This window comes from Glycine soja, chromosome 10 (genome assembly GCF_004193775.1).
Source record: "Glycine soja cultivar W05 chromosome 10, ASM419377v2, whole genome shotgun sequence".
In the NCBI taxonomy this organism is placed as follows: domain Eukaryota; kingdom Viridiplantae; phylum Streptophyta; class Magnoliopsida; order Fabales; family Fabaceae; genus Glycine; species Glycine soja.
The window spans coordinates 49,084,875-49,156,963 of NC_041011.1; the positions used below are offsets into that span (position 1 = coordinate 49,084,875).

The 72,089-nt window shown below is 31.1% G+C and overlaps 6 protein-coding genes across 8 annotated transcripts; all 6 read left to right on the forward strand.

Moving 5' to 3' along the window:
- The first annotated feature begins 7,544 nt into the window (after positions 1 to 7,544).
- LOC114371955 (FCS-Like Zinc finger 8-like) lies at positions 7,545 to 11,149 on the forward strand. 2 transcript variants are annotated; one of them, XM_028329295.1, is made up of 3 exons: positions 7,545 to 8,839; positions 8,954 to 9,738; positions 10,649 to 11,149. In XM_028329295.1, exons 2-3 carry the CDS (start codon positions 9,023 to 9,025, stop codon positions 10,731 to 10,733), a joined length of 801 nt encoding a protein of 266 aa, XP_028185096.1. In that variant the 5' UTR covers positions 7,545 to 8,839; positions 8,954 to 9,022; the 3' UTR covers positions 10,734 to 11,149. The 2 variants fall into 2 exon arrangements, with proteins under 2 accessions (XP_028185096.1, XP_028185097.1); XM_028329296.1 differs by having other exon boundaries at positions 7,545 to 9,738.
- Positions 11,150 to 18,141: 6,992 nt separating this feature from the next.
- On the forward strand, positions 18,142 to 25,256 carry LOC114372129 (folate-biopterin transporter 1, chloroplastic-like). 2 transcript variants are annotated; one of them, XM_028329549.1, is made up of 10 exons: positions 18,142 to 18,585; positions 18,810 to 19,051; positions 19,311 to 19,375; positions 19,496 to 19,658; positions 20,231 to 20,379; positions 20,488 to 20,742; positions 20,870 to 21,038; positions 21,130 to 21,222; positions 24,298 to 24,589; positions 24,708 to 25,256. In XM_028329549.1, coding segments are annotated over exons 1-10 (1,659 nt in total). In that variant the 5' UTR covers positions 18,142 to 18,356; the 3' UTR covers positions 24,710 to 25,256. The 2 variants fall into 2 exon arrangements, with proteins under 2 accessions (XP_028185350.1, XP_028185348.1); XM_028329547.1 differs by having other exon boundaries at positions 24,298 to 25,256.
- A 10,081-nt stretch (positions 25,257 to 35,337) lies between these two features.
- Positions 35,338 to 36,406, forward strand: LOC114369804. Its single transcript, XM_028327062.1, has one exon. The coding sequence runs from the start codon at positions 35,745 to 35,747 to the stop codon at positions 36,120 to 36,122; it is 378 nt and encodes a 125-aa protein (XP_028182863.1). The 5' UTR covers positions 35,338 to 35,744; the 3' UTR covers positions 36,123 to 36,406.
- Positions 36,407 to 45,627: 9,221 nt separating this feature from the next.
- Positions 45,628 to 47,476, forward strand: LOC114370785. The gene is made up of 3 exons (XM_028328175.1): positions 45,628 to 46,392; positions 46,736 to 46,885; positions 46,976 to 47,476. The coding sequence occupies exons 1-3, from the start codon at positions 45,778 to 45,780 to the stop codon at positions 47,264 to 47,266; spliced, it is 1,056 nt and encodes a 351-aa protein (XP_028183976.1). The 5' UTR covers positions 45,628 to 45,777; the 3' UTR covers positions 47,267 to 47,476.
- Positions 47,477 to 55,836: 8,360 nt separating this feature from the next.
- On the forward strand, positions 55,837 to 57,023 carry LOC114369400. Its single transcript, XM_028326632.1, has one exon. The coding sequence runs from the start codon at positions 56,171 to 56,173 to the stop codon at positions 56,753 to 56,755; it is 585 nt and encodes a 194-aa protein (XP_028182433.1). The 5' UTR covers positions 55,837 to 56,170; the 3' UTR covers positions 56,756 to 57,023.
- A 10,869-nt stretch (positions 57,024 to 67,892) lies between these two features.
- LOC114370792 (late embryogenesis abundant protein D-34-like) lies at positions 67,893 to 69,217 on the forward strand. The gene is made up of 2 exons (XM_028328178.1): positions 67,893 to 68,328; positions 68,537 to 69,217. Exons 1-2 carry the CDS (start codon positions 68,008 to 68,010, stop codon positions 68,984 to 68,986), a joined length of 771 nt encoding a protein of 256 aa, XP_028183979.1. The 5' UTR covers positions 67,893 to 68,007; the 3' UTR covers positions 68,987 to 69,217.
- Positions 69,218 to 72,089: the final 2,872 nt, after the last annotated feature.

The following is a 72,089-nucleotide window of genomic DNA, read 5'->3' on the forward strand; positions in this document are numbered from 1 at the left end:
TGGCACTTTCTTAGTTTCTTTCATTCCAAAAATGTTGCAATTCAAATAGGCCATAGAAACTCACATGAGTTGCTTAATATTGTGCTTGTTAGTATAGAACCCCCATTGGAGATGTGTCTTAACTTAATGCTACTCATGCCAACCGACGCTATGGCGCTTAGCGCCAGTGAACCAAAAACTAAATAAAAAGTGCTAAAATAAATAAAGAAAATTATAAAAATATAATAAAATTAAAACATGTAGTTTTGAATTGCAATTTAAAGTACATTATTGTTATATCACTCCAGTAAAGTTTAAAGTAAGACTGTAATTAGATAGTTAGATTCAATTGAATTGGTTAATTGTCTTTAAGTATAAAAAAAAACAAATTTAACTAACCCATCTACACTTAGTTGAATTAGATAGTTGGATCAATTGATTAAAATATCATTATGAAAATTTGTAAAAAAAATCAGAAGAAATCAAGAAAAATCTATAAAAAAAAACAAAATCTAAACAAATATAATTTTTTTTATCTTAGTCCTCCATTTTATCAAGGAAAACGAGTCATAATTAATTCAGAATTTAATCACAAAATAAGTAAAGTTTAATTAAAAATTATTTTCACTAAGGATCAAACTTTAATAGTACATGAATTATTTAACTTCAACTTGAGTGCATCAACCACCTATACTAATCACTTGATTAAACAAATAATTCAAAAGATTAATTAAAAAAATATTGATCATAGTATAAGCTCAACCTGTATTTAGAGCCTGACATGTACACCATACTAACACTATAATATATGTTGGTCATAATTATAAATTTATCATTAATATTATATGTATTTTGGGTTGCATTGAGCTAATTGAATTTGAAATTCATCAATCTATTTTTATTTTATCCACAAATATTAATTATTAATTTATTAATTTTTTATATTTATTAATTGAGTTTTTTTATCGGCAAATTCATCAACCTATTAATAATTGAATTAGACAAGATGAACTCAAATCAAACTAATATTATTATATTCTGAAAATTTGAAGAAGAAAAATCTAAAACAATCTAAACAAATACAATTCAAAAGATTAAATAAAAAAAAATGATATTGATCACAGTAACCTCAACCTGTAATTTGGAACTAGCAGTACCCCAAACAAATTCATAAGCCCATTAATGATTGGGTTAGTCAAAATAAATTAAAATTAAACCAACAGTCCAAACTAACTCGATGAGATATATAATTAGGTTAGATTGAATTGATTACAATAAATAATATATATATATATATATATATATATATATATATATATATATATATATATATATATATATATATATATATATTACATTTTAGGTTAATCATCCTGATTAAATTGTACTAACCAAAGAATAAGTAAAATCCATTATTACTACCTAAAGCCATGATGGGCTAATATTTCAACCTGTATTAAATGAAAATAAGATATTTCGATTTATGCATGATTTAAATCAATAATTGCACCCAAATAAATTATTTAAATCAGTAAACTTTGATTAATCATTATAGCTAACTATTTTAAAAAAAAAAAATCAATGGCCGACAGAAAATATAAAAAAAATGTATGTCAAAAGATAGAATTTTTTTTTTACTGAAAAAGAAAGACAGAATCTTAACATAGAAATAATCAAGTATGTTAATTATACTCTTAAAAAAACAGTGTTTAAAAATCATTATACTCAATTGATATGTGTTAATCATTCAATAATGAATGCATTATCTATAAGTTACAAAAAATTGTCACACTATATATCTGACACGGATGAGCTGGAACGGATTGGTGGAAATTATATTTATCCGGCCTTAACCTTATCCTAAATTTTAATCGAGACAATTCTTTAAATTCTATTTGGTTCTTTAACTCGAATAAATTCGACAATTAATGATCATATTAGTTAAGTTTGAGCTTATTTAAGACAGGACTAGATTGACTCAAAAGTCAATATATAAAAAAAGAAAACTTCAAGATGTTCGTTCAGTTATGGTTAAAAGTTAAAACAAAAAGTAAATCATTTTTCACATTTTATCATGTATCCTACTTTAAATATTTTTTTTATCAGTATCATACTTTAAAACTATAAGATTTTGTTTAATAATGTATAATTAAATTATAGGTTAATAAATATAAAAGTGTTCAAATTGAGTTTGATCATATTATCTAACATATTATGTGTATGTGTATTTCTGATTATCAACATGTTTGGTATGATGTTATTAAGGAGTAGAAACACACGAGACTGATGTTAATGTGAAAAAAAGGAGCGCGCGTCATTTGAAGCAACTCGATCTAATTTGCTTTTGTGTCCTTTTTTTAAAACTAATTTGACACGGAAATATTTATATACACGTATTTTTAAAGTTGAAGCAAACACAATATATTGCCAAAAAAGAAAACCAAACACAATATACACATCTTAAAGAACTTGGTCAACGTCAAATTGAAAATTACTCTTTATAATTTTTACATTTTTTTCTCTGATTAGACATGGAAATTTTACGATACGTGCATTTTTATTGCTAATCTTAGCACATGCTACATTCATTAACAAATGCTCAAACTTAAGGTGCATTGTCTTATTTACGATCACTCGCATGGAGATGCCATGCAAGAAGGGAGCCAAAACTAGTAAAACATTATAATATCTATTTTTTTATATAAAAAAAAATAGGATAGCTAGCTAGGTTGCCTAATATATAGGTAGCCATGCGTAGGGTTCCATTATTTAGCAGAATCAATCAAGCAACCCACCAGTGAGGCAGTGACCTACCTTTTGAATTTGACATATATATATATATATAGAAGGCATCATTTTGCCTTTTATTCCTTCATAATTGATTATTAATAATATTTTTTAACCCGGTTTAAATCTATGAGCTATTATTATTGTAACTATTAAAGTCTCTCAATTTCAAAGGTCACAACATTGGTTCAATCCTAATAACTTGTGATGAGTGACTAAACAAGGGGTGCATTTTATATAAAATAAAACACGAAAAACGTCCAATTTAACTTGCTTTATAAGTTGTAAAAGTATTTGAGCTTGGTTAATTTAAGACTAAATTAGACTCACATTTTTTATTTTTCTTAAATTATATTTGATATTTATTCTTTTTTTACGTTTGTTTTTTCAAATTGTACTCAATACTCATCCCTTTTTTTATATTACTTTTATCCTCCATTTGTTAACGACGTCAATTGAAATATGTGAGTTGACGAAATTATCCTAAGATCTTTGTTAAATACTCAATAACAAATTAACAATTGATTCTCTGAATGGACCTTTTTTAAGACAATAGCGTTTTTCCTTTAAAATTTGACTCTTCATTGTTGTTAACACTTAAAGAAGATGTAACTTTTGATTGAGACATTATATCAAATACTTAACCATAAAAAAATATTTCAAAGAAAGAAATTAAAAACACAAATACAAGAGCAAAATAATAAAATTTGAAGTAAAAAACCATATTCAATTGATAGGCATTGCAGGGAACACGTCAAACAAAAATGCAGCAACCAAATGACCCAACATGCACCAAAAAAATTGAACTAAAAGAAGAAGAAAAAGAATGAATGATGTTAACATATGCGTATCAACAAAGTTAGTTAATGTCTAACAAAAAGTTGGATTCATGTCCAATTAGAAAAGAAAAAGAAAAAGAATGAAAAGTGTTAAAATATTTTCAGGTTGAAAATGATCTCATGTATTTTATGGAGTTAAGAGGAAGAAGATAAAGATATTTTAGACATAAATTTTCATTAAAAATCATGTGACCAATATGTACTTATTTTTTATTAAATTATTTAACGATGTTTAGGAAGGAGGGAGGGAATCTAAATATAATGTGAACTAAAAAATTAAGAGATTTCTATAGGGTGCAAAAAAAAGAGGTGTTGAGTACAATTTTAAAAAATTACAGGGTACGAGTGTGAGGAAAAAGATAAGAATATTTTAAATATAATTTTTCATTAAAAGTTATCTGATCAAGATGTATATGTTAAATTATTAAATGATGTTTATGAGAGAGAGTCCGAATACAATGCGAATTAAACAATAAAAAAATTGATAGGATGAAAAAAAGAAAAATATTAAATGCAATTTAAAAAAAAAAGTGTGAGTATAATTTACTGATAATTTAATTGTTTGAAGAAGGCACACGCCTCCTAGCCTCCACTTATTCCCTCTTTCATTGGACGTTGCATGCTCCAAAGTCCACGAAAAGAGTGAAGAAAAAATACCTTCGCGCGTGAGAAGCTGACGCAAATTTGAACCAACCAATGGGCTAGCTGGGGTCAGAGTGATGGGTTGGGTATGGTTCGCTGCCTTGGTGCTATCATGAACCATGATTCAGTCTCTGCTCAGTGGCTAATCACAAAAGGGGTCCCCCCTTTTTGCATGGCATTTTAGTAATTATGTTGGGTAGATGCATATATTGCTAATTTTTCAAAAACAAATTTAAGCAACTCGTTAAATTTAAATGATATTAAACTTAATTTTCTTAATCAAAATTTTAGGTTTAAGCAGTCAATGAAAAAAAAAATTCATGGTCAATCATACTTTTTAACGGGTATTAATCACCAATAAAATAAATATTATTTTATATTAATAACATAAAAAAAATAAAAATTCGCAGCCTAATTTACAGGGCCAAGGGAAGAAAAGGTATACAATAATAAAGATGACGTATCTTCTCTAGATTAACTATAATTCTATGAGTATTATGATTAATTAAGTTACTTGTATTTAATTGTTATTAACTATTCATTATAAACATTTAATACTAAAAATGCTTATTAAAAAAATATTTCATTAAATTTAATTAGTATTTAAAAAAATATAAGGTGCTGTAATTTTTTAGTTAAAGAATTAAAAGTAGACGTCTCGTTCTCATTAAAAACGTTAGTAATTGTAAATGACTTATGGGTCGGAGTTAATTAAGTGACGTACATAGACTCAGAGAATTAAATATGAAAACTGTTGAAAAAAAGAAGAAATGAAGAGAAGTGGGACCCGTTCTTATTAGGTTGACGTAGGACCATGGTAAAGTATTTTAGTGATATTATAGATTAATATGATATGATTTGATGGTCATGTACACTACTGACGGGTCCGTGAACTCTCCACTACCGTTTCTCTAGTACAGTAATTTTTTATATCTAAAAAGACGGGGCCCGCACATATGACTCATTCGTTAGTTTAGTTTTTTTCTAATTAAGTAGTATTTTTAAAAAAACTTTTTAAAATAAAATATTATCATACAGTTTTAAATTTTTTATAATAATAGTATAAATAGTATTTGCTTACACGCTTTTCTATTATTAACTAAAATTTACTAAAAAATTTAAAATTTAATATATGAATTCTATGTCTTGCTAATATCTACTAAATTTTACTTATGATTTTGTAATTTTTTAAAAATTAATTAATAATAATAAAATAAAAATATATTAAAGAATGTGATATTATAATTCTGCTTAATTATTTGTTATTTCCTCTTATTCTAAACTCAACTACCCCCAGTTGTCCTTCAAATTTTGACAGAAGTCTTTCGAGAATTATTATAATTTTCTCTTGCTCCTTTTTTTTTATGTGTCAAACTTATTTAATTATTGACTAAAAACTTATACCGAAACTCTTAGGTTACTTTAAGCATCATAACAACTCTTTTATTATAATAGTATTGTGAATGGTATGAGCGTGAATTTTAAATATTATTGACTTTTAGTCGCAAATGAATATTAAAAAATATATACAATCTTAAAAATTAATTAATATTTCACCTTAAATATCGGTTAAAATTCGGTATTAAAATAAGCCAAGTTACAAAAAAATATATATGCTAAATTTATAATATAAAAAAGTCACATGTGAATAAAAATGACACATATTATGGGCTCCAGGCGTGAAAATACAACTTCATAAATACTTAAAGGAATAATTTATTATTCATAATAATTATATCTCAATTGAACATAATTGTTTAGTGAATGACTTATGATCTAAAAAAATGGAATTGCAATATCTCATCATCATTTAAGATATTGTTTATTATTATTGAATAAATTATCACGATTATTGCAAAATACTGAGTAGATTTCTAAATTAATTATTAAAGATGCAAGAGTTAAACATTTTAGCTATATATTTTTAAAAATTATTTGTTAGTTCTTAACTAACATTACAAGTTATTATTATTATTTGCAAAGTAATGGTGATGAAAAGTAAAGTAAAAAAAATACTAAATTAAATGAATTTTTTAAAAATCATATACTTATTCGGTTCTAAAATGAGTATTATTTTATATTATTTTTATACAAATTAAGAAAAATTAATAAATAAAAAATAATAATAATTTTATAAAATTAATTTTACATTGAGAAGTTGAAGTGACAGTTATTAGAAGGATTATTGAAAAATAACAACTAATATTACATTAAAAATTAATATGACATTTATTTTAGGATAATTTTTTAAAATGCGATATTTATTTTAGAAAAGAGGAATATGGATTAAGGGTTTTAGAAAAATTAATGAGTAAAATGTCCCATCTATAGGTAACAAAAAAAGATGTCCCATTTTTATAAACCCAAGGCCTAATTTATGCGTTTCTTCTTATACTTTTAGTTTTTTATTTATTTAATGATATACTTGTAATAAAGTTATTTGATGATAAAATAAATATAAATTTTCTCTCCAAATAAATAAATTGTCATAAAAATTAAAAAATCTAACTAACTATTTTCTTAAATAAGTTGTCATAAATTATTTTGAAAGATTTCATCATACAAATAAACTAAAACCTAATTGATAAAATAAATATAATTTTTCTCTCCTAATATAAGTAGTTGATATATAATAAAATTCAATATTTGTGCTCGAATCTCCCATTATCCCTTTCCAGTTTTTTTTTCCTTGCAAGGTTCCTGTTAATTTTCTTCATAATTCACCTCATTGGTAATTCTTTCTTTAACCTTCAAAAGAAACTCATTTTCTAATCATGGTAATTAGGCATTAGTCCTTACAGAACTTAAAGTATTCTCTAAACTTTAGTCTTTTTCGGCCGGTTATATTAGACATTCTTAATTCAAGACTATTTAAAACATTTTTTTCATTCTTCAATGATGTATTCTCTAGAAAAATCAAACTCAATTTATCTTTCCTAAATTCAATATGTATTGCAAACTAAGTCATATTTATTAATAAAAAATAAGTGCATTTTTAATTAACAAAATAAAATAGGCACCAATTTTTTTTATAAAGTCATAGATACATATACTCAATAAATGTAACTATGATAATACGCGCCGGAGAATGATTGATAAACTTAAAGAGTAATCAAATTTGATATTAAAATTAATTTCATAAACGACTTAATAAATTAAAATATGAGGAAATATTTTAAAATCCTACATGAGTGAAAGATCTTGATTAGAATAGTTAAAAGAAACATGTTGTACTTAAAGTCTCGTGAGTGCTTCTATGGAGTATGTATGATGTGAGCCTGCTATTATAACTAAATATTCCCATAATAGTCCGTGCCTCTCTGATCCATTGATGCTGAGGGAGTTGAGAGTGAAAGATAAAGATAGCCAATCGCAAATTCCACCCACATAACCCCATATTTTTATATTTTTTTTTCACAAACACAAACCCAATCCAATCATGTTACTTAATCACTGCCTAGGCCATCACCCCTTCGTAAATAAAAACTGCCATTGCTGAGAGAACAGAGAGTCCATAGAGTACTGGTTTTATTAAAACCACTTATCCTTTTTTTTTTCTCCTGAAACCAACACACACAAAAATTAAAAATAAAGTAAAATAAAAACCACCGATTCTCAAACACACGCGTCTTTATAAGAACCCACCAACCGGTTATTCCTCCTATTACCACAAACCGCTTTCTGATTAATTTCTTCCCTTGTCTTGTGTGTGTCCTATCTATGCTTCTCTCTTTCTCAGTACTACTACTGCTCTCTCTGCAACTCCATGCCAATTTTTCAGGGCTCATGATGGTGGCCTGAACTAGTGGGCAAATAAAGACCACAGTGAAAAGAGATAACCCCACTAGTCATAAAAGGGAGAGAAGAGAAAAGAAAGAAAAAAAAAGAGAGGGGCTTTATGAGTTATGAATTATCATCATCACCCGACTTGCTTTTAACTTTTTTTTCTTTGTTTGAATTTTCCTTCTTTTTTTTTTTTAACGTTTTGTTGGTGAAATTGGATATTAGGGACCAGTTGTTTGGGTTTTAGCATAGAGGGTGTTTGGGCTTTTACTCGTAAGGCACTAATTATTTGATAGGAGGCCTAGACATAAATGCAAAGATGCAAAAAAAAGAAAAAAATTTGAAAGGGAGAAATAAATAAAGGTAGCGAAAAGAAGGAAAAAAATATAAACTCATCTTTGTTCTGCTGTCTGATGCATGCACGTCTGGTCCTTTGATCATGACCACTGAGGGTCTCTTCGCATGTCGTTTTTGAGCCCCATCGTGATTCTATTCTCAGAAACAGGAGAATCGAGGGCGAGAAAGCCGGGGAAAAAGTCACCTTTCTTTCTTTCTTTCTTTCTTTCATTTAATAAAAAAAATCTCTTTTTTCTACATCTGTTTCTCCATTTCTTTTCTCAGTGGTTTTGGATTGGAGGTCACAGAGGGTGTGAGAGGTTTCTACTTTCTATACATGGAAACTTGTTTCCAATTAGCAGTTTTTCCCTTTTTCTTCTTCTAAGCCTTCACAGAATTTTTAGGTTGGTGATTTTGGTGTTTGCCGCTTCAAAACTGATGGCAGTGTTTGGTTGGCAACCTTGTCCTTTCAGGTGATTCCTATGATCTTTCAGTCACACACAAACACAAACATCAACACTGTTATGAGCACTAGTTCAACAACTTAAGGTTCTCAATTTGTGGCATATTCTGTGTCTTGGTTTCAGGAAACATAAAAGTAAGCTATGGTGAGTGAGTCAGTGAGTGAGTGAGTCAGTGAGAGAAACCAAAAAACAATGGCAGATTCAGAAAAGTACAACAAGAAACCCTCTTCATCGTCTTTCTTCAGTTCTCCAAGGTTGTTCACCAATTTCACTCCGAAAGGTTCCCATGAAACCGAAACCATGATGAGCCCTACCTCCACACTCGACAGCAAGCCTTTCTCTGGCTTCAAGAACCCCTTTTGGTCAGAAACTAACAGCCCCAGAACCCCAGGGAGTGAACACAAGCGTTACTGGGACAAATTGGATTCCAAAGGCGTTGGTCTTGGCCTCGTTGATGCTCTTGTTGACGAAGACAAACACGGTGGTGAAGTGAGTTCGAAATCGGAGTCTCGAATGGTTTTGTTTGGATCTCAGCTCAAGATTCAGATTCCTCCTCTGTCTCCATCTGAATCTTCCAAATTCGTAGCTGAGAAGGGAAAGTGTGCATCTGGGGTTGCTGATGCTAATAATTCTCAGCGTGTTTTTGTGGGGTGTCTCTCTGCGAGTGAAATGGAACTCTCTGAGGACTACACGCGCGTGATTTCACGCGGGCCTAACCCGAGAACCACTCACATATTTGATAATTGCATCATTGAGAGTAGCTGCTTTGAACTTGGGTGCTCTGCTTCTTCTGCTAAAGAAAATGGGTGTTTTCTTGATCACACCAGCTATCACTCTCGGAGCTTTCTCAGTGTCTGCTTTCACTGCAAGAAAAATCTTGGCCAGGGTAAAGATATCTACATGTACAGGTAAATTTGCTTATTCTTTATCTCTATCCCCTTTAATTTATCTATGATAACAATAACTTGTTGAGTTCTTGGTTCTTGGTTCTTGAGATAGGAATTTGATTGGCATGTTCAATTTGAGATGCGAATTAATAGCAAATTGTGCTCATTTCTTGTTTAAGACAACATGTATCTTCAAAAAACCATTTTATCCGAGTTGGGTAGAATTATTATAAGTAATAATTTTTTGCAATATTTGTCTCATCTTATTCTGCTCTGAGTAGGATTAGTTGATAGAGGATACCTATGGTAAAAAAGAAAAGGAAGCAACTTTTACTCATTTGTTTACTGCAAAGCTGCTTTAATATCTGATCATCCAAGGGTACAGCTTTCGTATATTTTTTCAGGAAATTAAATATGACGTCATAATGAATAAGGCTTGCCATATCTGGCTAATTTCATTTTTGTCTTTTTTGTATCTTTGAGTTCTTGGTCTTAATTCTCAATGGTTAATAACTATTCCCACCCCTCTTCCTAAAACAGCAAAGATTGGGAAATTGTGAATTGAAATATTGTTTTGTTTTTTTTATTGACAAATATTAATTATTAATTGTTATTTTTTTTAAAAGGAAATTCAACTCATGACTTTTCCACTTTCGTTCTTCCTTAACTGCCAAACTCATCTTATATCTACTTGAAATATTGTATTGTAAGCTAATAAAACTCTGTTCGTTTTCTGATTTTAGTCAAACATAAATGGTTGTTTTGTTCTACTATAAAATATGATATAGTATAAAAAGAAACTGTTTATGAATCAGAGTGAAAGTATGCTATGCAGATTTGCATGTGTTAGATTATATGACTATATATCCCTGAAAGAGTGGCAATAAGCCCAAAAAGATCTTAAATCTAGTTGCATGGTGTTGTGATGCAGGGGTGAGAGAGCATTTTGCAGCAATGAATGCCGGTACCAAGGGATGCTGTTGGAGGAAGAGATGAGCCAATTGGAAGCCCAGTGATATCTATGGGCCTTAGTTCATTCCTTTAACCCCCACACCCATCCAAAGCCATTCAATCTTGCTTCAAACTTCAAAGGGCTTAGAATTTCTAATAATACCACCTTCATTTTTATTTTTCTAGGACACAAAAATAGTCCTTGGAAATTCTGGATCACTGTACCACCTGGTTTTTCTATTTCTGCTTATCACAACCCTCTCTGAGGTAGCAGTGTAGAAAGATAGAGAGGAATTGAAAGGGCAGAGATACTGTAGGTGATTTTATTGAAATGATGATATTTGGGGATTGACGTTGGGCTGGCCACAGTTTTGTAATGATATCATTGTATGACTTGAGCTTACATTATCTTTTGTTTATTGTTTATATAAAGTAATCTACAGCAATAATAATACTATAATCACTCACATAGGATCACCAATGACGTCATCTCTAGTAGATTCTTTTTCACTTTTCATATCGTTTGATTGTTTGTGCTTTTAGCATATTTGCAGTACATGATGATCGGAGCCGTTGTACACTGCATTCTTTTTAGATAATCCATAGATTTGTTTATCATTTGAGGGACGGGAGCACATGCTCTAAGTTTTACGAGGGAACAGCTTTCTGATCAAGCTGATCTGGTGAGGAATGATTCTGTAGCATTACAACAAATTTAGTACTAAATTTTAAATTGGGATTTTAAATTATTTTTTTTGATAGATTGTAGAGTATTATAAAGGATATTAAAGATCCCTCAAGATCTTATATTAAAGTTATTCTTAGATTTAAGAAATTCTTAGATTTAAGAAGAACATTTGTGGCAAAACAAAGATAGATGACAGTAAACTAATATAAGTAATTACCCTTACCAGTTAGCACATCTTTGTCAATATTTGATTTTTTAATTTTTAGAAATTTGTAATTTCCTTTTCTAGTGCAAACCTAGAATCTATTTAAAGCAAGATTTGGTAAGGCACACAAAATATTTTTGCTCTAAGTAAACTTTTATTATTAAGTTATTCTTCAAATAAGAAATGGTCATCCTCAAGATGATAAGGAGAAATCATTCTACATCTTAGTATAGATAGATGCTTAGTTTAGCTTGATCATGGTTAGTTCATCTATGTAACTAGTGGTTAGAATTCTAGTTAGTTAGTTACTCGAGAGTTAGTTGCTTCAAGTAACTTGTGCATAAAGCTAAAATAACATGGAGTCGTTGAAGAACAAATTGGAGTAACTACTGCATTAAGCGCGAAGAACAAATCTGAGTTTGTTGATGGTTCTATTCAAATACTTGCATTAGATCATCCACTTTATGTAGCAAAGAAGAGGTGCAAAATAATATGGTGATTTTGTGGTTGGTTCATTCAATCTCTCTTTCAATTAGACAAAGCATATTATGGATGGATGATGCACAAGATATTTGGAAATACTTAAAATGTGGTATTCACAAGGAGACCTTTTGAGATTCTCAGAATTGCAACAAGACATGGCGTCAATTAAACAAGGTGATAAGTCTATAACTGATTATTTTACAAGATTTTGTGTGATTTGGGACGAGTTTGAGAGTTATGGACTTGATCCTATATGTGTCTGTGATCCAAAATGTTCATGTGATGCACTTAGTAGTGTTTTAGAAAGGAAGAAACAAGACCATGTGATGCAATTCCTTAGAGGATTGAATGATCAGTTTAGTATTGTCAAATCTAATGTCTTGATGATGGATCCACTACCTGTCATATCTAAGGTTTTCTTATATGCAATGCAACAACAAAGGCAAATTAGCAACAATGATGTGTTAGGAAGCACTAGCATGATTAATGCAGCAAACACTAACTCATCAAGTTCACCTTTTTCATGTACATATTGTGGTAAGGATTGGCATACTGTCGATAAGTGTTACAAAAAAATGGCTTTTCTCATAATTCATCTTCTAGAGGAAGAATAAGTAGTTCAAGTGGTTTTGGTTGAGGTAATTTAGGTGGACTAGGTAATAAGATTTGTACTCACTGTGGTTTTACTAACTACATTGTTGATGAATGTTATAGAAAACATGAATACCCTTCTGGTCATAAATATCATAAGCTTTATGGTCCATCAATCAATAATGCAAATGTTGTAAAATAGGAAAATGCAAATTTAGACGTAGAGCAAAATTAAGAGGCATAAGGTTCAGATGTCAAATTAACTGCTCAACAATACAATGCCTTGATGACATTGCTACAACAACAAGGATCTTCAACTCACAACAATTCACAAGTGAATCAGATTGGCACAATGGCTAGTTTTGGTCATGCACCTATAGGTAATATGCCATCAATAACTTGTAGTGTAAGCAAGGTAGGTGAGAGTGAATGAATATTGAATTCAGGTGCCATAGACCATGTTACATCCTCTTTTCACTTACATTCTTCATGTAGACAAATAAGTCCCATTATTGTTAAGCTTCCCACTAGTCATACAATTACTACAACACATACAGGCACTATTAGATTCTCTCACTCTTTATACCTTGTGGATGTACTAGACATATCAGTTTTATAACTTAATCTAATTTCTATATCAAATTTATTGTCTTCCTTGCCATGTAAGGTAACTTTTGTGGCTAACACTTGTTTCATTCAGGATAAGCAGAACCTGCAGAGGATTGGTACAATTGACTTGCTGGAAGGTCTTTATAAGCTTAACATGAAGAAATCTCTATCATAACTTTTGTTTCTACTAATAGTTCTACTTTCTCATGTAATAAAGTACCTACTAATCTTTGGCACTTTTGATTAGGACACCCTTCATTTGAGAGATTGCAATTGTTAAAGCAATCATATCTTTTACTTTCAGTTGATAAACAATTTGTATGTCCAACTAGTCATCATGCAAAACAAAGAAAGATTCCATTTCTTAGTAGTGATTCACACTTTTCTCCCTTTTTTTCTCTTATACATGTTGATATTTGGGGTCCATGCCATATTACTTTTTTAAATGGTCATAAATATTTTCTTACAATAGTGGATGATCACTCAAGATTTTTCTGGATATTTCTTATGAAATCTAAAACAGAAACTCAATCTTACTTAAAATCTTATGTTGCATTTGTTGAAAGGAAAATTGATACAAAAGTAAAAATGATTCGCTCAAATAATGGTTCAGAGTTCATCATGAAATAATTTTATGATGAATTTGGTATCCTACATCAAACCTCTTATGTTGAAACTCCCCAATAGAATGAGATTGTCGAACGAAAACATCAACATTTACTTAGTGTCACTAGATCTTTACTCTTTCAATCTAACTTGCCTCTTGTCTTGTTGTCCTATGCCCTTATTCATTCTGCTACTCTTATAAATTGTATGCCTACTTCCTTCCTTGACGATAAATCTCCTTACGAGAAACTCTATGGACATTCCTATGACATTGCCACTCTAAGAGTCTTTGGTTGTCTTTGTTTCCCCAACACACTATCTGCAAATAGGAATAAACTTGACCTTAGAGCTGCTACTTATATTTTTCTAGACTTCAAGTCACATATAAAAGGTTATGTCACTCTTGATCTCAAAACAAGGGCCATTAGTGTATCCAGGAATTCCTTTCATTGCTCAAGATTCTTCTGGTCTCATTACTGTTTTGCCTATACCAACTTCTTCTTTTCATGATGACATTGAATTCCCTGTCTATGCTTCTTCTGTATCACCATCTGTTCCACCTGATTCTTCTCTTATAGCCTCTACGCCCACAGAAGCACCACAAAGCTCTTAGAAGATAAGAAAGGTAGATTCATAGACCAGACAAATATAAAGACTTTCATGTTAGCTATCCACCATCAACTACTGCTAGCCACTCTATAGGTAGTCTTTATCCCTTAAGCTCTATACTTTCTTATAGCAGGTTGTCTTTATCTTATCATAGTGCCATTTTATATGTCGCTTAACAAATTGATCCTAACTAATACACTGAGGCATCTAAAGATCCTAATTGGATTCAAGCCATGAAAATTGAGATTCAGGCATTGGAAGTTAATCATATACACGGACACTTACTGATCTTCCCCCTCACAAGATCGATCGCCATTGGTTGTAAGCGGGTCTATAAAATCAAACATAAATCATATGGTTCAATAGAAAGACACAAGGCAAGATTAGTTGGCAAGGGATACACTCAAGTGGAGGGTCAGGACTATCTAGATACTTTTTCTCCAGTGGCTAAACTAACTATAGTCAGATTGTTACTTGCTCTAGCTGCTATTAATAAATGGCACCTAAAGCAGCTAGATGTAAACAATGCTTTCTTATACAAGGACTTAAATGAAGAAGTTTACATGGTGATTCCTCAAGGTATGAATCCAGAAAAGCCAAGTCTAGTGTGCAAACTTCAAAGGTCTTTGTATAGGTTGAAACAGACTAGTATGCAGTGGTATGTCAGATTATCCTCTTTTCTAATATCTCATGGTTACAAACAATGTTCTTTTGACTATTCTTTATTTCTCAAACATCAACATAATTCTATAACTGCTTTGTTGGTTTACATGGATGATATAGTCTTATTTGGAAATAATTTGATTGAGATTTGGAACATCACACAACTATTGGATAATGCTTTTGAAATTAAAGATTTGGGTGATCTAAGATTCTTTCTGGGCTTTGAAGTGGCTCGCACATCTACTAGCATCAATCTTTGCCAGAGAAAGTATGCATTGGATATTCTTATTGATATTGGCATGCTAGGATCTAAACCAGTATCCACTCCCTTTGATTACATTACCAGGTTGCATCAACATTCTGATTCTCCCCTCTCAGCTGAAGATGTCTTTTCTTACAAAAGATTGATAGGTAAATTAATCTACTTAACAAACACAAGGTCTGGTATCACATTTGTTGTTCAGCATCTAAGTCAATTTATGGCTTAGCCAACCTCAACTCATCAACAAGCTGCTTCCCGAATTCTAAGATACATCAAAAGGTCTCCAGGTGCAGGCATTTTCTTTTCGACAGATAGTTTTATCCAATTGAAAGGCTTCAGTGATTCAAACTGGGCTAACTGCATTGACACTAGAAGATCTATTACAACATCTGCTATTTATCTTGGTTCTTCATTAATTTCATGAAAATCTAAGAAGCAAGCTACCATTTCTAGAAGTTCTTCAGAAGCTAAGTACAAAGCTTTAGCCAATGTCACTTGTGAGCTGCAGTGGCTCGCCTTTCTGTTAGAAGAATTCAAAGTTGTTTTCCATCAACTTGTTGTTCTGTACTGTGACTACAAGTCAACTTTACACATTGTTGCAAATCCTATTTCATGTGAGGACCAAGTATATAGAAATTGATTGCCATATCGTTTAAGAAAAGATCCTTGCAGGGCTTGTCAAATTGCTTCCAATTTCTTCCGCCAATCAGCTTGTAGATATATACACCAAAGCACTCATGCTTGGTGCTTTTTAGTTCCTATACTCTAAGCTATGAATGTCCAACATCCATTCCTAGCTTGAGGGGGGATCTTAGCGCATATATATATATATATATATATATATATATATGCTTAGTTTAGCTTGATCATGGTTAGTTCATCTATGTATCTAGTGGTTAGAACTCTAGTTAGTTAGTTAGTTAGTTAGTTAAGAGTTAGTTGCTTCAATTAACTTATGTAAAAAGTTACAATAACAGAATGTAACTAACTGATTACTTTTCAATTATAGATCAAGCTTATTCTTCTTCCTTTATCTTTTGCTTTCTCTACAAGCGACTCAAGCTTGCATCTATCTCCCATGGTTGATACCAAATTTATGACTGCATGAAAATTTGATCCTTCAGAAATATCAACCTTGTTAGAGAGAAACATGTCTATGTGTAGCCGTATGTTAATTCAACATTGCAAAACTATAGGTTTTAGTGTGACTGGATAAGGTGTGAAAAATATAATTTGTTGTGTTTGAAGTAAATAATTGTGTAACAAATTAAAGTAAAATAGTTGTTCAAAGTAGAAGTGGAAAAATTTGTGTTTTCAAAGTTTGAACTATAAAAAAATCAGGAATAAATTAAATACTTGAGATTTAGAAAATAAAAAAGTACTATTGTTTTTAATTTTAATCAATAGCTTTTGGTTTTGCCTTTTAAAAAAAAACTTTTGGTTTGAACAACTAGAACAGTAACATGTTACTTTTTGAGCAAAATAGTTTTCGTTCGGTATAAAAAGTTGATATACCAACACATGAGATTTTGCTTATTAGTTATAGAAATACTAAAAGTATTCGTATACTAGTATTTTCTTTCACCTCAAAAACCTTCTTTCTACATTTTATTCCGATGCAGGTTAATATTATTATTCTTATCAGTTTAATATTATTAATCAAACAGAAAAATAGATAGATTTCAACTTTTTTTTTTTTGGCTTGTACAGTACCAGGAAAGGAAACGAAAAGTAAAAACAAAAATAAGAATAATCGAAGAGTTCCACTTCCAACTTATGCTAAAACAGCGATAGAATGACCATGTTTTCTTCTCGTAAGAAGATAAGAGAGAGTGGAACTGTGGAATGATGTTTTCAAATGATAATTTTTGTTTTAATTCAATTTTTTATTTTTCATTTTAATACTTTATCTCTATGCTTGCTTTCAATTTGATTTTATTTCTCAATTATAACGGTAAAATATTGTCATAAATGACAAAAGGTCAGAATTTCTTACAATAGAAAATCATCATAAATAGTTCAAAAATATGATTAATCTAAAATAAAATATAAAAATTAAATAAAATAATTTTGGAAGACTAAATTTTTTATCCTTTTGAATAAAATTATAAAAATAATTACATTTATTTTATTATAATAAAGAAATAAGATACAATACAATTGGTAAATAACTATGTTTTTTAAGCATGTTATCATGATCCGATTTTTGATCATGTATATAAAGAAAAATTTATTAGTAAGATCAAAATCCATTTCGATAGTTTTTATGGCTAAAAAGATAAATTAATTTTCAACTATCAGTTTGAGATATTCTTAGCAGAAAAAATCAATATAAGGTATTAAACTTGATATTTAATTGGTTCAATTATTTTGTGGGTTCCCATATTTATATCAAATTTTTAATTAGGTCTTTGAATTTTAAATTGGATCATAAACTTTTTTTTGGGACCGAATCTTTCTATCTAATCATCGTGATAAAAAAATAATTATAAACACTTAATTAGAAGTGTAATAAGTGAATTAGCGTTTTTGGAGTGTGTTATAAGATAATTAAGTCAATGATGAAAGATTTGTATAGAGTTTCAACTATTAAATTCAATCAAAGTATTCTATCAAAATTGTTTGACAAGTAAATATTCAGTAAGTAAGTGTGAAATGAGTACAAGTATTTTATTTTTATATTCTAGTTTTCAAAAACTTGTCAGTTTGCCCAAAACACACAAAAGGGCTTTGAACAGCGCTTCAGAAGGCCCTACCCAAACTCCACCTCACACGACGATAGCTTCTAGTCCAGGACACTGAACACTGAACAATAATATAACATGCTTGATTTTTTTTTCCGCTGAATTAACATTAACATGATTGAAATTTGAATATTTTGTTTTGATTCATTGGAGATTTGATTTTTGAATTTCTGTGGCTCGTTAATTTATTAACGGCAATAAATATTATTACTACTACCTTATAGTAAAATGAATTGTGTGTATATTTTGTCTTTAATACCATATTTACCCTCCAATTTTTCCAACTATTATCCTTCTCTTCCACGCCGCACGCCAATTGTCACTCATTCAGCGCGATTCCGCCGGAGAACGCGTCGGAATCCGCCGGAAATGGAAATCTCCGGCACTGTTCCGAGCTCGGGGTCCTCTTTCCGACTCAGCAGCGATGATGGCGACCCTTTGTTAGGTTCTCGTATCGGTAAGCTCCAAAGTTAAAATTCTTCATCCACGGGACATGCAACATTTAATCTTCTTTTTGTTATGTAAAGTTTCTATGTGGTTGGTTAATGCAGTCTTTCATGCAATTGATCATGCTAAGTGATATAGTATTTAAATTGAGCTTGAGTATTTTTATTTTATTTTATTTTATTTTTTGAAATGTGTTAAAGTGGCAGCAACATTGGATTTTGATTTTTGTGGCAGGAGCTGGAACAGATGATGGTGATGCTTTAACAACGGAAACAGATCCAGAGGTTTCGTCCTCTAGTAGAATTGCTGCCAGAAAGAACAAATATCGTACGAGCAGCATCAAATTGTTTGGGGTAGAATTATCCCCTGATAATGTTGCTGTTGCGATGGTGTATTTTGTTCAAGGTGTTTTAGGGCTTGCAAGACTGGCTGTGAACTTTTACTTAAAAGATGATTTGCATTTGGACCCTGCTGAGGTGTGTCATCATGGTTTAATTAATATGCAGTTAATGTACATCTTTTGATTGATTTCATTTGAATTTTATAGCTACAGCTCAATTACCTAATCCAAGGTGTGAATGTTATTAAGTGTGAACTTTGCTTGAATTAAATGTAGAAACCAAAAGAGTGATAGCATTTCCTTGAAAATCTGATCCCTTTGGATTGAATCAATTATACACTAATATTGGAAGGACTGACATGTTACTTCATTACATGCATAATATGTTTGACTAGGCAGCTGTGCTTTCTGGTTTTTCTGCATTGCCGTGGCTTGTCAAACCTCTTTACGGGTTTATTAGGTGAGTCTAAAACTGCATCACTTTTTCCTCTCTCCTGAAATGAGTGGTTCATTATTTTCTCAATTTTATTAATCCTGTGGACTACATTTTCATTATTGAAGTTATTAATATGGCATGCAGTGATTCTGTCCCGCTCTTTGGTTATCGAAGAAGATCGTACCTAGTTTTGTCAGGGCTGCTTGGTGCGCTCTCATGGAGTTTGATGGCTACTTTTGTTGACAACAAGTATAGTGCTGGTTTTTGCATACTTCTTGGATCTCTCTCTGTTGCCTTTTCGGATGTTGTGAGTGTTTCCTACTTAGTAATTCATATATACTTCTTCTCTGGAATAATTTAATTATAAATGATGCTTGGTGCACATCAACACCAAGCAGACCACCTCACATCCATGTGAGGTTACTGAATTAGAGTGTGGGTGAACAGAAAATGGGGCAGGATAATTTGTAATCAAATGGTGAAAGTTATGTAGATTTAAGGTGATGTATGGCTTAGCATTATTCTTTAATTATGCAGGTGTGCTTCCTATCTTCTTTATTTTTTATACTTGGTATCTTCGTGTACCAGTACATATCTTATTGCAAAATTGTGATTCATACTTTCATATTCTTTGATTAGTTTAAAATATACTATATTTTTAATTTTAAATAGTTATACTCCTTGTATCATCTGGTAAGTACTAAGGTATTCTATATATATTGAGGTCCCTTTGCAACTTTGCCTTTTCCATCACTGTGATTCGTGCACGGATAACTCACCTTATTTTATGTTTTCAATTTTATCTGTCTCTGATATTATGGCTGTAGTGTTTTATCATCTATAGATTCAATTGTTCCGAGACACTGAGCTGTGTTTCAGGTTGTAGATTCAATGGTTGTGGAGAGGGCACGTGGTGAGTCACAAAGCACCTCAGGATCTCTTCAGTCTTTATGTTGGGGTTCTTCGGCCTTTGGTGGAATTGTGAGCTCCTACTTCAGTGGATCTTTGTTGGATGCATATGGAGTAAGGTACTAAAAGACGTTTGTGAACCAAGATACTTCTGATTTCTGATAGCACTATTTTTTTTTTCTCTTTTTTACGTTCATATAAATTCTAACAAGTTTATACTGTTCCAGGTTTGTTTTTGGTGTCACATCATTGCTTCCGTTGATAACATCTGTAGTTGCCGTTCTTGTAAAAGAACAACCTATGATTGGTACAGCAAGAGGGCTAAATCTTCTTTTTTCCGGGCCAGAGTTTTTGGAAAGTTCAAAACAGCGCATTATTCAGCTGTGGGGTTCTGTACGACAGCGTAGTGTTTTTCTTCCTACTTTGTTTATTTTCTTGTGGCAAGCAACCCCGCAGTCTGACTCTGCTATGTTCTACTTTACGTATGTTCATTCTATGAATGTGATCATTGTTTTTTTTTATCTGTAATGAGTTTCATGTCCACTTTGGTATTCTCTTATCACCTCACACCATTTACTTCAGTTTTAAAAAACTTCTTATCCATTTCAGCACAAATTCTCTTGGTTTTACTCCTGAGTTTTTGGGACGTGTCAAGCTTGTTACCTCAATTGCGTCTCTGCTTGGTGTTGGTCTTTATAATGGATTTCTGAAGAATGTGCCTTTACGAAAAGTATTTTTTGCAACTACACTTTTAGGTTCAACGCTTGGGATGACTCAGGTTAATTGTATATTTCAGTTATGTTTTTATCTTTTTAATTTGAGATGACTGTTCTAAATATCTTTCTTTTGTTTTTAACCTCTTATGTCAGGTTTTCCTCGTTACTGGACTAAACCGGAAGTTTGGCATTAGTGATGAGTGGTTTGCAATTGGTGATTCATTAATTCTCACTGTTTTGAGTCAGGTTATCATTGTCTTTTTTTACTCATTAGTTATATACTACTGGCTCTGGAAAACATACCTGTCATACCATCTCTGCTTTACTTGTTATTAATTAGGTTTATTTTGTTTACTAAAAAACTGAGGTTTCTTGTATTTAATTTATCTTTCTCTATTCAAGCTTAAAGTCCATTTATCTTTTCTACCACTGCTCTTAAAGTCTAATATTTTCTCATTATAATGTTAAGTTTTCATGGTAAATTTAAGTCTAATATTGTTGATACTTCTTGAAGCTGCTATTATTTGCTAACATTAGATTTTAAGTTATTGTTTGTTTAAAATAAAAAAGCACTGGTAACTTCTAAAAGAAGTTAAAAGGGACTTTCAAAAAGCACCAGCTGCTGGCAGTCTTCTAGAAGTAGGTTTTGAGGGATTTACTGTACACTTATATTTTATGTTTGCATTTAACACTTCAGTTGAACTGATAGGAATAGATGATAAATGGAAGAAAAACAGAATTTCTTTATTGATTGAGTGTATACAAAGAATTCCCTGAATATTTGAGAGATCCTGACCTCTTCCTAGTCCTAATTCTATTTTACCATATGACTCTTTTCTTCTCAACCCCTCTCTTACTGTTTATAGGCAGCTACTGGTCTGCTAACATAAACCCACCCTTAATGGGGCTAAACAGTGACGAGCTCATTCCCCTTCTTTTTAACATAACCCCTTGTATTTCTTTGATTATCTAACCTAACTAGTTACAAACATAAGTAACTAACTAATGAATATTTGATAGAACTGGTATCATTACTGTGAGAAAGAACTGGTCTTCTATTGAATGAAAATAGGGAGGAACCCCTAGGAAGTGAGAGGTCTGGATCCAGTCCTTACACTGCTTTCTGAATCACAGAAGTTCCCATAACTGTTTTTAGTTATTCCTATCTATAAGCCGCAATTGGTCTACTGACATAAACCCACCCCTAATAGGTCTAATCAGTTGTAGGCCCATTCCCCTTCTTTCTTTTACTAACCTAACTAACTAACTAAGTAACTAATGGGTATCTATCACTACTCTCCCCCTAAAGTTTCCCATTGTCCCCAAGATGAACAGCTTGTGACTGCTGAAAGAGTCGTACTGGTGTTTCAACTGATTGAAGAAGCATGGTGACCAGGCCAATTAAACCATTACAGCCCAAATTTAACTTTCATTCCACTTGGGTCAAACACAAAAATGTGAGTGCCTCCATTCTTTTCCAACACTCTGTTTTAAGGCATTCTTGACCATGAAACAGAGTGTTTTGAGTTGCACCTGAAGAAGGTTATCACTTATCCAGGTCATCCACGTTATTTTGTTTGTTCCTTGGGAACAATTCAGTTGCTGTGGTTTCCTGTTTTCTTTCCTTTTTAGTTTTTACCATTTAATTGGATTGGGCCAGACTCATTAATTCTGAAAAGAAACCATTTCTTTCTCCAAGATTTCAACTCTTCACCACTCTCCTTTCCATGAATGGATATGATTATAGTGGTTTTTGCAATGGCGGTTGTTGACCAACAATTTTCTCACTTTCCAACCTCTTTTTCTCCCTCCACTTCTTTTGCTTCTGTTCTTGTTTCTTTTCTTGGTCGATTCACCCTTTGCCAACTTGATTCTTTCTTGGCTCTTAATCCTTGGAAACTTCATTTTCACTCATGGTTTCTTCCTTCTCTGAATCTTGAAGACAAACTCAAAGCTTTGGTCGAAGGCACTTAAGCACCACCTTCTCAAAGGTAAAAATGTGACATTTTGGTTGCTCTTCCTAGAAAGAAAACCACCAGTTGAGAATGTCTTCTTTCAATGTCATCCAAACCCAAGATAGCTACTTCTCATGCACTCCAAGTCTCATCAAAATAATGATCTAAATTGATCAACCACCAAAAGGCATTGCCTGTCCCATCAAATCTTGGAATCATTCTTCCATCAAATTTTGGAATTATTTTCACAACCCCACAACTCCAAGATTGGAGCTCTGGTACCAGTTGATAGAACTGGTAGCATAACAGTGAGAAAGAATTGGTTTTTTACTGACTGGGAGGAGCCCCTAGGAAGCAATACATGATACCAGATATTTCAAGAGGCCTGGTTCCACTCCTTACACTGCTTTCCCAATCACAAAAGAGCCCCTAGGAAGCAATACATGATTCCAGATATTTCAAGAGGTCTGGATCCACTCCTTACACTGCTTTCTCAATTACGAAAGTCCCCTAAACTGGCAGTTTGCTGATATAAACCCACCCTTAATGGGCCTGATCAATTGTAGGCCCATTCCCCTTATATCCAACACAAACCCTTGTATTTCTTTGACTAACCTAACCTAACTACTCATTATTAACATAATTAATTAATGGGTATCTATATATAAGTATCTATCAATACTCCCTCCCCAATAATTCACCTTGTCCTCAACCCCTATATTCTAATCCTATTTCACCAAATGACCCCCTTTTTTCTCAACTCCTCCACTACTGGTCTGCTAACATAAGCCCATCCTTAATGGGGACTATCTAACCTAACTAATTACCAACATAACTAACAAATGGGTATCTATCAATACAGTTTCAGGCCAATTCCCTTTCTTTCTAATGTAACTCCTTAAATTTCTTTGACTATCTAACATAACTGACTAATAGGTATTTACCATGAACATCCTTAGTTACAAAGTTTACAAGCCACTCATAAAATATGTACCTTTCTATGTAGACAGCTTGTTTGTAGGTATACAAGGATTGTGAAGGCTCAAAATGCTAAAATATAATTGTTTCTTCCTTTTTGTGATCAAAAAAGGAATTCTTCAACTTGTTTTTTAGGATTCACACCTTACTTATGGAAAAGTAAATAAGGAGGCATAAATTTTGTGTTTGTTTTGATAATGATTAGTTAAATTTGATCCTTTATATGACTTACAACATAATTAAATGCTAATGCATACCATGAAATAAGCAGTATCAGCATGCACCATGTGGATAAATTTCTTGTGCTTTGATTCTACAGCACTCAACTATTAGTCTATTATTTGTTTGAGCGAAATTTGTCTTGCATCTGATTACTAGTTTATTTCAGGCTTCTTTCATGCCTGTTCTTGTGCTAGCAGCAAGATTATGTCCTGAAGGAATGGAGGCAACTCTTTTTGCAACTCTCATGTCTGTATCTAATGGAGGGAGTGTTGTTGGGGGATTGTTAGGGGCGGGCTTGACTCAACTATTTGGAATTACCAAGGACAGATTTGATAACTTAGCAGCTTTGATAATCCTTTGCAATCTTAGCTCATTATTGCCTCTGCCTCTTCTTGGCCTTCTCCCTGGGGACAATCCTGATATGAATGAGGAGGACAATTCCGATATTGAGATGAAATGTAATTGATTTTGGTTGTTTGCCCCTGGCTTTTCGTGGACTTGTCTGTCTTTGTCAAGCTATACCCAAGTTTTGCTCTCATTGCTTGCAAATCTAACAGACATCACTTACACATGCAGAAAATTTTGTATATATGTAGTATGATGCTAAAGTTGCTACCAAGGCCTTATTTTATCATGACATCCAGTTCACTTCAAAACTAAAACGGACTGATTTTATGGAGAAAGAACCTTGTGCACAATATGCTCTGGAGTAACTCAAGACAGTGCTAACTTATCGATGACAGAATATCAGTCTCGGCAGAACTCAGAACTATCACAGGTTCTTTTGTAACGTACTTTCTCCTTTTTGTTTAATCATGTACCTCTTTACTTCTTTGCAAGAACTCGGGCTTTGTACTTATTAGCCAATAATTGTCATTTGGCAATGGGAACCGAGTTTTAGGCCTCGGACGTGTTTGTATAAGCTATTGTCATTGGCAATTTCCTATATCAGACAACAGGCAATTTGTTTTTCTTGTTTCTTTCTTATCTTCTAGTGGAGGGAAGATTCACTGGGTCCATGTACTTCATAAGGTCAAGTAATTATCCCTAGTGCTTATGCTCAACATCTCATCTATGGTAAAATGGAGGATTTATGCCATTTTATATATTCTAAATATTAAATCATCATTGGCCTGTGATTTTTACAGTTTTTTTTCCTATTGAAATGTTAAATTTCAATATAAGGGAGTGAATTCATGTTTTATTTATGCTTCAAGTCTGAATAGAACATAATTCGTGTTTAGTAAAAGTAGAAAAACGAGGAAATGGAGATGTACTATATTGGTGAAGTTGATGACTTGTGAACTTGTATTTTATTTTTAGACAAATTTTAGATAAAGTTTGTTTTGTATTTTCATTATCAAGCTTTTAATGAAATGATAGCATGTATTTTTTTAAATAAAATTATGTAATACATTCAAATAAGGTTATTTTATATAGATCAACCAAAAATAAAGGTTATTTAATATGGAAAAGAACGTATACATGCCATTATTTGATAGGAGAACGTGATCTTATTAACAACACGAAAAACTTTATCATTTTATATTTGACAGTGGCTCTATCTGGTTTTTAGAAGAAAAATTGAAAAAAATCCAAATTCATTGAATGTTGATTAATGGTTTCCCCCTCACATTCTCGTTCCCTCCACAAATATCCAAACTCTCAAGTGGAATTGTTTACTTCCCATTTTTCCATCATGTGTTCCTTGTCATCCCTTATCCAAGTAAATTATAATGATATCTTTGGAAGTTCTGGGAAGAATAGGATGAGATAAAATAGAGAGCGAAGGAATGGATGGAACTCATCATGGAAGAGTTATGTAGTGAAATATTGAATGACATGCTGTTAAAATTTATAATGTTTGAAAGGTCTGGAAAAAGGAATAAGATGAGATAAGGTAGAGAGCCAAGAAATGCAGTAGAAGAGTTATGTAGTGAAATAGTGAATGACATGTTAAAATTAATTGTTTTTTGCCGTCTCATTTGGAAAAGGACAAAAAGGGAGTTCGAGAGGGAATGGAGAAGAAGAAGAAAGAATGTGCTGATAAATTGATGTATGAATATTTATATTGAGTTGAAAGATAAAATTAATTCATATATATACTTTAATTTTTGAAGAAACTAAATGAGAGTGTTCTATAAAAGTTATATGCACAAGTTAATTTCAACTCATACGAAAAATTTATTTTATTTTTTATAAATATTTATTGAAAAGTTTATCCATAAAGTGTTTAAATATATTTCATCTCATATTTTCTTTGCACAAATTTGTTTAAACTCACAAATAAAGAAAACTATTTACATTCCCTGATTACTCTTCATCCAATTCTCTCATTCAATGCAAACGCAAACATAATGATTGAGCCCTTAGATGTGTGATACCTGGTGCGGTATTTATGTCTTTTCGCATAGAAAACAATATGGCAACGAATTTTGTCATGAAAACAATAACATAACATAGTAGTAAAAGATTAACAAGGCTTTGAGAAATATCTTAAACATTAATAAGAGAATCTCAATCCACTAGGAAGAAAGGGATATTATTAACCCAATATGCAACTTCGGATATGGCGGCTTCACATGTGGCAGGTGGTGGATGTTACAGTCAGTGTGCACATGGTGGGTCACACTATGCTTTGTCACCATCTACTGTTTCTTACTCACACACTTATTCATATCATTAAGTTGACAAGTGGGGTCTTACATCAAACCTTTGGAGCCATATTGGTCTGATCCAAGCCACACACTCCCACACGCATATGTGACTGACCAATGAATTGAGTTCTTAAAAACATGAATCAGTGATATGAGGACAGGGTTCCCCGGGAATGAGACTAGTGTTCGTGCTTGCTTGGCTCATATACCCTTGCTTGAAGCATTGACATAGATAATCATTATTGTTCATTCATCACCCAAAAATTAGACTCGGGACATTGTTCATTTACTCTAAATCATACCTACATCATTAGTTACCATGCGTGCTGCTATACTAAATAAGGAACTTGACTGAGTGATTGAGCCTATTGGTTCAAACTTCAAAATCAGTGATCTACTAGTACTTATTTTTATTTTTCTCAGTTAATCATTTAAGTATTTGTTGAATGTTATATTCCTGTCATATCAAAAGGATCATAGTATCATTCATAATTGAATAAATTTAATTAATTTCTCTGCACACAATAAGTATCCCTATTGATGCGAAATGCCAGCTGAAGAAACCATATAAATCCCAACTGGGGCTTGCCAAGTTGCGATATGGCACTTTCTTGTTACTAGTAGTGCAATGGTCCAAATCATTCTACACCATTGAATCAGAAGAAATAATACTACTATCAACACAGAAGAATATCTTTTTGATACATCTATTGTTTTATCTTTCTACCAAATATGTTAATAAATAATGAAATGGTTCAATAAGAACCTTGCTTGCATTCAATAATAAAATTACTTTAGTAGTTTGTTTCAGGAAGTTTTATTTATTTTTCTTTCTGTTGTTAGTTACAACTTTTTCTTTTTTCTATTTCTAGCTTCACTTATAAAAGATTTTGGATGCAAAAATGATTTGGTATTGTTAGTTGAGATTCTTTGCATATACTTCTTTAGGACAGAGTGGCTAACAACACCCAAAAAGCTTTGAGATAAGAGGACTCAAGTTGAAATCTATCTGTTTTGAGTCGAGGTGATCAATGTTGATGTAATAACAAAGCTCAATATTGGCACAATAAAGTCCTCGTAGGTATAAAGATACAAGCCCCCTTAGCAACTAAGAAAAGGAAAATGTTCAGACCACGGTTTCATCATTAATACAAGATCCTGGTCATTGTTTATTGTGATATATTTATTGTCTATAGACTGTATATAAGATGCCCCACATAATAAAATATTTTTGAGATACACACTTGAATCCAATAATGTCTCTAAAAGATCTTTGGATTATGTTCTGAATTCGACGAAGCTATTGGTTCAATAAATTTATTTGTCAGTACAAAGATGATGGCAACCAGTTTCTTAAGGCTTTTGGTTAATGTCAGGGATCGTGTTTGGGCGATACAAAATTCTGTGAAAGCATCAAGCGTGTGGATCTTCAAATTACGAAACAGTAAAAAGAAAAGAAGATTAATTAAAAATTCTACATTTTATTTTGGTTCTTTATATATATAAAAAATTCTACATTTTGGTTTATGCAATGACATACTGTTTTTTGTTTTGATTTTTATAAACAGCTTTATAACTTTGGCAAACGCTATTTCTAAATATTTTTTAGTATAAAAACGAAAAATGTATTTTTATATATGTAACTATGTAAAGACTAAAAAAAAATAATATGAAATTCTTCTAATACGTCATACACCAAAAAATCTCACATAACTTAAAGAATTGAGATTAAAGAAAATTGATAAACATTCTTCTCTCTTAACATATTGTGATGTCTTTCAAGAACTAAATCAAATAGTACTTTGAATGCAAAAAACTTAACGGTGCAACAGACTTGAAGTTGAAAAATAATTATATTATATTATATATATATATATATATATATATATATATATATATATATATATATATATATATATATATATATATTCATGTAAAGATTAAAATGAAAATATTAGGGGACCAAATTTTTAATTTAGTCAAAAAAGAATGAAGTTCATTTTCAAAATGTTGTTTGACAATTGAAAGACAAAATAGTTTTCTTACATACATGCACCATTGCAGTTCGATAATTGGTGGTGGTTGCTGCCTTTGTAATTTTTGAGAGACAACAACAACTCTGCTAATGATGATGGACAAAGATTAAATTAAAGCATCAATGATGATTGATTTGGACTTTGGTGGTCTGACCTGTATGAAAGCTCTATCCATTTTCATGGCCTTCTAATAGTGTGTCTCAAGATAATGTTAAGTTGTTAAGATTAAAAAGTAGGTTACCAAGTGCTAAATGATTGATAGCGGAAATACAATTGAGGAGTGGTTGGATGAAAAAGAGAAGAAAGAATCCACATTAGGAAGGTAAGTGCCATGTGGGTTGCCATGTGAACACCATTAAATTTGTGAACAGGGACTACCTTCCAACTAATACTTAAACATACCTCCAAGCAAGGTTTGCATGTGAGAAATCATTGACTCATCAAGTCTGAACGGATATCTAGGGAATATATATATATATATATATATATATATATATATATATATGCAAAAGAGGTTCAGAAAACTAATATAATAATCCATATATATTGGGAAATATAAATTCTGTTTAGGATGAAACAAGGTTATGCCATGTGATTACTAATAAACTAGTAATGAGGATTTTCAATTTTCACCTGTTGATAAAAAGAAAAATAAGATATCACTATTGAGACATAAATTCTGTCATTAGCGAATTTAAACTTTGCAAAGGGATGATTTATTTTTCTTCTAAATTTCATGTAAACACAATAGTTGGTTGCGTAAAGATGAGTTGTGACTTTAAAAACAAAAGTTTAAATTTTGAAGTTGTCATGAAACAAGCTTTTACCTAACCCGCATCTCTTGTGCGAGAGCTAGTAGCACAACCGTTAAATGCCTGTTAAAGAAAAAAAAATACATTTAATCAGTCCATATTAAAGAATTGGTACTAGCCCAACATAATGTCCCTTAGTAGAGTTGACGGGTTAGATTCTTTTTGTTTTCACTTTTGCATTTTGCACGAAGGCTTAGATTCACATTATTGTTGTAGTATTATATAGGACAACAAACTTGACAGCAGCACAAACAAACAAAAACCATAACATAAAAATATGCATGGATTTTCGGAAGGAATAATGCTATTTGGTGGATAAATGCGGCTCAAGCGTAGCCGCAGAAAGTTAAAATGAAACCACAAATGAAGGAGTTGAATGGATAATAAGTAAGCTTTTTTTTTTTTTACAAATGTTAATAATTGTGAAGTACTATTTATTTGTTTTGTTGATTGGAGTTACTCTTTTTAGTTATATTTTTTTTCACTTAAATCAACGTAATGAAAAGCATTATACTACTTAGCATGCTAATCAATTAACATGAAATTATTTTAACATAATTAATTATTTTAAAATTGTATTCAGAAATATGCAATTACAGAACATTAAAATAATAAGAACTTTATCACTTAGAGTAGTTTTATTTCACTAGAATAGGATTACTTTCCTAAAAAATATATGTAGTCTAGCTCTTACAAAAATATGAAAAACAGAACAATGTTATTACTGTAGTAGTAATTACAGCTTTTCATTTGTCGGTAAAACGTTCTGAAATTTGTCAAAATAGGGAGCTTCATATAAACTGTCTAATTGATAGCATGATTTTTTTTTCATATTGCTAATTAGAATCGAAATTAAATTTAAATAGCAATAATTTTTAAAAGTAAGTATTAAACTCTAATTAACTTCACTCCCTGGATAAGCTTTGGATATAGTCTGCCATGCAAGAAAATGGAGATGTACCCCCGTTACCATATCTATTTGCATAAAAGAAGAAATGCTATATATATCTCCATGTTCATATAATAAATTTTCTGAAAGAAAACCAGTGATAATTTGGTCCAGCTCGTGACCTTTAAACATTATTCCGACATACCATTTTTGTGGCCATCGTAATTGCAATACACCTAACAGACAAGCTACCCCATGTTACAGCCTTTTGACTTGTATGTGGACCTATAAGTAATAAGGAACTTATAGTTTCTATCCCTTGGAAGGACACTGCTAGCTTCTTGACCTGATGATCCTGAAAAGAAAACCAAACTCTCCTATCACAACGCTGGTATAAGCAAACGGACTTTATTTTATTTTCATGCATGGTCCTTGTATCATGTGTCTGTTTTCAGCTTCAAACTGAGCACATCCGAATACAGATTTTATCGTAACTAGATGTCTAAGATTTGTCTTTTGTCAATTACCCGCTAACCTAAAAACTCAAACTGTTAAGTGTAGGCTAATGAATGGTTTTATATGTAACACAACTCTAGGTGATTATGTAAATTCCTCCTAAAATGACTTCTAACTGTAGGATTTTAATATCTTAAATTGCGGGTAAAATTAGTCAATGCTCATAGTACACTTTCACTGTGATTAACCATAGTTGGATTCATGTTAATGACTAATCTAACTAGGCTTCTATATTATGTACTAAGAAGGTTTTTTTTTTTTCATCATAGCTCACTACCATTCAAACTAACAACTTATTGGTTAAGAAAATTTTATATTACATTGATTGCAAATTTCGGATAAACTCATAGTAAATTTAAATTTAGGTTTTTTGGGAATTGAACACGTCCTAGAATTTATAACACTTATACATCTTGTTCAACTAATTAAATTAAATTCCTTTATATTTAAATTTAGGCTTCGGTCACTAACAACAGAGGTCCTAAAAATATTACCTAATTTATGCAATTATTGTTGCCAAGTTAGCCCGCTCAATAATGATTCTTCTCGTGTCATGAGCCTAACTAACTTTATTTTCCGTGGCTTAATAATGATCTGGCCAGGCCTTCAAAATCAGATCACTAGTCCCAAGTGTGAGAAGAGGACCGATCGACCCCCCTTGCATTCACTATCAGTTTCGTTTCAATGTCAATGTGATCAGATTAAAAGCCTGAAAGCTACCCTTATAGATTGGTTGAACCGAGTTAAGAAAATCCATGGTACAAGAAATCTTCTAAAGATTTAGAAATTAAGAGCAAGTAACATATGTGAAAATACAAAATGAGTCGTTGGGGAAGGGGGTTTAAACTTTCAACAGAACATGCACGTTCTATGTTTCTTTATACACTTTCTTGATCCTCCTTCATATATACACCTACTCTGACTTTGACTTGCTTTTCTTTTCCGGCAAAATTAATTCAGGGTTTTGAGCTCATGAGCAATGACAGACCAATTGTGATCTTCCACGCGTATGAATTATAAGAAGTCCATTTCTATTTTCTTGTGAAATTACGTCAAAATTATTAGGAAAAAAATGTAGTTGAAAGCAACATTGATCACATACAAAGATAAACATTGTGGGAAAATATAATATATAATATAATAGAATATAACAATTGATATTTCCTTTTCAATGATGCTAGGATATGGTCACTCTGGCGTCATATTAATGGAGACCAATAAAAGCGAGTTCAAAACAAGATATTTTTTGGTAGATGAGTTCAAAATTGAACAGGTGCAAAATTGTTCAGTGGGGTGGAATTGTGTCCCGTGAGTGAGATAATTCCATGTAGATAATTGAAGAGGTGCAGTGCAGTTGCTAATTAAAAAAAAAAAAATCACGCTAGGTTTGCATTTTGCAAACATATTGGCCAAGACAATGGTGTGTAATTAATTGCCTTGCGCACTTTGTTATGAAAAGGAAAGAAAAAGAAATGGTTTTTAAGGGTGTATTGATCGAGCCTGAGTAGTATTATTGCAGCTTTCAACACCTTGGAAAAATCTGGCAATGTGTAGTCAAGTCGTCAATTTGTTGTTTGTCACATTCTTCTGTCAAGTAATTTTAAAGTGAATTATGATTCAAAAGAAAGTATAGTTTTGTAACTTACTTTTATATCCATTTTCTTTTCATTCTTATATTATATTGCAACACTTTATGGTGTGATATTATATATATATAAAAAAAAAACCAACAACAATAAGGTGTGGTGGTCAATCAGTCGACAACTTTTAAAAAAATAGATACCTTGAGTGTTCATATTAATGTTAATTCTCTTCTTTGTGGTTTGAATTTCTGTTAAAATTACCTTTTCTAAGTAAATGGGAAGTATTTAACTATTTATTGTCATTCATATTTTTATGACCATTTATTTTCAAGTAATATTTATATGAAAGTTATCATTTCTATTCTAGTAATATTTATCTAAAATATTATTTCATTAATCAAACTAATAATGTAAATTTTATCAAATCTAAATAATTAGAAGCAACAATAAATAGAAATCTCACGCATTTCGGTCCGTGACGATTTTTTTTGTTACAAATAATTCTGTACAGAAAACAGTTTTGGTTGAATCAAATATGATTATATGAATGATATTTTTTTAAAAAAACATTTAATATGATTACATACTCAATATTCTAATACAGTATTGACTAAATCAAATAATTTTATGTCAGTTTTTTAGAGCAATTTTATGTTAGTTAATTTACCTATTTGATGGCAGAGAAGGTCTGACTTGGATAAATATTACTTTATTAGTGGCACATTCTTTCTCATAGCTCGTTACTGAAAATTGCATACAGCAATCTTCTATCGGTCACACTGACCATGAATTTATGGTAATCTATCAGAGCAATGTAATCCAATTGAGATAGGAACATCGCAGAAAAATTGCAAAAATTCACACTGATTTGAACAAGTTTATTTTTTCTTGGTTATGATGGTGACCGAAGCTTGCTGAGCAAAGGCTATTGCGGACGAAACACATGACCATTATGGGGGAAATGTTGACATTCATGGACTGAGCTAATAAAACGGATCGGCAAATCTGGCTTACCTTGCCATGTGCTTTGAGTTTCTCTGAGTTTTTATTTCCTCATTTCGTTTGTAACATCGGGCGGAACAAAAGAAAGAAACAAGGAAGCCTTAGCCAAGTCAAAAGATTCACTTGAAAACATGGGTAAACATTTCACATGTATGCTTTCTTTCCTAATTTGGTTTTCTCTATTAAAATTTTCACAATAACATACGCGGTAGCTAGGAAGTATTTTTAAAGAGACAAAGTATATATAAAGCTTTTATAAAAATATAAGATTTATTATATCGAAAATTCAAAATTCATTTAACGTGGTATATAAGTTACCATGTTCAACTTTGTACTAAAGTGACAATAATGCAGGATGATAATGATAAGGGTTTGGATAGAAAATTATAATATTTGTGATTGAGTATATAAATCAGTTGACACAACATTATTATTTTAGTTTAATTAGTATTTTAAAGCTTTAATCATGAGTATATAATATGCTTAATTACAAAAATAGTCCCATATTTTTCTTAACTTATTAAATTGTTCCCTTTATATTTTAATTCATTATTAGAGTTCTTTTTTTTTTTAAATGAGTTATTTGTATTTTGAGAGCAAAAATTAGACGTTGACTATTAAGGAAAAGTGTTGATTGTCACGTGTCATTATCTAATTAAAGACACATGATCGTCAACGACCAATTACATAATGACACGTGACAGTCAATATTTTTTGTTAATAGTTAATGTTCAATTTTAGTCATAGGGACTCAAATAGTCAATTAAAAAAAAAGAACTCTAATTAAGCCATATTGAATTAAAATATAAGGAGACCGATTTAATGAATTAGGATAAATAGGGAGAATATTTTTATAATTAAGCCTATATAATAACATGCAAAGTAAGAGTTTTATACTTACACTCATTTCACTAATAAATACTTGTGCATGCATTAAAAATTATTTAATAAGTAATTCATTTTTGTGTCTTAAATATGTTGTTATGTTAAATGTTTAAAACAAGTACTTTAATAAATATATTGATAATTATCTCTCAAATAAATATGTGTAATTGTCTAAAAGTATTTAATAAGTGTGGGTGAGAGAGAGGGGTGCTTAAACAAATTCTTATTTTAATTGATTAACATGTTCTTTTTAAGATTTCATTAAAGGTAATGAGTCTGATAAAAATTAATTAAATTAATTTTCAGTAAAGCTAATATATATTTTGCATTAGTATCATGGTGTCGAAAAAAATACTCCTTTAAAAAAACAAGTGTGTGCTAATAAATTTTAATGTATATGACTTTTTTATAAACATTTCAATGTGTACGTATATATGTTGCTATCAAAGTATAGATATAAGTTATTTATCGATTTTATTAATAATTAATCTTTAGTATAAAATTTGATTCATCATGTTTAATGAGATTCTTTCTTTTAATCACATTATTAGTGTTTTAGATATTTTTTGTAAAATAATTATTATTAAGAAGAAATTATGTATGTAATGGTATAAAATTGTGAAAATGAATATTTGGCAATCAAACTACTCAGACCACGGGACAAACAATAAAAAATTATAAAGAAGGACTAAAAAATTTGGTAAAAATGCAACAAAAGATTATAATATTCACATACTATTAACTTTTAATGGTACCCACCACCTTTCCCCACATATTTTACGTTTTAGGTAGTTTGATTTATGGGGACTAGAATTAAAGTATTAAATGCTAGAAAGGGCCAGAGCAAAGGTCCCTCCGACCAGCCTTGTCACATTTTCCACTGCCCATGTCCCTTAGAACATGGAGGAAATTATGGCATTTCCCAATCTTAAACTCACTCTCTCTTTCTCCCTCTCACCTCTCACACCATAAAAGCCCTCATGGAACAACAACAAGCACTTACTACTTCCTAGTCCTTCAAGCAACAATCCCAAGTGAGCAAACTCAGCATGCTACACTCAAGTAAATAAACAAGACCACCTCAATCATTGTGGTCGAATCCAACCAAATCAAAGCCAAATACTTTGCCCTTCTTGCTCACTCACCACGACCCTTTTGCATGTTTTAAGGAGAAAGATTCTCATCTTTAGAAAGAAAAGACAACAAGAAGCTTGAAAGAGTTTATAAAGAGATATGGAGATTGAGTCAGTGAAATGCGAGTGTTGTGGCTTGAAGGAGGATTGCACCCAAGACTACATAAGCGAAGTGAAGTCCAAGTTTGATGGGAAATGGTTATGTGGGTTGTGCTCAGAAGCGGTGAGAGATGAAGTGAGCCATGGAGGGAAGAAGGCATCATCAGCTATGGATGAAGCTGTGAAGGCTCACATGTCATTCTGCCGCAAGTTCAAATCCAACCCTGCAGTTAGAGTTGCTGAAGGGATGAGACAGATGCTAAGGAGAAGGTCTGACTTGTCATCATCATCATCATCATCATCTCCATCTTCATCAAAGAAGTACACAAGGTCAACCAGCACTTCTCAAGTCGGGGATTCTTCAAGTTTCCATTTGTAGTAGCAATGAGAGAAACAGAGGATGGAAACAGGGCAGAGGCAGAGGAGACTCTGCTTTGGTTGGAATAAAAAAAGTTGATAGGTTTAGACTTTTGGGTTTAGTTTTTTTCTTCTTCTTGTTATGTACAGGAAGTCTTATTTCAGTTTTTTTTCTTTCTGTTTTCTTTTTCTCCAACTGATCTCTAGTTTGGTATCTCTAATCCTCTTTGTTATCTCTTTGTTTACTTTCTTGGCTAAATAGAGACCTAGTTTTCAAGAAAAAATAAAAAAGATGATCTTAATCAACTTTGTCTCCTCCAAAACTTTGAGAGTATTTCGACTCATTTCTGCTTAAAATGGACGGAACAAAAAGCGTTTATTATTCTGACTAGAATGAGTATATCCGTTCCTTCTATATGTATTAAAATGGTATCTTGGGTATTAACGAACTTATTTGTTTAATTAACCCAAGTACTTTTAGGACTTGAGTGGTATGATAAAGTGGAAGGTTGAATTTTTTTTAAGCCTCCTATCTTCCTCTCACATTAGTTTTTGCACTTCTAATGGGTATCTTTTGTGTGAACTCTGGTATTTTGAAATTATTTTAAATTTTTGCTAAATTAAAGTTAAACTGGATGGAGCATTCAAGGATTAAATTCGGTAAATTTCTTAAGATAACATGAACTCAAGACATTTTGAGAAACTAAAATGAAAATTAAATTGTTATAATTCTTTAAACTTAACATCTCCATTTTTCCTAGAAAGAAAAATAACAATACATGGACATATGTACTATAATATATACATCTAATTAATTTTTTATCTTTATTTCTTTGTTCTTATCACATTATATTACTTATAATATTTATATTTATTTTTGTTTTATCTCTATCTCTCTTTAGATGTGTAATAACACAATAACTTCCATGCATCATTCTCCTCAAACCTAACATCTCCAAATCTTTTTGAGCACATTTTTCTTGTTAGAAGATACTACTACATAAGAAGAAGCTAACGTACTTTGCAAGACAAGGGATATGATGCATTTCCCGGAAGTAAATTGTTAGGTTTAAGTCAAGTTTCTTAGCACTCTACTCTCCTAAGCCCAGATATTCGTCACACTTGACGTAGTCTCGAACGGTTTATAATCCCTAACCCCAAGGAAAAGCTGAAAGAGAATCAGCAAATATATCTGAGAATCTGATTAATTTATTCACAAAGCAACATTGATTGTCTGATTGTCAACCTCCCTCAATTTCTAAATATAAAATAAGAATTTTGTCACTATGGTATTATGGAGGGATCGTGAGATGATCGTAGCCGTAAAAATAGTTTTCTTAAAAGAAAAACATAACTCAAACTTGAGAACGCAGGATAAAGCTAAATAGGGTACCGTTGGTCCAACGACTTCATCACACATAAGCAGCTGATGATAGTTTTAAACTTTTTCTTTTTCATTTTTCAACTTCGTTACGTGGTTGATGATAGTTTTCTTGAGGTTGAGGTAATCAAGCTATAAAAGTTTCATTAAATGAAGGACCATCAAGTGGTTAAGACTCTCACACTTGGTTGTGGTAAAATATGGTTTACGAAATATGTTCATTAAGGTAGTACTTAATTGATTACAATTAACTGAGGTATGTTGAATTATGAAATCGTCATTAATTTGTTGCCAGTTTGGCAGTGCCAAGTTGAATTTGGCTGTCACTGGCGCACAGCACAGCCTTTGGAATATGATTCTTCAATCTTTCATGCAACAAAGAAATGATTGATTTTCCATTTTTCCGTAAGGAACACGAGTTATATTAATATTGTCAACCACAACTCTTACTATACCCGTTCTTTTGAGGAAATCCAAACATTAATTTATGGTAACAGAACAAGCGTGCTACAGCTATTGGAAAATTTCCTTTTAACATGGCTATCTCTTTCTTTGAAATTAAATTATTTATCTAATCATCATTCAGAAGTGACAAAAAAAATTCTCAATTCTTTTTTAAAAGATAAGCAATAAAATACACTAATTCAACCTTTTTTAAAGTTTCACGCAGTAAAAATAGGGATAGAATAAAAAAACATGTTAAATGATAGCTATTATCTAAATTAGTTTTAAAGTTATTCAACTATAGCAACACAAAATAATAAAATCTAGAGACAAAATGATTGATATTATCTAAATTATATTCCAAGTGGTCTCATCTTTTTTTTTTATAAATTTTTTACCCTTGAGTGGTGGTTTAGTGTAGACTTACTCTATAAAAAAACAGAATTACAATCATTCAATATGAAATTAATAATTAAAATTGTAATAAAATATACACATAATAATAATTTATGAAAATATTAAAATATGATATGTTGATTTTTATTTAATAATTATATCTATACATTTTTATTTTAAAAGGGTAAATAATTTTTATTTATTTATATCATAATTAATTGTTATATTGGTTGTCACTAACTTGCTAAGTCCATCAATAATGAGAGGTTTAAATAGTTTGTATAAGATTCTGAGTTTAAAACTTATTACAGCCATTATAAGGAGAAGGAGAAATCCACTTGCTTATATACGATAAAATTTAAAATACTAGAGTTTTATTTATTGAGAAAAAGGATTATGCATTAGATAATTAAGAAAGAAATAATTTAATCCTTTTATATAGGAGGGACGCAGGAAGTTACGGTATCTCTCCGCTTATTTAATTTTGTTCACCATTTTTTTTCTCTAATACTAAGAAGAGAAGTTTTACACTTTTGTGCGATATTATAAACAATATATATATATTCTCATTTTTATCTTCCGTTATTTATTTTTTCGGTTAAATTAATTTTTTAGTCTTTTATTTTATTTTTTAGATTTAATTTGGTCTTCTAATTTTTTTTTGTTGAATTTAGTCATTTAATTAGTTAAATCAATTCAATTTGATCTTTTAGTTTAAATTGTAAAAAAATTATACTTTCTAACAATTCAAAATTGTCACTAAGTGATGTTAAATTGACACAAAATGTACATCTTCTAGCAAAATAAGTCAGTTTTAGAAATTAGAAGGCTAAATTGAACAAAAAAAACTAGAGAACCAAATTAAATCGATTTTAAAAATTAAAAAATTAAATTGAACAAAAAAATTAAATAACTAAATTGAGCCTAAATAATAAATTAAAAGAGAAAAATTAATTTAACCTTTTTTTTTCTATGAATCCACTTCAGTAAAAAGTCTTATACATTATTTTTTATTTGAAACTTTTTTCTACTCACTCTTTCATTTATTCAAATAAAGCATAGATAAAAAAATTACTTCTTTCTTTTCATTTTTATTCATCTGAATTTTTCTCATTTCTTTCCTTCTTTTATTTAATTTTCTCACTTATTCTTCTCTTTTTAATTTTTTTCCTCCCCCCCAAAGAGTGGTAGAGGAAATGTCAGAGCTCAAATAGAAAGAAGTATGTTGATAACAGTTAAATATGAATTATTTTTATAATAAAAATATAATGGAAATAATCTTTAAAATATTTATTTAGCAATTATTTATGCTTAATTATTAAGAAATGATGTTTTCTCATTTATGATTTGCATATATGAAAAGGAAGAATTAAAAGCCAAATAGAGAAAAAAAATAGCAAAAATATGAAAAGGCCTAGCTCAATACACGCCCAACGCGCGAATACAGGAACTCTCGCCGAGCGGGAAGAGGTGCGTTAAGTGCGAAAACACGTACTGATGCTAAGCGAGAAGAGTTGCACTAAGCACGAAAACAAACATTCACGCTAATTGGGCAGCGCAAGTTTAGCGCGAGTATGTAGGTCCAAATCCACTCCAGCAACTAGAAACTATAAAAAGAGGATCAAGTCAAGGAGAAAAGACACATCGAGTCTTAGAGTACTCTAATACACACCTAAAGCCCGAGAACTCTCCCTTTGGAAATTCTTTTTTCTCTTTCATTATTTTCTATTCCTTTTTTTCATCCTTTCTTCTTTATCAGTCTCTATACCCTTTTCAAGTATAGCTATGAGAGACTAAACCCTTAGTTAAGGTCTAACAGACCTAAAAAGCCAAAAGATGTATTGTATGCTTCATATCTATCAATGCAAACATGTGTTTTCTTTTCATTATCCTTTCTTATTTTAATTTTATGTATCATTTATCCTTGCATCATCTTTAGGGGTTAGGTGCTCGACAAAGGGTGATCCTTAATAGAAATACAAGGAATGTCTTACATGCATTAGTTTTAGGGATTAATCGCTCGACAGAGGATAATTTCTAATAGAACTAAAAGGAAGAAATATCTTAATAAAATCATTGCTAGATATAGAGTGATTGTATTATGCACATGCATCAAAGCAAACATCTAGAATTAGGACTTTATGCATTTTATCTATTGAGTCTTTGCAAAGACATTTGGCAGATAGATAGGTAAAATAGACTTGTCATTGTGAAACATCAGGGGCAAGTATTCTAATAGACGTGGGTAGGAAAAATTCATCTAATTAGTAGAGAAAAATATAAAATAATACATTGTTAGTCGTCATTTACGACTAACTTTTGTATTGAATAGTTTCATTAAATTAGCATTTTCCCCCAATTTATGGTTGTTTTTGTAGGATTGTACACATTTTCATGTTTAGTTTGATTTTACTCGGCAGATACTCCCATTTTTTGAATTAATGTTGAATCAACTTTAGTTTTAGGCTAAAAGTAGAAGAAGGTGAAGCAGCTGGAGTCTCGCTAAGCGAGGCATATGCGCTTAGCGAGTGACATCCGCTAAGCGAGGCACTCAACCTGTTTAGTGCGTGGGAAAACCCTAGATGAGGATCAGTCACAGATGTCCGTGCCTAGCGCGCTGCAAGCTCGTCCAACGAGTAGTTTGTCCCTTCTCGTGCTCAGCGCGTCCAGCTCGCTAAGCGAGAATTCACTAACTCGCGCTTAACGAGAAAATGGTGCTAAGCGAGCCTTCAGAATCTGAAATGTCAATGAGCCTTTAAAACATTGAAGTTGGCGTAAAATAGGAGACACACCTAGGAGAGACGAAAAACAGAGTAAGAGAGGAAGCTAGAACGGCAGAGCCTCAGCCTCCAAGAGAGTTTAGGTTTTAGGAGTGATTTTAGGGTTCTAGAGGTGGAGGAGACATCCCCACCATTTGTAACCTTAGTTTTTCTTCAAAAATCTATCTTTGGTGCTGAAAGTTGCTAACTTGCAATGGAAGGCTAAATCTTTTGTTGGAGATTTCTGCTGAACTTCGATGTAATATTCTCTTACTATCTATTTAAAGTTGTTTTTATGTGTTCATTGCTTTTATATGTGCTTATTTCTTGCATGCTTGTGGCTTGATCATCTATTTGTATGTAAAGTTAGGATTTTTAGTATTAGAAAATGTTTTAAATCCTTAGAACTTAATAGAACAAGCTAGAGAACTGTATGTCTGGGGACGGAGTGGAGTGATTTAGTTTATATTATGATGTAATCTTAATGCAACTCGTTTAGACTAAGATTGTTGAGGGATCAATGACGAAGTTTAAATAGAGTTAGGCCCATTTACTTGAGGGATTTTGGTTTGGGTAGTTGTTTTTGGCATAAGAACAATAAAATAGCGTTAAATAGATAAACATATTTAGTAACATCAAAGCAGGTTTAGTAGAATGACCTAACGTTTTTACTTGACTGTTTTTACCTCTCACTTTTAGACACTTTAAATTTGTAGTTAATTAGAACTGTAGACAAAAACTCTTAATATTTACTTGCTTTAAACAAATGTTTGTTCATTGAACGCATATTTTTTGAATGAAACAAGTTCCATGTGATTCGATACTCAATTTTTATCATTTTATATTACTTGTGCGACTTGGTGCACTTGCCGATTAGCATCACTGACCAGCAAAACAAGTTTTCAGCGAACATACATCTTAAGAAAATAAGACATTCTAGGTCTTAATATTCTCATCTAATTGAATTTCCTATTATTTCTTTTGTCTTCTATTAATACCTATTATTTTATATTCTATTCTTTTAAAGTCATCTTTTATATCTTATCTCATCTTCTATTTTTATAAATTAAAAATTATCTAACACAAATACAAAATAAAATTCCTCTAAAATTGATACTCGAACTCTCGAGTCTTTATTATTTAGACATTTTCTTATCATGTCAAACGATTAACACATTTAACGTCACGTTTTGTATGGAAATGTATATCAAGTTTTCATATGGACTAATTTAGTGATAAAGATGCACTGTGAAATTTAATGAATTTGATAAGGAAAGAAACCAAGAAAAAGGACAGATCAGCTGTCCGAGAATTTGGCATGTCCCAATAGTGGAGGACATAGCATTATGTTTGAGAAGGCAGAACAACGATTGTCTTAATTAGACTCTTAGCCTTACCATTGAGAACCCTTTGGAACTCATTCATTGCGCAATCTCTAGGAAAAGTGAGCATTTTCCACCGCAGCTTTCTTAATTTCCTTGCTTTGGCCCAGCATTCATGAAGCATGCTCTAGTGAACTTTCCCTTCAGTTGATACATGTTCAAATTTTGAAAAAGCTGCTTCGATATCCGTATATATTGTAAATGAATTGTCAGTTGTCAATGAAGAAAATAATTTCCAAGGGATTGGATGGATTCTCTAGTACAAATTTTATATAAATAATGAAGACTAGTTTTGTTTATGAATTTAATAAAATATAGTGATAGTGTAAATATTTTTATATTATCATATATATATATATATATATATATATATATATATATATTATTAGTTGATTGTATAAAAATCTTTAGTATGAGAGTACACTAGATTAAATTAAAGTTTATACAATGGATTTGGTATAGTAACTAAAATTGCTTGTGCTTTCACGGCAGATTAATGAAACGAAAGGTTATGCACAAGCAATGCCCAACTCATTAAGTACTAAAATTATTTTATGCCACCTTAATGTGTAATTTACTAGAATCTCCAGGGATACTTTCACGGAAGATTTGGTATAGTAACCTATTTTGAAAACTTTAAACTTGGAAATATACGATGGAACATAATATTTTAGGTACTTTACCAACTAATTTGTTGCCCCCGAAGTTGGGTGGTGTGTTTGGTTCTCTGTTGGTGTTCTTTTCAAAGTTAATTAAACGTGAAAAAATAATTTGGTGGAATAACATTGCATATGGTTTTTAATTGGGGAACCATACATATTATGAGTGAATTTAATCTTGGGTTGATTTTGGCGCATTCTGGAAGTGAGTTGCGTATAAATGAAATTGAACTTAAGCTTCTTCTTTTTTTGGTTGAATTATATGATATTCTAATGTTGAAAACTGTATAAGCACGTATAAGTTAATTCAAGTAGCTAATTAGTTATCTAAAAAACTATAAAAATTTAAATTTTTATATATTGTTAGACATTACTTTAAATATAAACTTTAAAATAATTATTATAAAAGTCAATCATATTATCGCAGATAATTTATAATCACAAAGATGTTATAAAAAAACACACCTATTAACAATAAAGATTGTTTTCGAGGATTTAGTCTTAAATTTGATTCTAGTTATGATTGTAATGTTTTTACTGTTTAATAATTCTAAATGCTAATATGGGAACTTAAAACAAAATCCTCTTAAAATTCCATGTGTCCAACAATATTTAACTTTTAGTTGATAACATTAATGACTTTTAAATCTCTGTTATTTTGAGCTATCTAAATACTCATGTACGATACGCTTGCTTTGTGTCGGGCATTGCCTGTGCTTAACCTTAGTAGTGTTTGGCCCGGCTCTTAATTTTAATTTAAAAGTAATTTTAAGTAATAAAAAAGTCGGGCCAAATATAGTATTTGAACCAATGGAATCACTCATAAATAAACAAGTGTTTTAATCTTTATATAAAAAATAATATATTTGTAATTACATTAGAGATTTAATTTTATCAAATAAATATTTTAATAGAATATTTTATATTTTTTGTTAGTACAAAAAATATAATTAATATGAATATAGAGTATCCTTTTTCAATAAATGTGAAAGTTGTCTACAAGATAAGAACAATATTTTATTGATATATATCATTATCAAATTATGTGATCAGTTATCATAATTAGTCATGTAATTATTTAAAAAAATATTTGTCTTAAATTAGAAAATTTCTTAAAATAAAGAGAGATGAAATTATTTTAAATTAAATCTCTCTTCTAAAAAATTCAAATTCATATATCTTTTAACACTTTTTAAACATGAAAAATAATAAGAGAGGAATTACTCTTAAGTTTCATGAGTCGAGTTGAATCAAATTTGACTAAATCTATCATCTAATCCGATCAATTAAATAATAATCCTTCACTTAATATGCTTAAGATTTAATTTCTTCTTAATTTAAACATGTACTCCCTATTTTGGATATATATATATATATATATATATATATTTGAGTTTGATAATGCACTCACATTGTATGAGTGCATTAACATTAAACACCATAAATGTTGGACTTAAAATTCAACTTTCTCTTATTCTGTAATTCATTCATCTTAGGATATAATAGTAATTTAATACTTATGGTTTAAAAAAAAAAACTTGTTTCTCTTCCCTGATTCCCCTTTCTTTCCATGTTTCCAATTTCGCTCAATTTTCTTAAATTAATTCCCCATTCATCTTTTCATTTACACACCTTATCGATTTCTCACCCTTTTTTGAAGTCATGAACCCTTCTAAAATTGTCCATTAACCATCACATCACAGTAGTTATATAAGTCAGTGTTTTCATTTTTATTTATTTATCGTTGTCCATTTGTGATAGATCTGAGTTACTTATCTATACCAATAATTTGGGTTTCATCGAATCTTTAACATGAAATGAGATACCAAAACCTTTAATTATTTTACACCCAATAACAATAATGCTCAACCTGTTTTTCTCCTTAATGACAAGTCTATGCAATTGGTATTAATTCTTGACAATCACAATTCACCACGAGATCTCGTCATTAGAGGAGTTTGGAAGGCAGGAGAGAAATGAGTGGGAGAGGAGAAAGAAAATGAGTTTTATTATCTTTAAAAAATATATATTATATTATTATTATACCCTTAGATAAATGAATTGCAACAATAAACAAATAGTTTTTTAATCCAAAACTTATAGTGTTGGTTGCAGATGCACACATACTGAAAAAAGTGCATGAGTACATTCAAAAATCTCTCACACTCACATATGTATATATATAATACTTTATATATATATATATATATATATATATATATATATATAAATATAAAGTTCGATAAAAAAAAATCATTTTTTTATAATTTTTGTTTTACCTCAAAATTAATTTCTATAGGAACTAGTTTTAAAATTTAAATAATTAACAAACACTTTATATTTTTTTAAAGAAAAATGACCACATTCAACTTATAAATCTAGTCTGAAAAAAAACTTACATATTTAAATTTTTGAAGTTTGAAAACACCTTAACGACTAAAATAAAATAAAATATCCTACAAGTATTGGGGCCATGTGTGTCATTTCAGTACAGTACTACAAAGCCGAGTCGGTGTAGAAAACATGACCGTTGGGATTCAAATTCAAAGCTGAGAGCTTGAAAGTTTCTCAAACCCACGTTCAAAGGTTGTGCTAAACCGTCTACTGAAAACAACAATCTGGGAAGGGAGAAGATTCGAAGAAGAAGGAAGAAGCCATGAGAACCGTTTTTCTGCAATCGAAAACAAAATCCAGCACATCATCATCGGATGAAGATAACAACAGCTGCTACTTCCCCGGTTGCAAGAAAGATGCAAACTGCAACTGCGAAATGTGTTTGGCCAGCATCAATGCCACCCTCGATCTCATGCCCAACAGCGTCCACAAAGGCACCCTCACCAAGCTTTCTGCTTCCAAACCCAACGTTGCGTGCACCCCAATTTCTTTTGATGCTTCTATTCTGTCCACACCCAGATCCAGCGAGTTTCAGCTATCTTCGTCCACTCCTCTCTCCAAATCAAGAGCCAGATCGGACTTGAGCAAGAAAATGGAGAAGCATAAGAAGGGACAACAAGCCTCTGGTTTCAGTTTCTTGAGGTTGATGCTCTTTTTTGGATTCTTCTTGTCTGCGGACCTTGTTTTTCCATTGGTGGTTTCTGGGGTTTTTCAGCCTTCCTTGTCACCGGATGTGGTGAAAAGGGTTGGTGAGAAATGTAGCCTTGTGCGTGATTTGAATGGAAAGTTGAGGCTTTTGCAGAAAGAGTTGGCTAGTGTTGTTGTTGGAGAAGTTTCAAATTGCAGCTTTACTGATACCTTATGGGAAATCAGCCAGGTACTGTATTACTCTTTAAAAATAGTTAATTTCTTTATTCATGTTTTTATTGATTCTTGGGAAAAATTTGTTTCAGGTAGGTCAAAATTGGTTTTAGTCTCTGCATTATAGAATGGTGGCTTTAGTTATCACATTTCTAAAAAGTGGTGAATTTAATTTTTGATCTTATACTTTATATTTTAACTTTACCAGGGACAAATCTATCACATTTCATAAATACAAGGATCAGAACCATTATTACTTTTGACTAAATTTTAAGGGACTAAAAATGGATTTTGCCTTTGATTTTTCAATAGTCAATAAGAAAGTGGTGCTGACAAGAAACAAATTAAATTTTGTATAGGATGGATTGCTATTGAATTCAAGGTGCACACTGTACAAATCAGCAATAGAAGAGGTAACGATCTGGGGATGGCCTTTGCAAACAGCAGGATTGCTCACAAATGGGTTCTCTTCTCGGACATTCACTCTCTTATCAGGAAGAGTCACTCAGGTAAATTCTCTGAAATGCCTTGTTTTTTTCATCAGTCGTTGATTGTTGTTGTTGACTATTGTCCAACACTGTTCTATCTGTTTTATAAAGTGGAATGGTGGACAAATTGGCTATTCAATTCGGACGGCTAATGCTTCATGGGTGCAACCAAAGTGGGATGCTTCAGCAGTGCAATTAGACCCCAACACTTGGGTTCTTGAATATCAGATGAGTTATATTTTTGATGGTACGAGGTTGCATTCTGCAGCATTGGAGTTCCTCAAATATAGGATTTCAAGAATTGTTGCCAGGCTGAAGAAAGATTTCTGGCTTTTTATCGCATTTGAAGATAAACAGTACAATGGATTCACAGCAAAAAATGGACCTCAAATCCCAACTTGAATGAATGGTAGATTTTGGAGTTAACTCTTAATCAGCATCAATCCTACCCTCATGTCTCGTGAGGAGCTCCCATTTTCTTTTTGTTTAGGTTCTCTAGATTGGATTTATCCTTTAATTTTGGATATTCGTTTGTATATGATTTGACTATTCGAATTTTCCCCGTCATGCTATACATTTGAATATACAAGTAAATGTGATTGACTTTTCCATTATGAAACAAATAGAAAGGTTGGAAACATCAAAGTTGTTTTATGGTGCACCTCCTTATGATTTTAGCTGTTGAATATGTGCACCTATGTATTATAATAACTCCACCTTTCCAGCCCTGAACTTATTAAAAGTTTTCTTTTTTGTTTCCCTTTTTATGCACTACTGTAAATGGCATATTATCTATTGAAATGTAGTGCCTAGCGTAAGTCTTAATATCTTTTCTACAACACTTGGTGGAACCAGAAAATTTGTGAAGACTATTTCAAAGAGCAAAAGTATCTGATCATACTGGACCAATAATATATCAAATTTTGTCTTGGTATTGTCGACAGATAGAGCTCATTGAAACCCATTTTTATCTGCATATGTTTTATTCCATTTAGCTTGAGACAAGCAGACCAAGTCACCAACATGAGCCAAGCATAAATGACACAGCATTCTGGTCTTATCAGGCATCACTATTTCGTGGAGTTACATTTCATTGAGCTTCTTAAACTGTTTGGTCACTTATCAAGCGAGCTTCTTAAACCATTCCAAGTTTTGCATACCCTGTAAGCATTGCACTTGAACTTTTAAAATGGTCAGCCATTAATCTATAACATGAGTATTTAAATATACTTATTAAGCTAATATAAAAAAAGAACAAAATGTTAGAATAATAAGCAATGCATACAAAGAGATATTCTATTTAACATAAAATATGTGTAGAGGAGGAGTGCTTGGGAAGTAAACATGGCGCAAATACTGAATTAAGTGATGGTAAACGGTGTCTATTTATAAACTTATCATTTAGATTAAGGTAAACTTACGCTTATCGCCTTAACCCGTTTAAACCCCTATTACAATAAAAAAAAATGCAGCTTAGCATCAACAAGTACTCCGCTAAAAAATGTAGCTTTTTTGTTCTACCCATATCAGAAGATCGTTTCTGTTTACTACTTCTACTGCATATCCATTTTTGTGTATTTAGTGTCAAGAGATCCCCTGCTCATGTTGTATCAGAATTTTTATCCCTCTTATGATTGCTAACATAATTTTTCATATTGTGACCGGCATTTCTTGATTATGACTTCCAAGATCATAAATTAGTCGTTTCTTTACTCGATTTCAGTTGGTGTTCGACATAAAATCTTTTATACTTTGGGCAAATGTTGAATTAATTTTTCCCCCGTCTTTCAATTGTTGTGTTTTGTTACTTTTAAAATGCTTGGAAAGGGTACTAGAAAACAAGGTCTTAGGATTCCTTTAAAATGCTGCTGTTAAATACTGTTAAATGCATTTAAATAATTTTTTTAGAATACCACAATAATTAGATAGATTCATGTACATTATAGTTGTGTTATGTCTTGTAATTTTAAAATTCACTTAAATATATTTTTCATTCTTACAAGTGAGTACTTTTTCATTTTTGTCCCTGCAATTCTATATTTTCATTTTAATTTTTTTTTAAAATGTGTATTTTATTTTTCGTCCTTAAAGCATTTTAGATAATACTTATTTATTGTTCAAAATATTTTTTTATTGTTTAAAGTACTATCTAAAATGTTTCAGGATGAAAAACAAAATAAACATATATTAAAATAACCAAAACGAGTTTTTTTACGGAGACTAAAATGAAAAAAAAAGTTAAATTATAAAAATGAAAAATATATTTAAGTCTTTAAAATTTATTCCTTTATATATATTGGTACCTCAAATTATCTGTGATGGACAATCCTGAGACTTCAGTTTTCTAATGATTCTGATAAATTTTAAGGCTTAATGATAAAATCTGTTCTCATATTTTGTCTATTTTACCAAATTGATCCCTTTATTTTTTAATTTACTATTTGAGTCTCCTTAAATTTCAAAATTCATGTGAAAATAGAATTTAATCTTATATATTATATTTTAAAAGATAATATATAAGATTATAAAAATATAATAAATTAAAAAAGAATAAAATTTAAACTATTTTCAAATAAAACTTATATAAATACTATATTTTGCACCAAATATTCAAATAAGTATTTGGATGTGATGGTAAAAAAGTGTGTCATTCGTTCCAAGGATTATGATTTTAATCATTTCTTAAGTATTTTTTTAAGTTCTTATTTAAAAAAAAATATTAGTTAACATTTAAAATTTAACAGTCAACGGTTAAAATTAACTCTGAGACTAAGATGGTGAATTTTGAAATATAGGAAGACTCAAATAGTAAATTAAAAAATAAAAGGATCAATTTGGTGAAATAGATAAAATAAGGAGAAAGATTTTATAGTTAAGCCAAATATTTATGATGAATAATATTACTCTTGTACACTGAATTTCCTGTAGCAGGCACTAGATATCTTTTGTGTATAAGTAAATATTGCTCGTGAATGGACCGAGGCATCGAGATATCAATATTTTCTAGAGTTTTCTGTCTTGTACACTTAATTTCTTGTTTCTAGAGTTTCCTGTCTTTATATTCTTATTTACTATGCTCTCTAGCCTCTAATTAATGCGTGTTGTGTTTTAACATTTTGTAACATGTATTATCTACTAAAGTTATGGATCTCCAAAAGAAACTAATAGTGTATAATAATTGGATGGCTTCCAAGTATGTGAATCCCCCTTATGCTAAATTCATAGATAGCAAAACTGATTTCTTTCGGCTTATGGAAGATGATCATTATTGCTGATAACAGAGTGAATATTTAGATTAAAGTTTGGAGAGCTTAAAAGTATTTTTACCCTGAAAGCAACAGTTTTTTTCTTCTTCGTTTAGTGCATTAAAATGCGTTATAGTATTGGAATTTGCAAAAGTAAGTTTAAAACATTAATCCAAACATAGCAGTTAGTTGAAAATTGCTTTTTTTGAAAGAAGAAGAAAAAAACAAATTTCTTTTTGTTACTTTCTCAAATATATAATCGCAATTTCTTTATGGAAGCAAGTTGGGACTTCAGTAAAGTATTTTGAATCAACCTTTCCGCTGGTGAGATAAATCATCCATTGATTCTCTGTACTGTGGAGAGAGTGCACATCCGTTGATTCTGGTGAAGTTGACATTCTCTAACACTGGATTGGAGTAGGTTACAGAACGAGTTAGCCAATATGTGCAATATGCTCCAATTAGTATCCCTCATCAATAGCTGATATTTAATGATTTTTTGTTGTTTGTGCAATAAGCTCCGGTTAGCATCCTTCAATAGGCACTTAAGGTAAAACAAATGCTTTCTGTTGTGAGTTAGATATCTGGCACACAATTCAGCCCAGGATTTCTGTCTGAACGGAAGAAGCACCAATTCTGTATGAAAAACAGTTTCTTGTTTAATTGAGTGTGACCCTGTTGCAAGTAATATCAAGAAATGTTAGGATACAATTCATAGGCTAACAGTGAAGAGTTATTAGAAGTGAAGAAAGACTTATTTTTGCTTCTACAGTAGGTTGACCAAAATGAAAATCCCAATTGCATGAGCAATAGGTCTTACATGTAAAGGATCTTGGATACTTGCCTCAAAATTCCCTTGTCAAGCTACACAAATAGATTCTCGGAAGTCCACAAAAGAATTATTGCTAATTGTTAAAAATGAGAGACAAAAATATTCTGATAAACACATTCTTCAGTCATGACTTTTAAGTCATGTGCAGTAGCAATACTAATCCAAATACGACAAATAGTAGGGTCTTGAGCTAAGTCTTGACTAAACCTTAGAAATCTTAACCCATAATGATTTTCAAATCCTCTTAGCCATTATCCTACTGAAATAATTCTTGCTAAAAGGAATGTCTATGTTGTGGCAATTCTACCTAGAAGGTAAATTAATCAGGTTACAAGGTAAAATGAAACTGAGGTTATTGTTATATATTTATTTTAACTACAAACCTTCCCCCCCCCCCCCCCCCCTTTTTTCCGAAAATAAATAAATAAATTCCTGTATGAGTAGAAAATGCTACAGTAGGCAGCACATATAAATGGCTCTGAAATAAAATAAAGGAATGTATATGAGTACCATGACAGGATAAAGTTTAACGTCCATCAATTAAGACAATACAAAGAAGCAAGAGCAAGAGTGGCATCTAGGACCCAGGCTACTAGGTTTAGCACTTAAGTTGATTGATATGTGCAAATAGTAAATCCTGAGTTTGTTAGTTAACTATAAAATATCAACCTGTTTTTATCTTAATTATTCTTATAAACATTTAATTCAGACACACTCAATAGCCAGTTACTTTGCTTCAAAATAAGTCGTTATCATCTTTACACACCCTCCTTGAGTACTTTGGAATGGTATGTTTGGTTGAGAGAAAAGAAAACAGAGAAAAAAAATATACGGGTAATAATGTATTTCTTAGGCTGTGTAATGTCTCTGTCTGCCTTGTCTGTTTCTTTTAGAAGTTTAAACTATTCATGATTTCTATAGTTAGTTTTAATCTATATATATGAGAAAACTGTAAACTTTAGTCTCTAGTCATGCATGTTTTATATTTTGGTTCCTCTGCTAATCCATAAAAGACTTTTCAGTGGTATAAAATAAAACCACTACGAGCACTTTGGAATATCTCAGACTACTAGTCTGTATGCTTTTGAGTTTTCACAAATTTGTGCTAAATTTGTCCATTTTGATGTAGTATTTTTAGTATATGTGCGTATTGAATGAGTTTATAAACTCACACTACATGTACCGAAAAATAAAACTCACACTACATGTATCCTAGTCACTAATGCACCAGGATCAACATCCATAATTATCTCAACACCACCCTCTTCTTCAACGATCAGTACCCAGCTTGTTGTAATTTATCATTACTACATATGTCAATTGGTTTACTGTAATTCAACTTATCATTACTACATTTTATTGTAGTCACTATTGCATCATGATCATCTGGTCCATAATTCTCACATCACGCTCCTCTCCTGGACCCTAATCTTCCATATTTCTCCATTACTCATTCAATACCTACTTCACCTCCTTTCTTAGTGCTAAAGTATATAATAGTAATAAATATATAGATGATTTCATCATATCAACAAATGAAAGTTAGTATAATCTATAACTTATGGTTTATTTAAACATTTCTATGATTTTTTTAATTGTATAATGTTAAAAATAAATTATTCATACATATCCCCTGTAAAACACTCATAAAGCCAGTGAGGATTAGATAAATCAAAGGTGTGTGGGAGGAGGAGCAGAAGACGCAAGGAAAGGAGTTACACAATCATTTAAACTGTTTGCAATATAACGTGATATTATAAACTTTTTACATGATACTTTTATTAAAAAAAAATATATTATTTATATAATTTTTTTTATCATATCAACATTTTATCACTCGTTATTTCTGTTCCCTTCTTTTCTTTTATTTATACCATTATACATGCAGCTAAAACTTCTTAGTGAAAGTGGATTCTCCTCTCTACGTATATTTCAGTGTGACAAGGGCTAGTCCACCGAGTTTCTTCAGTTGATTGAGACTTTTGATTTGCACAACGGGCTCAACTTTTTTAATGAAAAGAATTGAGACCAATGTCCTAGATTATGTGTTGTCAAATGGATCTCAATTACACGTGAGTAGGTCCGATTAACTCTATATAAGATGGGATGCGTCAATAATTTTCTTTTTATTTGAGATCACTTTTTTTTTCATATTTGAGAATTAAGATCACTTTGCTTAACCATTAACCTAATTTAATCTACAATTAAAAAATTAATTTAATCTACATTCTTCAATCTAATCACACTGATAGTATATAATTAAACTCATTAGTAAAATATACTTATTGTTGTTTACCTAATGAAATAATCCACATAATAATCTTTATTTAATTGTGGGTATTTTGAATATATATATATATAATTAAGTGGTGTTCATTGTTAACTAATTTTTTTAATTAGTGTGGATTAACTTTTATGGACATTACTAACTAGTGTCTTTAGGAAATGAATTAAAAAATTAATAAATAATTATGTATCAATGTAATTCCATGTTGGCAACATTTTTTTATAAAAATATTTTTAATTTCTTAAGCAGAGTTATTTTTTATAAAATCAAATGATATTTCACAGAGTCAAAAACAAGAAAAGAATCAAGAATTAAAAAATGCAATAACAAAAACTTTATTCGGATTTTTCTCTTAGAATTATACAAGCTTTGAAAATGAGAATCAAATCATGTGGAGAATATTTAAGAACCGTTCAAGATCAAGAATTTCATGCAAATTTGAGAACATTCCTCCTTTTCTTTTCATTGTGACTTTTTCTTTCCTTTTAAGATCCCCCAATTGTAACCCACGTGGCCTTATATTCACCCAAAAATCCTATCTTGTTCTAATAATTCAATGGCTTAATTTCTTAATTTAAAATTTACTAACTTTTTAATGTTGTAGATTTTAAGCACTAATATCATTCCAATAATTTTAAATAGAGAATTTCCAAAATGATTACGCTCACTTTTTCTTTTCTGAAATTGCACGTGTCTACTATCACTTTAAAATTAAAGAAAGATGATTCAGGAATTGACAAAAGAAAGGATTAAACAAATTATCTTTGAATTTTTTTTTTATAAAGCAATATTGCACAGTTTTTCTTACACTGCATAATGGAATAGCTTTTGTCCATCTCTCAAGTCAAAGACTATGAAAATACCCATCCACTTAAAATGAAATGAACATACTAAAAATGTCTTCTTAATTTTCATTTTATTTTATTTTTCTAGGAAGGTTTGCGGCAACTTCATCCATTCTTTATCTTTACACATGACACTAGAAACAAAAGCCTAACTACTTTATCCCCTAATTTTCTGGAAGTGAAGAAAGACTATTTAACAATAACATCTTATGTATTGAAAAAGACTGGAAAATAAAATTCAAACTCCTAAGAAGGAAGAAAAAGATGAGGAAGGACAAAAAGTGAGAGATATGATGAATAATCAATTAATTACATTATTATAAAAATTATCATGTAAGTATTTCATATGATTTACTACATTGATTTTTTGGTTAAAATATTTTTAAATTATTTTGTTTTATTTTTTAATTTATAAAATACATAGCAAAGATAGGAGTAGCTTCAGATCATGCTCTTGTTGAGTTGTTTGATGCTCCTGCCTCGTGAGCCATCTGCTCTTAGTTGAAGGCTTGAAGCCTTCGGCACTTTGTTCTTGCGTGATTAGCTTTCCTTTTCCCTTCTGTTTTTTGTTGTTGTTTTTATATCTTATGTAACCAAAAAAGAAATACTAAAGCAAGAAAGTGTTCTATAAAATGCGTTATAAAAAAAAAAAAATTCCCGGTAATAATGTTCTATAAAAGGTTGGCCTTTTGTAAGTAGCGATTGAATTGAACATCTCAATGAGTAAGAGGGAATGTTTCTTCTCTAATACCCAAGTCAAGAGATAGTCTAACAAAATAACAGTAAAGAATTTTTTAAGTTCATATCAATGGTCTTCTAAAAAAAAGGTTCATCATACCAATGGGGTGAATTTGAAGTTTTTTTTATCACAATTTAATAAACTAATGGGATAAAAAAAAATTGAAACAAAATAACGAAGTGTTAAAATAAATAATTTTTTAATCACTAATACATAATTCATAATAAATATTGAAAACAATATGATATGTCAATGAAAATATGTAATTTCTCCTAAAAATGTAATTTTATTTACAATATAATAAAAGATACTTAATTTTTTATGACAGAAATAACTCATTAATAAAAATCAATAAAAAAATTAAATCATTTAATTTTAATTAATACTTTATTCATTTTTATATATAAGAAATAAATATCTAATTCATTAAGACTAATAAAAATAATTAAATAAATTTATTTTAATTAACATTATCATAAATTTAAATATCTAATTTATTTTAATTAATAACTCAATAGATGTATGTATTCACTTCATGAGAAATGCATGCTATCTTATTAATAGACTTATAATAAATTACGAATATAAAACAAAGTTAAATATTAATAGATTTATTCATTTCTTATATAAAGGAACATAAACAATAATATCATAATTTTTTTTATATAGATTACATTTAACGCAGTTACATACTATATTAAATACTAATACATCTCAAAATAAATCAATATTTCTTACAATCAAAATTAAAATACTCCTAGTTTATAACACTCCACTATTTATTTTGACAAAAAAACTCCCTATTTGTTTATTGTTTTTGAAGAAAAAACTCCCCCTTATTAAATAATAACAATTAAACAATTTGAGATTTTGCACCCTCTGTGCATCTTGAATTTCAGTGCAGTATTGTGTTGTGTGTGTATGAAGGAGCTCTAGAATTTTGAGTTTTGTTGGAATAGTTTCTTTTTGTTTTGTTTCATAGTTCCTTTTTAATGTTAATAATTGTGAATAATGGAGGGGAGACAAATTTAGTAAATTAGAAGAAGCAGAAGGGCAACACAGTAAGATCAAATTCAATCATCTTCTCATCTTTTATCTGCGCAGTTATTCCGCTTCTCTCTCCTTCTCTTCGGCTCACACATTTCATCAATCGATTTGCAGCATCCTAATCTCGCTCAGATTTTCTCGAGAAAGGGAAAATAAATAATTAAATAAAACAATAATAATATCTTTTCTTATTCGCAAAACGCCATCGTCGCGGCCGTAAATTGAAATTAGGGTTAGGGTTTTCATTTTGTCTTCGCCCGGAAAATAAAGGGGGAAGAAGAAAGACCAAGAAGAAGAAGAACCGTTCCTTTATGATAGAAAAGGTGCCTCTGGTCATCGTCGCGGTGTTAATCTTGGTGGTGCAATCCTCTGTAGCGTTCCACGGTAGAAACAGAATCATGAAGGTCCACCCTGTTCCTCGAAAACGCAACATCTCTATCCAATTCGGCGGCGACGGGGGGAATCCGATGTCGGAGGCTCAGGCGCTGTTGGGGATCGCCGGGAAGAAGCTCCGGCGACTCCCGCACGTGTTCAGCTGCGTGCTGGAGCTTCCCTTCCGCTCCGACGCCGACGTGGCGGTGGAGGAGGCTCCTAACTTCTTCCGGTTCGTGGCGGAGACTGACGGAATCGGCGACGTGAGGGCGCACACGGTGGAAATCCACCCCGGCGTGACGAAGATCGTGGTGAGGGAGGGTGGCTCGGTGGAGCTCTCGCTCGACCAGCTGGAGCTCGATATGTGGAGGTTCCGGTTGCCGGAATCGACGCGGCCGGAGCTCGCGAGCGCGGTGTTCGTCGATGGCGAACTCATCGTCACGGTGCCGAAGGGGCATGAAGAGGAGAATGATGGGGATGATGATAGAGGCATGGGCGGTGGTAGACTTGTGCTTGTACAGTGATGGATGAATGAATGAATGAGAGTGGGTGAGGTAATGAATGATTCTTTTTTTAACGCCTTGTTGCCTTTCCAAACGTGGCCTTGTTAGTATGTCGGTTAGATTTCAGGTTGTTGTTGGAAGTTGGAACTAGTTTCTCTGTGAATTTTATTGTTGCTATTGTTCTATCAGGAACAAAAATGTTCTATCTGGAAAATGGTTTATTCATCATGGCAATGGCAATTATCCAAAACAGGTGTAACTGAGGCGTGTTTTGATTTCCAGTTCTTTCCATTGTGTGTTTGCTCTTTTTAATAACACCACGTAGGTAACTCTGGTTATGAAATTGATTAACATGTGGCAGTTGTATGCCTTGTTGGCTTTAGGTAGCACATATCTTAGGGAGGAATCTTTTGTTTTGGGTCTGAAAGATTGTCTTGATGTTATTAGTTTGGATTGTGAATGATAACTGACATCAATTTAGTCCTAAAAGATGGAATGATATTAGTTCACACAATAAGAGAAAAAAATGATGACATCAATTGAGTCTCTTAACCACGTGGCTTATGAACTAAGGATGATTTTGGGATTACTTTATTTGATTAAGGTATTAAGTTATATCTCTCAAGAATCAAAGTAATGTCAACCCAGACTTTTAGGAACTAAAATTAATGCTTAGTCAATTTTAGCAGAACGTTGAAAATTGATATTTGAAGGGGGTAACCGTGTAGCCATGCATTTAAAGTGTGTTCTTGAAAGGGAGGGGGAAACACAGAAAGAGGAGGGGGGAGGAATGGAGGATATTCTGATATTTTTCTTCCTTCCAAATTGTTTGTTCAATCAACATGTTTCTTTCAAATCTGTACTCTACCTTGTTTATTATCTTGAAAAGTATGTGAACCTACTCAAAGGGATCTGACTCTGCAACTTTGAGATTTTCTGGGGTGGTGGTTGGGTTGGGGGGGAGCTCAAAGAAAAGTTTGGTTGACGTAACAAGTGGTTGAGAGAAACAAAGGGACATTTTTAAGTAGGAGGAAGAGAGAGTTCAGGGAATTTTTACACAAGAAAAATGAGAAAAACCAGAAGAGAAGAGGCTAGCAGAAGTTGACAGAAAGCTAAAAAAGAGAGGGATTGAGAGAAAATCCTGGAATCATTGTAGCTGGTATTCTTTGACACTGGTAGAAAGTCTTGTTAGGTAAAAAATTTAATTTATTTTTGTAAAAGAACTGAACAGTTGGGAATAATGTATTCATTGTTGAACTTCTGCTTGCTACTTGTATGATTTTCCATGATTTTTATTTTAATTTTGGTCCTTTGATTTGGAAGTTGTTAATGAGGTTGTTTAATGGGGTTATATGCCACTTTATTTACTTCATCTTCTTTACATTGCACATGATGAGCGATGTGATAAAATGCTTGAAACTCCACAGTTTCATATTTTCCTGTCACGGGATTTTAGGATGTTTGGCAAGACTTTTATTTTCTCATTTGTTCTCATGGAAGGTATCTCATTGTAATGTATAGTGGTTTTATGAATATAATCATTTGATGAAAGACTTGGATTGGGGGGGGGGGGGGGGGGGGGGGTATTTGCTCGGTGACGTCTCTTTTTTGCTGATGTTGCTCCTAAATATTCTTCTAATGACCTGTTTGGTTTTTCACTTGATCTGCTAAAATAATTTGCACTCTGTTGTGAAAAAGGAATGAATTTCTAATTCTTGACTCTATGTTCTCTTGGTTGATAATGGTTGCCTGGTTGCTATGAAGTATGGACACTTTTAAATGGTAACTGTTCCATGTTGGACACTTCCTAAGTTCAAATACTTTTGGCTAATTTTTTACTTTTTTTAAAATTTTCATATCAATATTGATTGAAATATCACAGTAATTTGATAAATTTAGCATTTTATTATGTTTATAAGGACTTATACTCATTTTTAAAACATGAATTCTGTCTTGTAATTTTAAATTTTTATTTTACGTTAATGTAAAATTAACTTTATATGTTGTATCATAGCCGTGTTGTTTCCTATGATTGGTGTTGTGATGTACTTGTGTTCCGTGTGGTAACCATGCTTCCTTATTTGGGTGTCTTTGTTCTGGCTTGTTCTATGTTAATTTCAAAGGATAAAGATGTCTTTGGCTTATATCCAGACTGTGTGACTTGTTTATATAAAATTCAGTAATGGCATCAGAGACGTGTTACTTGGGAATAGATGCAGATTTGTATATTACACAGGTTATTAGGACATAGGGGCGATTTTCTGCATGTCGTGGGGTTGGGTTCATGTATGTTACTTTGGATATTGATAATGTGTGCAGTTTACCTATGTGAGGTGAGAAAGATCTACTTTTTAAATATCTCTAAGATGGTTTATTGGCATTCAAACAAAGCAATTCCAAGTCCTTATTTACTTGCGCATTTGAATCTCATCTCTTCTGCTAAAGAATATTATTTTATTCGTCCACTTTGTACTATTGAAACTACGTGAGAATCATGTTGTCTTACGTCTTGCCTTTTCCTATTTATCTCATTTTTTGGTTACTGGTAGATGGATGTTCTCGGTTGATCTTTTTTTTTATAAATAAAATAAACGTCCCATCCAAGTTTTCGTCCCTTATATAATAAGCTTGGCCGAATACTCCCTTTTATGCTTAAATATGCAATTTAAGTATTTCATACTGCAATACCAACATTCGCTTCCATGGTTAAGTACTTAAATAGTCCACTGACGTATCCAATAATGTCCAAATCCCTATCATAGTACTGTTCCTTGGTGGAAAGCTCTTTTGCTAATTGGTTAGCACCCAAACACTTGGATAATCCTCCTTTAAAAGTTAGCTATTATAAACGAAAAATCAAGCACTTAAATACTCTATCAAACATCTCATATTACTCTAGGTGAGACTTAAGTACCTCATAATATCCGAGTCCCTGTCAGTATCTCACATTCTCACTTCAATTATTAATGACTATGTTCCAGCTCTTTTAATAAGGCATTTCAGTTAAAGAAACTTATTCTTTATAATAATTAGTGTAATTAATATTTTTCTTAAAATATTTGTATTAATATTATCATGGTTATCAAACTCTCAAATCAATTCATTAATTTTTGTAAGTTTATGAATTTATTTATTCTCTGTGAGTTGATTTATATGTAATTTTTTTTTAATAGACTTTGGGCAGACTCGATAAATTCTAAGTAAATTCAGTAAATTTGAGAGTTTGCAACTGAGTCAACAAGTCAATGAGTCAACAAGTTAAAAAAATTAGATTAAAACGTAAGTCATTTTGGGTTATTTTTTGTTTATTTAATGTTCAAACATATCTTCATTTAGTGTGTTGTTGATGAATCGAAAAATTATCACCTCTAATAATATCAACTCTTATTCTCTAATAACATCAAGCCATTAATGGGAATGTTCTACCATTATTATAATATTTGTAAGTTATTAAACTTGATTATTTAAGTATCGTGAAATTTATTATTTACTATTTTGCTTTATTATATTGTTGAAATGTTTAATTAATATATTATTTATAGATATTTTGTTATTATTTTTATATGAAATGAACTCTTACTAGTCCATGAGTTAAGTTTATAAAACTCTCACTGGTCTACATAAGCTCTCAAGTTTGATAACCTTAAACATTATCTTAACCTACAAATAACTTGAATCATGCTAAAAGATATCCCAACTCTTTTAATGATGTTTGATCCTTAAGATGGCGAGATTATTAACCAAGTTCATGTCTTCAATGGTGAAAGATACACTTATTGAAAATAAAGAATGATTTTTATTTATTTATTGAAGTTATCGAATGTGTGGGATGTGGTTGAAAACAACTCATACCGGTATGGTGCACAAAAGGAAAAGCCTAAAAGTAATTGGACTGATGATGATAAGAAAAAGGTCCAATACAATTTGTAAGCTACAAAAACATTATAAACTGTATGCATCTAGGTATGATGAACTTTTTAGAATTTCAAATTATAAGACTGCTAAAAAAAGTAGGATGCTTCACAAGTTATCCATGAGAGTACTAGTGAAGTCAAAAGAGCTAGTCTGAATAATCTTATGATTACGAACTCTTTTATATGAAACCTATTGGGAGTATACAAGATATGCAAAAACACTTTACTCACATAATTAATCATCTTACTTCATTGAGAAAGAACCTTACTAATGAGAAAATGATTAACAAAGCTGGCACATGCCACCTTAGGTGATTGCAGTTGGCAGAACCAAAGAATCTCACCACAATTACCTTGGCCACCTTATTTGGAAAGCTTTAGGAACATGAGCTTGAATTGAACCGACTGGATGAAGCAAGGAAACAAATAAATGTGTTGTTTGGTTGAAAAGCGATATGGACTCCTTTGATGATTTAGGAACTGAAGAAGAAATAAATTGTCTAATGGATAATCATACGGAAAATGAAGAAGCAAGTAATTCAAAACTCGACCTTTTACCCTCATATAATGAATTACAATATGTCATTGAAGAACTTCATAGTGAGTCCTTAAGACTAACAAAATTTCCTTCACAAAAAAAAAAAAAAGACTAACAAAATTTGTTTCTTCCCAAGAAGAACCCATTTATTTATGTTTTAGAAAACCAAATTTCAAAATTACTAGAAGAAATGGAAAAATTAAAAATAAAAATAAATGATTAGTACTTATCCATGAATGTTCTTCATGTAAGATCTGCTTACAACTCCTTTGATAGTTTAAACTGCAAAGATTTAGCAAAGAAAATAGGTTATTTATAAACTACCTTCCTAAGTTTATAATGAGAACAATCAAAATACTCTACTAATAAAATAAAATAAAAAGATGCATGTTTGACAAAGTAAGGTTGGGTTGCAATCGACCGTGACAAATAAGAAAAATCTTATAAAAACTTATTTGTTCCACCTAGCTAGCATTTCTAGTAGTTCGTTTATAAAATGTTTTTACTGTGGTAGAAAAGATCATATTACATCTTACGATGTTAGGGGGAAAAGGCCCCGAGAATGGTAACAAAAATTGAATTTTTAAGGGTTTGGCGTCCAAGACTAACAATTAAGAGCATCCAATAAAGTAAAAGTAATATACAATTGGAGGAAATATGTTTAATTTGAAAACAAGTCAGACGATTAAAATATATAATTGGCATCAATAAGATGTACAGAGTGTCATAGAACTCGTGCCCCTCCATGGATAAAGAAGAAACTTGCAGAGAAAGCTGGTAGAGGAAGCTAGAGACAAAAAAAGAAAAAGAAATATAGGAAGTCATGATTAACATAGAATGAGTTAATTTACAAAAGTTGATTATACAGTTAATTGGTTATATAATTAGTTACAAAAATAACTTACAACTAACCAAGTTAATTCTAATTACATAATAATCAAGTTAAATTAACTGACTAAACTATCTCTAGTTAGTTACATATTGACCTATGCTAAGATGCTAAGAGAGTGCATTTACTTTTCTATAAACAAATACTAGTACATACTTTGCAAAAAGAAGCTAGAAGGTTGTGAAATGAGCATGAGACGTCCCCATGCTACCACTGATCTTGTTGCAGGTGTAACGCTTGGCCACGTATTCTCACTTCCCACCTCTTGAACTGGAATACAAAACCAATACTAAACACAATTCGGCAACAGGATACGAAGATGAGTCAGGAACAGCCAAGGTGTCCCAAAGACCAAGACCCCATCAAGTATGGCGATGTTTTCCACGTTTCCGGCAACCTTGCAAAAAAGCCCGTCGCGCCTGAAGATGCTGCCATGATGCAAAGAGTGCTCGCCCAGGTCACTCACTGCCACCGACGTAACTAAGGTAGTCGCTGGACAGGTTCTATTTTCTTTCTTATTTCACTATTTTACAAACCCTTGCTTATAATATCGTGTGCGCTTTGATATGCTTTCTCTCGGTGCCATTATAAATTTATAATGGTCCTTTACACAGATAGATGAAAGAAAAATTAATTAATCAACAAATAAAAATAATAATAATTTTTAAAGTGATTCTTATTACCATTAATTCTTTTTCAATTTTAATAACCTATATCATTAATATCATAGAAGATATATAAAAAATTAAAATAATAATTATTTAAGAATATATTTTTTTCACGACGACAAAGAAAATATATATTTTTATCTGTAAATGATAGTTATTAATTTTATTTTTTCTTAGTAAAAAGGATTCCGACTCATAATATTTTTTCATTCATCTCTTCCCCATCATCATAATATATGGGTAACAAGGCGGTGGATCAGAGTGACGCAGGCGGCGGAGATGAGAGCGATGGGGAGGGTGGGTTGGCTGCTATGGCTCAAGAGTGAGCAGGACAAGGTCAAGCTTGCCGACGTTCTGACCGCTGCAAGATGCTGAAAGGGTGGCGGCAGCTGCTATACTCAATGAGAATGCTAATAATGATATACTTGTGAGGAGTGCTGTCTTGTGTTGTAGACTGTATAGTTTATAATGTATAAGTCTTTCTCAGGTATATTACTGCTCTAGTTTTGTTGTAAAGACTCTACTTATCCTATGCTATGGATTTCTTTGGTTATAACTTAATTTTGTGTTTCAATCTTTTATAATTTCTTATTTGCAATCATTCGAGATCCCAAAATGACTTAGAATTTATTCGGTACCCTTTTCCTTTAATCATAAATAATTAACTGACATATATTATTTTTCTCTTTCTCTCTAGAAATAATATATGAAGTCAAAGTTTATTTTTCTAGAAATGGTTGTTTATTAGATTGAGTGTTTGAAAAATCTCTTGACAGATTTCTCTGTGAATTTAAAATCCATAAATAATATGGTAAAGCAATTGTTAAAAATATAATGTATAAAAAATTGTTAAAAAGATAATATATATATATATATATAAATATAATATGAAATAAAAAATAAATTTGATTACTTAGTTATTAATAAATTATTGGTTCAACTAATAAATCCAATATTCTTAAGTAAATTCTTCAATTTGAACTTTTTGATTAAAAAAATGATAAAGAAGAGTATGATTGAAAAGTTTTTAAATTTAAACTTTTTGATTAAAAAAAGGTGATAGAGAAGAGTATGATTAAAAAGAAAGATTTCATTGAAAATGATCAATTTTATGGTGAAGATTAGTCATATATTTAATGTCATGAACAAAAAAAAATAGATTTAACTTATTCTCTTATTAAAACTTCTAGGAAAGAAAATATTAGTATATGAAATATCGAAGATATAATCAATAAGGGAAGTTCATTAAGACATTTGAAACAAATACATGATGGTAAATCCATCGGAGATCTTAAGAAGAAAGTTCTTATGAGTAAGAATAAGTACTTGTTAATTTGGTTAATACTGAAATTAATTTTAATTTTAGTCCCTTTTTCCTGAAGTGTGAGAGAAAGTGTTACATATTATATTAATTAATGAGAGGTTGATTAAATTTTATAACTTATACAACTTTCAATAATTTTTATATTTCTTAAAATATATTTCTTGTGATGTATGATTTGTAAGATAGATATAGTTGATGAAATAATTTAGGAGTGTCAAGTAAAAGTGAAGTTAGTTGTATGAAATCCTGGTGAGTTTTTGTAAGCACTCGTGAATATTGTGCATGGGTATGGCCTATTTATGCGCAATGATGATAGCAACAAGAATTGTTTTTGCGCAATGGCAACAAGAATTGTGCATGGGAGGTGTAATGTGATTGTAAATTTCTACCATATATTTTCTTTAGCTTCATATACCTTACTACAGCAATTAGCTAGACTAGGTCTGGGTTGTTATGTAGATATAATGCATTTCATTCAAAACGAGAACTTAGAAAATTCTCTCTTTTTCATAAAATATTTTCTTTAACTAAAAAAATAAGCAATGACGTCTTGCACCATACACATCAAGGAAACTGGTCCTTTGATCTATGCCAAAGCCAAATGCCCAGATTTCGGTTTGGGCTTCCATTGATGGTTCAGCTAGTTTGTATTTTAATTATGTATGCACCAATTTATGTGTATAGTTATCATGTGTTGCTATTCTCAATGCCTTTTTTGTTTATTGCACCGTTCAATTTTTATTTTTTGTAGTAGCTTTCTATATAACAGTACCTTTAATGAAAAGTAATTTTTATTAATTAAAGTTAAAAAAAAATTTATGATTTTTATTTTTTAATTTTAAAGCTCCCAATTTTAAACTAAAATGTATTCTGGTAAAAAGAATTATATTCATTTAATACTAATTATCACACTCAACGGAACTATGGAAGATTATATTGATAAAAAATACTGTAAAAATATTTTAATTAACATAAATTTATTTTCACCTTAAAAAATACATAAAAGTATTTAAATATATACATCAAACAAAATTTAATGTTACAATTGTAAAAAATACTTAATTGATAAAAATTAAGTTAAAATTTGATTACATATATTTTAAATAAATTAATTTAATTAATAATTTCAAAAGATAAAATATTTAAAAATAGAGATGACAAAAAAGAGTTGAGTCTGCCTAGCATGTTGGCTTGTTGGATCGGATCTGAACTAAAAAAATGTATTTAACCTAATTTCTCATTTTAAAGAGAAGATAAACAAAAAAAAAAAAAGATGGGTTAAGCACACTCTTAATTTGTTGATATAAAATTCTTTAATAAGTTAGAGATACTACCTCCATTCTTAAATATAAGAAACAAATGATAATTTTTTCTCTAAATATAAGAAACATATGACTAAGAATGATTGCAATTTTTTTATTTTACTGTTATTTTTAATGAAATAATAAAGAAATTAATATCTTTGTAGTTTTTATTAGTAGAATTTAAAAGAAGAAGATTTCAAGTGCTTTGGAGGAAAATTGATGCAAAAATTGGAAGAAAAAACCTTGAAAAAACAAATTGAAAGAATTGGACAACCCACTTAGTGCGCACCTAGCTTAGCAGTCAACTCACGCTTAGCACAAAAAAGACCCACAAAGAAGTCCAAAGACACGCTTAGCGCGAAAGCCTGCACTAAGCGCGAAGTGAGTATGAAAAGTAAGTTACCTAAATCTTATAAAAGGAGTAGGAAGCAGAAGGGAAAGACATAACCTACACATCGAGACAACACCACTCCAAAGACTCATAGCCTCTAGTGAATAATCATAAGCTTGAGTATCTCTAATAGGAGACAACACCACCCCAAAGACTCAGAGTCTTCTAATGAATACATCATAAACTTGAGTATTTCTAATAGGGGGAACCCTTTATCTATATCTATTATTCCCTTTTCCTCCTCTATCCATCTCTCTTCTTCTATCCATGCCAACCCCTAAAGTGTAAAACCTTTTATGACAATGAGAGATTAAACCTCTTTAGTTAGGGTCTGGCAGGCCTAAAAAACCAAAAGATGTATTGTATGTTTTATATCTATCAATGCAAATATGTGTTTTCTTTCTTATTATCTTATCATTCATCCTTGCATCATCTTTAGGGGTTAGGCGCTCGAAAGAGAGTAATCTTTAATAGAAATATAAGGAAGGTCTTACATGCATCAGCTTTAGGGATTAGTCGCTCGAAATATGGTAATTTCTAATAGAACTCAAAGGAAATGATATCTTAATAAAATCATTGCTAGACATAGAGTAATTGTATTATGCTCATGCATCAAGACAAACATTTAGAATTAGAATTTTATGTATTTTATCTATTGAGTCTTTAGTCTTTGGGAGATAGATAGCTAAGATAAGCTTGTCATCAGAGGTGGGTAGAAAAAATTCACTAAATTGATAGAGAAAAATATAAAAGAATACATCTTAGGCAAACAAGACATGTTAGGTTCCAACATTATGACATTCTAAATTTATCTTTTTTATCGTTATCTTTATCTTTTGCTTTTCTTATCTTATCTATTTTATTTTCTATATTTCTTATCTTTTATTTTAGTCTTTTATCTCTTTAATTTTTATCTTATTTCCTAATCTTTTATTTTAAATTTCTTATCCTTCCTCTCTCTTACTTTCTTTAAATTTTATTTAAATTTTTTATCTCTTGCGTGTAAATTGAGTTTACATCAATCTAAATACAAATAAATTCTGTGTGGATTCAACATTCAAACTTCTGAATATTTTACTACTTGAGACAATTTGATACACTTGTCAATGAGTTAACAAAACCTATTCATAGTTCATTGGTGAAAAAAGTTAGCTATGAATAATATTATTAAATATAACTATCACGTAAACATTTAATTCAAGATATAATTTTGAAATAAAATTTAAATTTATGATATTATTAATTAAAGTTAATCAACTTAACTATTTTTATTGTTTTTGATGAATTGATTTATTTTTTATATATAACAACGAAGACAGCATTATATAACTATAAATTCTAATTAATGCATGTCATAAAAAAATCATAAAATAAAATATCAAGAATATGTAAAATTAACTGAATTGGAACTGTAGAAGAGGTCAAAATTCGTTTAGATTATATTTGCATAATTAGTTTCTTTTACTCTTGTTTTGGTAGACTATTGCAAAATTATATAGCTGAATGATAAAAGTATACAAAAAGATCATGTAAGAATTTTACTGCCCTATCAATCTAAAACTGATTCTCAGACTTGTCTAGCTTCTATAAATCCAAATGAAACATACATTCATTGGTTAGAAAGTATTTTTCACTTTGCGTATATATTATATTGTGGTGATACATATCAAAGTTTTCAGCTTTGAACCTGAGTGCAGAAACGAAAATGTGGAAGTATGCTAGAAAAAGGTATTCAAATGAAAATGGGACACTAATTAATTTGGTTTCTTATTATTTCTAAGAACGTATAGAAATATCTCGAATCCCTAAATGGTATTGCAACTGCCACCGTCCACCGCCAATTGTATACGAGATATAAACTTTAATTCTATATCTTTTAGTAGTAATAAATATAATATATAATTGAAAATTCTAATTTATGTTTAATTTTATAACAAGTCACATAATTAAAATATATATATATAAAATCAGCATGTACAGAACTTTTCTAAAATCAAATGCAAAAAGAAGCTAGATGGTTTTCAAATGAGCATGACACGTTCCCCTTCTACCACTGATACTGTTGCCAAGTGTAACGTTTGGCCACGTAGTCTCTCTTCCCACCTCCATTAAAAGTTATTTATACCAGCTCTTCATCGAGCGAGCTACACCCAACTTCCATTACAAAACCAAAACACTCAAGTTAACTTCAACACCTTTAATTTTCTGAACGAAATTCAGCCACAGAATATCAAAGGGAGCGAAGATGAGTCAGGAGCAGCCAAGGCGCCCCCAAGGCCAAGACCCCATCAAATACGGCGACGTTTTTGACGTCTACGGTGACCTTGCACAGATGCCCATTGCACCGGAAGATGCTGCCATGATGCAAAGCGCGGAAGCTCGAGTACTCGGAAAAACCCAACCCGGCGGAGCTTCTTCCGTCATGCAATCCGCCGCCACAAGGAATGAACAGGCTGGTCTTGTCGGTCACCAGGACGTCACCGACATCACCGGCGACCATGGCGTCACAGTCACAGAAACTACATTCCATGGAAGACGCATAATAACCGAGGCTGTTGGTGGCCAGGTTATATTTTTTTCCTTTTTCTATTTTATTTTTTTTTGTTAAAGATGATACATGAACCGATGAACATCACTACTTTACAAATCATTATTTTTTTTATTATATTGTATGATGTGCAATAGAGAGTTTAAATATCCGTACAACACATTAAACTCAAAACTCAAAACATTAAGCTTCACTTCTACTGCTGGATGTTGTTGTATATTTGAAGGTAGTGGAACAGTATGTGGAGCCAAATCCAGTTGAGGCTGGACGAACCAGTGCAATTAAGGAGAGTGCTATAACAATAGGAGAGGCATTGGAGGCCACGGCACAGACGGTGGGTCACAAGCCGGTGGATCAGAGTGATGCCTCAGCGATTCAGGCGGCGGAGGTTAGAGCAACGGGAAGTAACGTTATAACGCCGGGAGGACTTGCGGCTATGGCTCAATCAGCTGCTGCTTATAATGCTGACTGCAAGCATGACCAGGACAAGGTCAAGCTTGCCGACGTTCTGACCGGAGCAACCGCCAAATTGCCCGCGGACAAGGCCGCGACGCTGCAAGATGCTGAAGGGGTGGCGAGTGCTGAGGCCAGGAACAACCCCGATGCCACCGCCACTCCCGGTGGGGTAGCCGCTTCTGTTGCGGCTGCTGCTAGGCTCAATGAAAATGTTAAGTAAAAAGTAGTGTTATGTATGTTGATAATCATACCTGTGTTTCATGATGTGTGAGGAGTGGCCTGTTGATATATGTGTTGTATAACTGTAAGTGGTGCTGCAACATGTTGTTTCTTTCTTTTAAGCTTGTGAGATATGTTACTACTTTTCTGGTATCTTTTAAGGACTCTACTTAAAGGTGATGTATACTATGCTATGGATGATGTCTGTGCCACCTTATCAGTTAGTTGTTAATAATGTGTGTTCTAGCTAATCTTGTAATTTCTTATTTGCAATCATTCCAGTTAGAACCCAACCCAAAATGTAGAAGTTATTAGGTACCTTTTCCTTTAATCATAATAATTTTATTCTTTGAAAAAAATTGTATTTGTAGTTGTATACATTGTTTGGGGATAATATATAACTATGATAGGAAAATACTTAATAATTAAGATAGGAAAAAACAGAATTCTAAAAGATTATGTAGAAAAATATATAAAAAAATATAATTGTGTTTGTTTATGACAGGATAGAAACATATCCGTAATCAATTATTTTACTAAAACAAAACAATTGAATTGTTACGTTTTTATTTAATTCGGGAAATAACAATTTTGGTATGATTATTTATCTAAAATTTGCTAGTTAATAGTTAGCTATCATCTAATTACAGAAAAAAACAAAACAAGTTTGGTACTGACATAAAATGGGCCAGGCTGTTGGAGTGGAGTGGACCTCAAAGTTGACTCTATTGGTGGGTTGAGGCCGTGAAACAAAATCCCAATGGCCTGCTCATTCTTCATCTCCGGTGAATCCGATCAAGAACATCATCATCATGGCTTTGTTCTGACCTTTATCAGATTAAAACGCTGATAACTAACAAGCAAACAACTTTAGACAGTACCTCGTCCATTTGCACTTTGCAGTCAGTGGGGGAATTGTACTCTCATTTTAACCATAAAGCTCCTCATAACAATCCAAGAATCACTAAATTACAATCATATTTTACTTTACATGAACATCAATTAATTTTAAATTTTAACGGCTCACGTTGATTAATTGGAAAATTTCGAAGTATTACTTTTCTAAATAGAGTACATAACTGAGAATAATTTTCACTTTTTTTTATAGGATTGAATTAGATAAATACTTACTAGAATTCTAGATCAAGAAAATATTAAAAATATGTGCATTATATTGGTGATCAAATCATTGTCACATCCAGCGGTTAAGAACACATAATAAGAATTGAAAATGGCAAGTATAAAAATGAGGCCACAAAAATAGAGCATATTGCGGACCCTCTCTTTATAAGTTGGTAGCATATATATAGCTAGAAAGGGGAAAGGGGAATGGGAAGGACAAAGATGATCATGCATTCACGTGATTCCATTAGAGGAGGAGGGAAGGACAGTCATACTCACATGGGACAGCTGCAGATGACAAAGAGAGTCTTACTAACATATATAACAATAACAAGCTAGTTCTAAGTGTGGGGGGAACTTTGTCGCCCAGAATCCCACTTTCTCTTTGCATGCCATGCATATATAATAATACTATATAATAATCATAAAATATTTTTTTTCTCTTATCACAAAAAGAAAGAGAAAATAAGACAATTGACATATATATTAAAGAAAAAAAAATATAGTACTATAAAAATGCGCGCTATAAAAAGATGTTGAATGAATAATACGATATAATGTTTTTATATAATTTCACTTATCCTTTCCGTGTTCGTTTTTGCCTACTGGAACGTGCCAATAAATGTTGCTTATTTGAATTTCTTTTCTCTTTTAATTTTTGAGGTGGGAGGATTGTTGCAGAGGAGTCGGTGGATATGATATGCATGTCATATGCATGAAGAAAGATTCAAGTTTAAATGCTATATATTTTTGCATTCGTTTTGTTTCATATACTATTATGCTAGTTACTACTTAGATTCTAGCTCGAGTGATGATTGAAATTTAACGAAGATAAGAAAAGAAATCTCAGTAAATGGAAGGACAAATAGAAGCCTCAAGACTGGTTGGTCAATGAAGCGCATTAAAATTCTTGTCTGGTCATGGGACAGAGTTCACAGTTTGACACCATTAATCAAATAGGAAATAATGCAGGCTCGACCCATGGTGGAGTTTTACTAGTATGTACAATGTACAATGTCCTAATCTTGTTGTGTCGTTGTAAATAAAAAAAAAAATAGGGAATAACGTATGTGAGAACACTTTTAATTCAACAGGAACTAGGAAGCTCAAATCGGTAATTAAATTACTCCATACACTGACAATTCTATAGCTAGTCAGCTGAAAGCTATGTTATTATCATTTTTTTAATTTTTATGAATTTCATTATAATGCGTTGAAAGAGTAAAAAATTACTCAGTATAAAAAGTTTATATTATTATATAGTTATGACTTTTTACGGATGATAAAATTTATTATTTTATTAATAATTACTTCAAAAATAATTTATATTCAATAAAACAGCTCCTTAGGCCCCATCTAATATAATTTTTTAATATATTTTAAATTATTATGTGATAAACATACTATTATTTACCTAGCCCAATAAAGTTGGGATCTATTAATGGTACTGTGATACCTTGGCATATTTTTTTAAATAATACTTATAACTAATCTTAATGTCAAAACAAGTTTTTTAAAATTGATTTTTCTTTAGAATCTAAGTTGAGATAAACTATGTCGCAAGATAGTAATTATATTAATTACTATAAATTGAAAGGTTGAACAGAGATAGTTGTTAAACGAGTTTTCACGTAAATAATAATAAAAATATTTACACAAATAATATAAGTATAAAAATATTTATATAAATGATATAAATTATTATTCAATGTTAAGAAATTGATTATTCAAAAACTGATTTTTTAACGTGAACAATGTTATTTTTTTTGGTCTTAATTTAGAAATCAATTCCCTCTTTATGAAATTGATTCATGAGAAATAACATGTGTGTTTATTTGTTTTTCTAACCAACCCCATTTCATAACATGTTTTTTTTATATTTCTTTTTTAATTTATTTGGTTTTGAAAAAAAATAATTTTTTTGTTTTAATTATTTATATTTATGTTTATATTGTTTAAACTGAAAATAATTTTTAGTTTTG

Coding starts and splice junctions, on each gene's coding strand:
- LOC114370792 (XM_028328178.1), top strand. CDS start 68,008: ATGAGTCAGGAGCAGCCAAGGCGCCCCCAAGGCCAAGACCCCATCAAA. Junction 68,329..68,536: donor CCGAGGCTGTTGGTGGCCAG/GTTATATTTTTT, acceptor GTATATTTGAAG/GTAGTGGAACAGTATGTGGA.
- LOC114370785 (XM_028328175.1), top strand. CDS start 45,778: ATGAGAACCGTTTTTCTGCAATCGAAAACAAAATCCAGCACATCATCA. Junction 46,393..46,735: donor CCTTATGGGAAATCAGCCAG/GTACTGTATTAC, acceptor AATTTTGTATAG/GATGGATTGCTATTGAATTC. Junction 46,886..46,975: donor TATCAGGAAGAGTCACTCAG/GTAAATTCTCTG, acceptor TGTTTTATAAAG/TGGAATGGTGGACAAATTGG.
- LOC114371955 (XM_028329296.1), top strand. CDS start 9,023: ATGGCAGATTCAGAAAAGTACAACAAGAAACCCTCTTCATCGTCTTTC. Junction 9,739..10,648: donor AAAGATATCTACATGTACAG/GTAAATTTGCTT, acceptor GTTGTGATGCAG/GGGTGAGAGAGCATTTTGCA.
- LOC114369400 (XM_028326632.1), top strand. CDS start 56,171: ATGATAGAAAAGGTGCCTCTGGTCATCGTCGCGGTGTTAATCTTGGTG.
- LOC114369804 (XM_028327062.1), top strand. CDS start 35,745: ATGGAGATTGAGTCAGTGAAATGCGAGTGTTGTGGCTTGAAGGAGGAT.
- LOC114372129 (XM_028329547.1), top strand. CDS start 18,357: ATGAATTGTGTGTATATTTTGTCTTTAATACCATATTTACCCTCCAAT. Junction 18,586..18,809: donor TTTGTTAGGTTCTCGTATCG/GTAAGCTCCAAA, acceptor TTTTTGTGGCAG/GAGCTGGAACAGATGATGGT. Junction 19,659..20,230: donor CTGTTGCCTTTTCGGATGTT/GTGAGTGTTTCC, acceptor GCTGTGTTTCAG/GTTGTAGATTCAATGGTTGT.